The sequence below is a fragment of the Urocitellus parryii genome, chromosome 3 (assembly GCF_045843805.1).
Source record: "Urocitellus parryii isolate mUroPar1 chromosome 3, mUroPar1.hap1, whole genome shotgun sequence".
NCBI classification, from domain to species: Eukaryota; Metazoa; Chordata; class Mammalia; order Rodentia; family Sciuridae; genus Urocitellus; species Urocitellus parryii.
The window spans coordinates 216,143,427-216,213,178 of record NC_135533.1 but is presented as its reverse complement, the minus strand read 5'-3'; the positions used below and the strand labels follow the sequence as shown (position 1 = coordinate 216,213,178).

General features: G+C 53.4%; 2 protein-coding genes across 4 annotated transcripts; both read right to left on the bottom strand.

Annotated features, from left to right (window-relative positions):
- Positions 1-27,552: 27,552 nt before the first annotated feature.
- Tnfsf14 (TNF superfamily member 14) lies at positions 27,553-30,927 on the bottom strand. Of its 3 annotated transcripts, none has more exons than XM_026404440.2 (4): positions 30,689-30,927; positions 29,385-29,401; positions 29,089-29,130; positions 27,553-27,980 (listed from the first exon to the last, which is right to left on the bottom strand). In XM_026404440.2, exons 1-4 carry the CDS (start codon positions 30,925-30,927, stop codon positions 27,553-27,555), a joined length of 726 nt encoding a protein of 241 aa, XP_026260225.1. The 3 variants fall into 3 exon arrangements, with proteins under 3 accessions (XP_026260225.1, XP_026260224.1, XP_026260226.1); XM_026404439.2 differs by having other exon boundaries at positions 29,385-29,421; positions 30,709-30,927; XM_026404441.2 differs by having other exon boundaries at positions 29,385-29,421; positions 30,808-30,927.
- An 8,547-nt stretch (positions 30,928-39,474) lies between these two features.
- Positions 39,475-69,509, bottom strand: LOC113178662 (complement C3-like). Its single transcript, XM_077796605.1, has 41 exons — positions 69,368-69,509; positions 68,362-68,554; positions 67,151-67,313; positions 66,994-67,064; positions 65,481-65,575; positions 65,305-65,387; positions 65,138-65,228; positions 64,207-64,309; positions 63,988-64,114; positions 63,698-63,813; positions 63,466-63,612; positions 62,275-62,484; positions 61,952-62,158; positions 61,670-61,828; positions 60,724-60,853; positions 60,445-60,516; positions 60,050-60,250; positions 57,620-57,728; positions 57,270-57,355; positions 54,994-55,136; positions 54,695-54,907; positions 52,164-52,230; positions 51,978-52,064; positions 51,116-51,319; positions 50,609-50,684; positions 50,125-50,284; positions 48,440-48,538; positions 47,857-48,013; positions 47,399-47,562; positions 45,610-45,768; positions 45,411-45,470; positions 45,127-45,217; positions 44,922-44,973; positions 42,891-42,978; positions 42,710-42,799; positions 41,755-41,860; positions 41,200-41,289; positions 40,949-41,029; positions 40,007-40,090; positions 39,783-39,918; positions 39,475-39,653 (listed from the first exon to the last, which is right to left on the bottom strand). The coding sequence occupies exons 1-41, from the start codon at positions 69,439-69,441 to the stop codon at positions 39,512-39,514; spliced, it is 4,986 nt and encodes a 1,661-aa protein (XP_077652731.1). The 5' UTR covers positions 69,442-69,509; the 3' UTR covers positions 39,475-39,511.
- Between the last annotated feature and the right edge of the window lie 243 nt (positions 69,510-69,752).

Sequence of the window (69,752 nt, the reverse complement as noted above, 5' to 3'; positions counted from 1 at the left end):
GCAGGTACCGTATGCTCCAGGAGGCCAGCTCCAGGAGGCCAGCTCCAGGGCCAGGGAGGAAGGGAAGTTATTATCTTGCAGAGACACACACACCACCCACATCCTCTGCAGCATTAGTCCCCATAGTTAAGACAGGGAGACATAAGCACTGTTCGAGGGATGAATGGGTAAAGCGAGTGTGACACGGATGTGTCATGGAAGGCTGCATGGCTTTAAAACACGTGAAGTCCTGTCCTTTTTTTTTCTTTCTTTCTTTCTTTTGGAATAAGGGGTTATTGAACCCAGGTGTGCTCAATTGCTGAGCCACATTCGCAGCCCTTTTCTATATTTTTTAAAATTTTGAGACAGGATCTTGCTAAGTGGTCAGGGTCTTGCTAAATTGCCGAGACTACGTCCTGCCCTTTGTGACAACGCGGTTGAATCTACGTCATGCTAAGTGAGACAAACCAGTCACAGAAAGAGCATAACCGAGCGATCTCACTGTGTGGAGTCTAAACAAGTCAACTTCACAGGAGCCAAGATAGCAGATGAAATATTACACAGCAATCAAAATGAACACAGGGCTGCCATTTGCTTCCACACGGGAGGATGAACCTCACAAACAATGTTGGGTGCAAGAAGCAAGAGATAACAAAACATTATTGCAGTAAGGCACAATTCAAGCCAGACGTGGTGGTGCACACCTATAATTCCAGCAGCTCGGGAGCCTGAGGCAGGAGGATTGCAAGTTCAAAGCCAGCCTCAGCAACTTAGCAAGACCCTGTCTCAAAATAAAAGTATAAGAAGGGGTGGGGATGCAGAGTGCCCCTGGGTTCAGTCGCTGGTACCAAAACCAAACCAAACCAAAAGGAAAAGTCCAGTAACACCCACAATTCAAAAACTGGCAGACTGTTATGGTGTTAGAATTCCGAGTAGTCTTTCCCTCTGGGAATTGTGGTTGGGAAGCAGCAGCAGGCAGGGGCTAGTTCCCCGTGAAAGCTGGTTTGGGTTTGTGAATACCATGGGTGAAGCTGGCACAGAGCTTCTCACCGGCTGCTGGGTGGCTGCTGTGTGGAGACCGTCCTGTAGGGGGCGAGAGTGGCTATGCTCAGACCTGGTCCCAGGACCTTGGAGGTGGAGGAGATGTAGTAGTAGCCATAGACTCTGATAGATTAGGTGTATAAACTAAAAACTCTAAGGAAATTTCCAGAAGAATAGGAGTAGAAGGCAATTTTTTTAAAAAAATATTTTTATTAGTTATCGATGGACCTTTACTTATTTATTTGTTTATATGTGGTGCTGAGAATTGAACCCAGTGCCTCACACATGCCAGGCAAGGGATCTACCACTGAGCCCCAGCCCCAGCCCAAGAAGGCATAATTTATAAATTAAGTAGGAGAAGAAACTGAAATGAGAAGAGAATAATCCAAAACAAGGAAGAAGTAGATGCCTAGGATGACAAACAGTTAAAAACAAATCCAAATTTACTAGGGATTAGAATTAACGCAAATGGTGTGCACTCTTCAGTACAGTGACCTGACGGTATGTTGCTCTCAGGTTCCTGGACAGGACCCTCCCACCTGGCATGTGCTGTTAAAATCCACTCCAGAATTGGAAGACCCTAAATGAAAAAGAAAGATTGTAACATATCCTTATATTGGTTACATTTTGAAACAATAATATTTTGGATATGCCATGTAGGTTGTTATGTAAAATATATTATTAAAATTCATTTCACATTAAAAACTGTTTAATTGTGGCTTTTAAATACATAAATGATTCATATTGCATGCCTATTGGACAGTGATGGTCTAAATACTAGACAGGCATTTTCAGGCTGGATAATAATTAAAATCCAGCAACATGCACTTCATGAAAGTGGAAAGAAATAAATGATTTAACAAGTTACTAGTTAAAGGAAGGAAACAGAGGGAAAGCTGGTTTAACCGTATTAGTACCAGATATCACAGGGCTTAATGCAAAAAGCATTGTTAGAGTCAACTAAGTCTCTGTCATGAAGCCATTCTAAGTGTGTGTTGGTTCAAATACACAGCCTCAAAATTGATGTAGCAAAAATTGACAGAACTACTCAAATGATGTGAATGGTCTGAATTGAAATGGGCTGTTTATGGAATGGAACCACCACTTGATCCAGTCATCCCACTCCTTGGCATATACCCAAAGGACTTAAAATCAGCATCAGTGATACAGGCACATCAATGTTCATAGCAGCTCGATTCACAGTAGCTAAGCTCCAGAACCAACTGAGGCACCCTTCAACAGATAAATGGATAAGGAAAATGTAGTATATATATACACACAATGGAATATTACTCGCCCTTAATGAAGAATGAAATTATGACTTTTGCAGATAAATGGGTGGAGCTAGAGAATATCATGCTAAGCAAAATACGCCAATCCCCCAAAACCAAAGGCCAAATGTTTTCTCTGATATGCAGATGTTAACACACAACAAGGGAGGGTAGGGAGGGCAAGTACAGAAGTTTGTTGGATTAGACTAAGGGGAGTAAAGGGAGGGGTGGTGCTGAGGGCCATTGCCAAGTAGGAATGAATGGGCTTGCCTTTGGACCCAGGTCATTTGCAGTGACATTGCATGTATGCTTGAGTAAGGTGACCTTGCTCAAGGACCAGGGCGGATCCAGGTTTAGGGTGTATCCTGCTGGGATTAGGGAGTATCCCACTCCTTGGGTTTAGGGCGGTTCCAGGTTTAAGGTGTACCCTGCTGGGAATAGGGCATATCCTGCTGCCTCAGGCACGCCGGATCCTTGAGTTCCCGTTGAGTTCTCGTGGGATTCAGAAAGTATTTGGGATTCAAAGCCTGGTGGAGTACGTGAATTTTGCCCCAGAACGTGAATTTCCCCAGAACGTGATTGTAGAGTGCCGGTGTGAGTTCAGGAATAAAGAATTGCTGTTTGAATCTACAAGGTTGTGAGTGGCTCGTGATTTTGTGCCCAGCCAGACTGCGGCAGGGTGGGGGACTGGGAATGGGAAAGACAGCAGAATGAATGGGGCATAACTTTCCTATGTTCATATGTAAACACACAACCAGTGAAACTCCACATCATGTTCAACCACCAGATGGGATCCGAATTGGAACGGGTTGCCCTCCAAGTATGTGTAATATGTCAAAATACACCCTACTGTCATGTTTATCTAAAAACAACAAATTAAAAATAAAAGAAATGTGCTGTTTATGTAAAATGCTCTGCAGACAGGGAGTCAAAAATAACGTCAAATCTCATGGCCACATACACGGAAAGCTGCTGAACCCCGTGATATGCATTAGAAGGTGCTGGGGAGCTGGGGAATGTAGACGGAGCAGCTACGGAAAACGCCACGAACCTCCTCCAACAATTAAAGCCATCCCCGTAGGATCCAATGATTCTCAGATACCCCCAGCAGGACCGAACAGGTGTTCACACCTGTGGTCTTGGCAGTATTACAGCATCACCCTGTCTATGGATGGATAAATGGATGGAAATGGGCTATATTCACACAAGGGGATAGTGCCCAGCTTTTAAAAGGAGGGCAGTTCTAGCTGGGAGGGGTGGCATATGCCTGCGGCCCCAGCTCCTTGGGAGGCCAAGGCAGGAGGATGGGTTGAGGCGCAGAGTTTGAGGCCAGCCTGGGCAACATAGTGAGGTCCCCCATCTCTATAAGAAAACCCCAAACCAAAACAAGACCAAAATCACTCTCATTCTGCAGAGTGAAATAAACCAGTCACAAAGGGACAAATCCTGGTGATTCCATTCACGGGAGGCCCCTGGAGTCCCAGATCCATAGAGACAGAAAACGGAAGGGTGGGTGCTGGGGCTGGCGGGAGGGCTTGCAGGGTGTTGGACGGTTTCTGCACAGGGTGGGAGAAAGTCTGGAGATGGGCGCCCAACAGTGTGGAAACGTATAACACCAGAGAAAAAGGGCACTCAACAATGGTTAAAATGGGAAGTTTTATGTTAAAAACTACATTACATAATTCAAAATACCTAATTTAGAATTGCTTAGGGAATATTTACAAAGCTTGACCCCGCGCTGGGCCGTAAGTCACACCACTACCAGAGGGATCCGTACTAGACTATGGTCCCTATGAGATCAAAGGAGGAATCCAGATGTGACGAGGAAATAAGTAGAAACTTCATCTAAACAAACAGAGACATTCAGATGCTCTTTAAATAGGAAAGGCAAAGTGTCCAGTTCATCATCTAATTCAGCAGTTCTCACAGGGGTGATTTTGCCCCCCTCCCCAGGGGACACCTGGCAGAATCTGGAGACCTCTGGGGTGGGTGCTGGAGCAGGTGGAGGCCGGGACGCAGCACAAGGGCAGCTCCACCTCGGGATGACCAGGCCCCACACGTCCACCGTGCTCCCAAGTATCCACCTGTCTAGAAAGGGGGTTCAGTCTGTGTTGTTGCTAGGGTGACCAATTAGGAAAAGCAGAAAGCAGGTGTTTTCAGAGAGCAAAGCTGGACACGCCATCTGACCAGAGTCCCCGTGTGCCCCTGTGCCTGGGAGGACAGCCCCTCTCGGGATGAGAATGGAGCCGGCCTGGTGCCTACCCATGCGGAGGTGGGGGAGGCCTGGCCTTCTTCGCTCTTCTCTCTCTTCCCTCCCCCTCCACCTCGTTAAGTCAGCCCTGGGGTTTTCAGGGACCATGTGGGGGTTCTGCTCCTTAGCCCCAGACTCCACAAACAGGTCTGAACCGGCTAATTTGCACGGTCAACTTGACGGGATTAAGAGATGCAGAGGGTTAAGAGGCTTCTGGGCGTGTCGGTGAGGGGGGTCTAGGAACGACTGCCTGTGGGATGGACAGCCTGAAGAGGAGACCCCCCTGAGTGTGGGCAGCACCGTCCGACGGGATGGTAGCTCGGGTGGAAGAAAAGTGGGAAGAAAACAGAGTCCTCAGCCGCGGATGCAAGTTCGGTTCCTCGTGGGTGGGCTCTCGGCGCTGCGCCATCATCTGAGGACGTGGGACTCCACTCCTTCACTCTTCCAGAGCGGGCTTCGGTCTCAGGGAGGGCAGCACTGCTGACCCCTCCTGTTCTGGGCCTCAGCCTCTTGGACTGTGCAGCTGCCAGCTCCTCCAGCTGTCCAGCCTGCAGACGGCCACTGCGGACTCTCCAGCCACTGGTCACAGAAGCCAACCTAATAGGTCCCTTTTTATCACTTGTACTTCCGGTTGGTTGATCTTGTTCCTCTAGAGAACCCTGACTAACACAGGTAGGGAAAGCTCGGAACTTCCAACGTGGAAAAGGAAAAGGAAGAAAATGCTCATTAACCAACAGCCCAGGGAACAGTGTTCAGAGAGACATCAAGGAAGTCCCCCATCGAAGGGAGTTGCACCGCGCTTCGCCCTGATGCCAAATTACCAGAGCTGTCCAGCCTGCTCCGTGGACCCAGTGGGGTCCACCAAGGTTTCCACTGAGCTGGACGAGCAGAGCAGAGGGCCGAGACAGTCCCGAGGACGAGGCACAGGGAGGGCTGTGTGTTCTAGGACGTGTGGTGTCCCCTGCGTTCATGATGACACAGTGCTTCTGGCACAGGGTGGACACACTGGCCAAGGCCACAGGACAGGTCTGCCTCGCTTCCTCTTGGGGCACGAAGGATGATCTCGGGGTCATCCTTGTCATGGGGATGATAGTAACACGACAACCTGCTGCCTCCCCTCAGTTAGATGGAAATCGGGAAGACGTAGGGTGGCTCCCTTTTTGGCTTTGAGTTGTACAGATTTCAACCTAAAGTTGAGGTGCGTCCTTCAGGGGTTGGCTAATACGTGAGTTACTCATTATTTTTAGCCTCAAATCGATGGCTGTTAAGAGTTCTACTTAGAACACATGCATATTCCTCCATTCATCGCCTGTCCCCCCATCTGCATGGCCATCTACCCACCACAAAGGCATCCATTCCCTCCCAACCGCACGCTCATTCACTCATTCACCCATCCATCTGTCTGTCCATCCATCCATCTGTCCATCCATCCACCTGCTCAATTACTCACGCAGCCTCCCACCCCCCATTTGTTAATCTATCCTCCACCCCCATCTATGCACTCACCCAACCCCTCCTCCACTCTAACCCTCCCCCCATTCTAGACATCCATTCAAATGCTCATCCATCTGTCCTGCCTGTGTGGTTTTGGAAAAGGGATGGGAAGGAACTTTCCACTACCTCCTGGTGCATAACAAATGACCTCAAAATTTAGTGACATAAAGCAAAGACAGCTTTATTTGCCCCCAGTTCTGCCAGTGGCCTACAGGGCTTGGTAGGATGGTCAGCTTCTCCTCCATGAGTTGGGGCACTCCTCTGGGACTGGCAGAACTTTCAGCCTCATTCTCATGACTTTCACCCTCTCGGGCCTTTCTGTCCACCCGTCCTCTCCCAGTGGATGACCAGACTTCTTAACTTGGTCACTCAGGGCTCCAAGAAGGCAAAAGCAGAAGCTGCTAGCTCTCCTAAGACTCCAGAATCCACGAAACAGCCCCTCTGCCTCATTCGGCCGGTCGAGGTCACGGTGCTTTCAATCCGCTTGTGCTCTTGGAGAACTTCCTTCGTGTTGTCACTGTTCTGGGTTCTGGTCATGAGGGGGACCCTGCTTCCTTGCGCTCACGCCTTGTGGTGACTAGAGACTCCGTTCACTCCCATGTCAGGCGGGCCTGAGGTTTTGCTTTCTCACAGGCGACTTTTCTCCCCACCTGAGTCAGTCAACTTTCCATTACTGAGCAAACCACCTGAGATATCAAGAGAGGAAAGGTTTGTTGTGCCTCGTGGTTTTGGAGATTTCGGTGCCTGGCTGGTCGGTGAGTTGCTTTGAGCTGGTTTTGAGTCAGTAAATCAGGGGGAGCCCGTGGTAGAGGAAGCTGCTCATAAGCATTCACCTGTTTAGAGATGGGGTTCATTTCGTGGGAGCCAGGAAGTGAGGAAGGGGTCAGGAGCCCCAGGGACTCAGCACCCTTTCGCTGGGCCCCACCTCCCTACCTCCCAACAGCACCATGGATTGGGGACATCAGGCAGGACTCTGTGGGGGACACTCAGCCAAAGCAGAGCAGCACCCATAGAGAGTGTTCCTAGAACTGCTTTATCATAATGGCCCTTTATGGTTTGGGTATGGTCTGAATGTGCCCCCTACACAGTCATGTACCGGAAGCGGCATGCCCAGTGTGGCCATGTTGAGGTGGTGGAACCTGTAAGCAGTGGCACCTCATGGAAGGCCATCAGGTCACAGAGGGCACTGCCCTAAGACAAATCCTGGGCTTCGGGAGTGAGGTAGTTCTGGTGAGAATGCGTTGTCGTAAGTGACATTAAGGAACTGAGTAGACACTTCACAGAACTAGAAATACAACTGATCAACAAATATATGAAAAAGTGTTCAGCATCTCTAGCAATTAGAGAAATGCAAATCAAAACTAAGATTTCATCTCCCTCCTGTCAGAATGGCAATCATCAAGAATACAGGCCGCCGGGGTAAAGATGGCGGGCCAGAGGGAGGCAGCATGCTGTGTGGCTCCATGACCCAGATCTCACCTGGTCGGAATCCTGCATCTCTGAGAGTGGTAGAGGACCCCTGTCCAGCTGCTCTCCGCAGACATCTCCAGTGCTGTGACCCTGCGCAGGGCCCCGGGCCTCAGGGTTCAACTAGGACGCCCGGTGTTCAAGCGGGACCCAAAGCCGGAAGTTCTAGCCCATGCAAGGCTGGGCAAGCACCAGAGCAGAACCACCTATCAGCACATCTGCAGATGGCCAGGACCTCGCTCTGCTCCCATGCAGGTCACTCGGCTGCTCCCTACCCACAGCACAAAGCCATCCCTGGCTCCCCCACCTCCCCAGGCTCCCCCCACCTCCCCAGGCTCCCCCACCTCCCCAGGCTCCCCCACCTCCCCAGGCTCCCCCACCTCCCCAGACACCCCAGGGCTGAAAGCAGGCCATCTGGGCTCCACATTCTCGCCATTCAGCTGGGGGCAGTTCCCAGATGGGATCTCCAGCAGCCAGGTACCAGGCTTCCAACCTTCCCCCCTCCCCAGCAGCGGTGAACCAACACAGTAGCTGCCCAACACAGGTGTGCAGTGCGACCAAGGAGCCACCCACGGGAGCCCTGGGGTGAGGGGTTCCTCAGCTGGGAACTGCCAGGGGAGAGGGAGGCGGGGCTAAAGTCTGGAGCCCATCAGAGAGACCAGGAGCTGGGAAACCTCCAGGTAAGAGAGGTGATAGGACTGGGCACTCAAGTCATACCAGTGGTCCCAGAAAGAGACCCGTGGGGTCAGTCTCCCTGCAGGGCTGACGGTGCCACTCCCCGGACCAGCCTTCCCACCTGGTTACCTCCACCATCCCGAGGGCAGAGACACCAGCTTCAGCAGACGGCGCCACCTACTGGAGGAGAAGAGAAGCAGGACAGACACGGAGCTCCACAGCTAGCTACAACCCTGGCTTCTCCCCCTCTGTCCTCCGGCCCTCACACCCCAACATATGTGAAGCCAAGAACTTTGCATGAAACACGGCTTTGAGGACTGAATCATCCGAATAACATAATATAGAGGTGTTGTAGATGCCATTTTTTCTTTTCTTTTCCTTTTTCTTCTTTCATTTTTCTTTCCCCTCCAAATTTTACTGTTTTAACATCCTGTACTTTTCTAAATACATCCGTGTGCTTGTTTTATGTGCTCTACTGTCGTCCCACACACGTGCCTACCCTAAATTACTTCCAGTCTATTTTCTTTCTACTAAGCCTCTTCACTAGATTTCCCTTCCACACTTCCTAAGATATATTAACTCTGTATCCTCACATCCTACCTCCTCCGCACATCGTCCTATGCCCCACCCCCAGTTCATTGTCCACCATCGGAATCTGTAAACCTTTTTACAAAACTACTGATTATGTTTTAGAGAATGATTGAATCCAACATTTCTGTACATTGAGACTAAGCTGTAAACGTCTTAATAGCAATTAATTGTTCATAGGTGGTATATTGTTGACATTGGGATCTGTTAACATAAATATATGTGTCACAATTGTCCTTCCCCACAAAGGAGAGGTCTTGTGGGGAAGAGCACTACAAACCTGTGGGGTAAAAACAATGACAGTCTAGACCTAGACCCACAGAGCTGGAAAGGAAGACCCACGAGCAACATGAAAAGACAAGGGAAGAAAGTGCCCCAAACAAATGAGACTCCACATCATTAGGATCATTGGCAGCCACAGCAGGAGGAATGACAGAGAAAGAGTTCAGGGTGCACATGGTTACAATGTTCTGTGAACTCAAGGAAGATATGAGAGAGCAAATACAGGCAGTGAAAGGTCACTTCATCAAGGAGCTACATAAACAAATACAGAAAGCAAAAGATCACCTCAACAGAGAGAGAGAGGTGCTAAAAAAACACAACAAACAGAAATCCTCGAAATGAAAGAAACAATAAACCAAATTAAAAGCTTGAAGGAAAGCACCACCAACAGAGTAGACCACTTGGAAGGCAGGACACCAGACAATGAAGACAAAATATATCATCTTGAGAAGAACATAGACCACTCCGTGATAAAGGTAAGAAACCATGAGCAGAACATTCAAGGAATACAGGATAGCATAAAAAGACCACATTGAAGAGTTATCGGAATAGAGGAAGACAGAGAGGTCCAAACCAAAGGAATGAACAATCTGCTCAATGAAATAATATCAGAAAACCTTCCAAACAGGAAGAATGAATTGGAAATACAAATTCAAGAAGACTACAGGACACCGAATGTACAAAATCACAACAGATTCACACCAAGGCACAATATAATAAAAATGCCCAACATACAGAATAAGCAAAGAAGTTTAAAAGCCATGAGAGAAAGGAATCAGATTACATATAGGGGGAAAACCAATTAGAATAACGGCAGATTTTTCAACACAGACCCTGAAAGCTAGAAGATCCTGGAACCACACATATCAAGATCTGAAAGAAAATGGGTTCCAACCAAGAATCTCGTATCCAGCAAAATCAAGCTTTAGATTTGAAGATGAAATAAAAATCTTCCATGATAAACAAAAGTTAAAAAGAATTTATAGCTAGAAAACCAGCACTACAAAACATCCTTGGAAAAATATTCCATGAAGAGGAAACGAAAAACACCAATGAGAATCAGCAGAGGGAGGTAGTACCTTAAAGGAAAAGCTAATCAAAGAAGAAAATCAAGAAAAGTTAAATAACACCATAAACAAATATGGCTGGAAATACAAACCATGTCTCAATAGTAACCCTGAATGTTAATGGCTTAAACTCACCAATCAAAAGACACTGGCTAGCAGATTGGATTAAAAAGACCCAACAATATGCTGCCTACAGGAGACTCATCTGATAGGAAGAGACATACACAGACTGAAGGTGAAAGGTTGGGAAAAATCATACCACTCACATGGACTGCAGAAACAAGCAGGGGTTTCCATCCTCACATCAAATAAAGTAGACTTCAAGCCAAAGTTAATCCAAAGGGACAAAGATGGACATTACATACTGCTCAAGGGAACCATACACCAACAAGACATAACAATCATAAATATCTATGCCCTAAACAATGGTGCAGCTATGTTCATCAAACAAATTCTTCTCAAGTTCAAGAGCCAAATTGACCACAACACAATAATCTTGGGTGACTTTAACACACCTCTCTCACCACTGGATAGATCTTCCAAACAAAAGTTGAATAATGGAACTCAATAATACAATCAATAACTTAGACTTAACTGACATATATAGAATATTTCAAGCTGCATAAAGCAGATACACTTTCTTCTCAGCAGCACATGGATCCTTCTCTAAAAAAGCCCATATACTATGCCACTAAGCAACTCTTAACAAGTACAAAAAAGTAGAGATACTACCATGCATTTTATCAGATCTTAATGGAATGAAATTGGAAATCAATGACAAAATAAAAAAAAAATTACTCCAACACCTGAAGACTAAACAATATGCTACTGAATGAACAATGGGTTGCAGAAGACATCAAGGAGGAGACTAAAAAATCTTAGAGGTAACTGAGAGCAGAGACAAAATATATCAAAACTCTGGTACACTATGAAGACAGTACTAAGTTCATTGAATGGAGTTTATTCCTTAAAAGAAGAAAAAGTCAACAAATAAATGACTTCTCATTACATTTCAATGCCCTAGAAAAAAAGAACAAATCAACAGCAAAAGCAATAGAAGGCAAGAAATAATCAAAATTAGAGCTGAAATCCATGAAATCGAAACAAAAGAAACAGTTGAAAAATTGACAAAACAAAAAGTTGGTTCTTTGAAAAAGTAAATAAAATTGACAGACCCTTAGCTACCCTAACGAAGAGAAAGAGAGAGAGAACTCAAATTACCAGCATACGCGATGAAAAAGGAAATATCACAACAGACACTACAGAAATACAGAAGATAATTAGAGATTATTTTGAAAACTTACACTTCAATAAAATAGAAGATATTGAAGGCATCGACAAATTTCTTAAGTCATATGATTTTTCCCAGATTTAATCAGGAAGATATACACAATTTAAACAGACCAATATCAAGTGATGAAATACAAGACACCATCAGAAGCCTACCAACCAAGAAATGCCCAGGACCAGATGGATACACAGCCGAGTTCTACAAGTCTTTAAGAAAGAACTAATACCAATACTATTCAACTTATTTCAGTAAATAGAAAAGAGGGAGCACTCATTCTATGAGTCCAAAATCATCCTGATTCTAAAACCAGGCAAAGATACATCAAAGAAAGAAAACTTCAGACCAATATCTCTAATGAATATAGATTCAAAAATTCTCAATAAAATTCTGGCAAATTGAATACAAAAACATGTCAAAAAGATGGTATACCATGATCATGTGGGATTCATCCATGGATGCAAGTTTGGTTCAACATATGGAAATCAATAAATGTAATTCACTGCATCATTAGACTCAACGATAAGAATCATATGATCATTTCAATAGATGCAGAAAAAGCATTTGACAAAATACAGCACCGCTTCATGTTCAAAACACTAGAAAAACTAAGGATAACAGGAACATACCTCAACATCATAAAGGCTATCTATGCTAAGCCCCTGGCCAACATCATTCTAAATGGAGAAAAATTGAAGGCATTCCCTCTAAAAACTGGAACAAGACAGGGATGCCCTCTTTCACCATTTCCATTTAACATATTTCTTGAAACACTGGCCAGAGCAATTAGACAGAAGAAAGAAATTAAAGGATATGTATAGGAAAAGAAGAACTTAAATCACCACTATTTGCTGACAATGTAATTCTATACCTAGAAGACCCAAAAAGCTCCACCAGAAAACTTCTAGAACTAGTAAATGAATTCAGCAAAGTAGCAGGTTATAAAATCAACACCCACAAATCAAAGGCATTTCTGTATATCAGTGACAAATCCTCTGAGAGGGAAATGAGAAAAACTGCTCCATTTACAATAGCCTCAAACAAAATAAAATACTCGAGAATTAACTTAATGAAAGAGGTGAAAGATCTATACAATGAAAACTACAGAACCCTAAAGAATAAAATCAAAGAAGACCTTAGAAGATGAAAAGATCTACCTTGTTCTTGGATAAGCAAAGTTAATATTATCAAAATGATCATACTACCAAAAGCACTATACAGATTTAATGCAATTCTGACCAAAATCCCAATGGCATTCCTCTAGAAACAGAAAAAGCAATCATGAAATTCATCTGTAAAAATAAGAGAAACAGAATAGCTAAATCCTTAGCAGGAAGAGTGAAGCAGGTGGCATCACTATACCAGACCTTAAACTATACTACAGAGTAATAGTAACAAAAACAGCAGGGTATTGGCACCAAAACAGACAGGTAGACCAAGGGTACAGAGTAGAGAACACAGAGACCAACCCACAAAGTTACAATTATCTTATATTAGACAAAGGTGCCAAGAACATGCACTGGAGAAAAGATAGCCTCTTCAACAAATGGTGCTGGGAAAACTGGAAATCCATATGCAACAAAGTGAAATTAAACCCCTGTCTCTCACCGGGAACAAAACTCAACTCAAGTGGACCAAGGACCTAGGAATTAAACCAGGGAATGTGCGTCTAATAGAAGAAAAAGTAGGCCCTGATCTCCATCGTGTGGGATCAGGCCCCAAACTTCCTTAACAAGACTCCTATAGGCAAGAACTAAAACTAGGAATCAATAAACGGGATGGACTCAAACTAAAAAGTTTCTTCTCAGCAAAAGAAACAATCTGTGAGGTGAACAGAGAGCTCTTGGGAGCACATTTTTACCCGTCACACATCAGACAGAGCACTACTCTCTAGGGAATATAAAGGAAAAAGCTAGGCACCGTGGACCGGGGCCTGAACATGGACGCCTGAGGAACTTCCGGATCCTAGAGTCTCAACATGGACGTGCAACTGAGGAACTTCCGGATCCGGGGGCCTAAACATGGACGCCCGAGGAACTTCCGGGTCCGGCGGCTTAAATGTGGACATGCGGCCAAGGAACATCTGGATCCAGGGGCCTAAACACAGACATGCACCTGAGGAACCTCTGGATCCGTGGGCCTAAATATGGACGCCTGAGGAACTTCCGGTCCTAGAGCCTAAACATAGACGTGCACCTGAGGCACTTCCGGATGCTAAGGCCTAAACATGGATGTGCACCTTTGGAACTTCTGGATCCGGGGGCCTAAACATGGATGTGCGCTTGAGGCACTTCCGGATCTGAGGGCCTAAACATGCACGTGTCCCTGGAACTTCTGGGTCCTTGTGCCTATGAAGGGCAGGGCGTGACTCTCAGAAGGGACGTGGCCCATGAAGGGGAGCCGAGTATGGGGCCTGTTGGGGGCAGACTGAGCTGTCGCACTCTGAACTTGAATGTGACGGTGGCCTCACTTCCCGGCCTTCCCCTGGGTGTCACTTCCTCCCCTTCCAGCGGTGCCGGGGAGGAAGTGAGACCAGGCGCATGGGCCAGGCCCTGAGGAGGGACACCGTTTTTCTCCTTGCTTAGCCAGGCGCCCAGCCTGGCTGGGGACGGGGACATCTTGTGACACTGGCTGCCTCCTGCATCCCTGCCCCAGGACCTCAGGGACCACAGGTGGGGACAGCCGTTGATTCTCCCCTGGCTGCTGACCCTCAGCCACGGGGTCTGCCCAGGGAGAGCTCTGTCTCCCAGAGGGTCAGGGGGCCCCTGTGACCTGCTGCTCCTTACCCACCGTCATCCTGGGCCAGTACAGGTCAGGACACCAGGCGCTACTGAGAGTGACATCTCCTGGATGGGCCGCTGGGGACTTTGCCTCAGTCTCCAGGCCTCGGACACCGATCCCCCCACCCCAGGAACAGAAAATAACCCCACACTGCCCAAGACTTATTTTTAAGCTTTGGATTCTGAAATTTTCCTGCTGCCACCTTCTTTGTGAAGCCAGTTTTTCACAGAGACAATATTTCAGGGGAAAAACATGGAGTCAGTCAAACCAAGCTGACGCATCTGGTCCTCCTAGAGAAATGTGGATTGGGGGGAGAAGAGCCCTTCTCAACTGGTGAAACAGTGAGGTCCCCTTGTCCTTATTTTGTGTAGGAAAAATAAATAATCTGATGTGAACTCCTCCAATTATTTTTGATGAGTGCTTGGCTCATAGGAAACTGGTTCTGTGTTATGGAAGGAAGTGTTCCCTGATTTTAAAATTAAAAATGAAGCCAATTAGGATTGTTCAATTACACTGTCATAATTCTGTTCTCTGATGGCAGAAATAAAGAAACCTTTTTTAAAAAAAATAAATAAAAAATAAATTGCAGAGGCAGAACAAAAAATAAAATACAATTCAGACTGAAAAAAAAAAAAAAACACCAAGTAACCCAAATAGGCCAAGGACCTGAAGAGACACTTCTCAGAGAGGATATATAATCAATCAGCAAACATATGAAAAAATGTTCATTATCTCTAGCAATCAGAGAAATGTGTCTCACTCCAGTCAGGATGGCAGCTATTATGAAGACAAACAACAATAAGTGTTGGTGAGGATCTGAGGGAAAAGGGTACACTCATACGTTACTGGGGGAACTGCAGATGGGTGCAGCCAATATGGAAAGCTGTATGGAGATTCCTCGGAAAACTGGGAATGGAACGACCATTTGACCCAGCTATCCCACTCCTTGGTCTATAACCAAAGGACTTAAAAACAGCCTACTCCAAGGACACAGCCTCATCAATGTTTATAGCAGCACAATTCACAATAGCTAAACTGTGGAGCCAACCTAGATGCCCTTCAGTAGAGGAATGGATAAAAAAGAGGCATATACACACAAGGGAATATTACTCAGCAGCAATAAAAGAGAATAAAATCATGGCATTTGCAAGTTGGAGAAGATAATGCTAAGTGAAGTCAGCCAATCCCCAAAAAACAAATGCCAAATGTTTTCTCTGATATAAGGAGGCTGACTCATAGTGGGGTAGGGAGGGGGAGCATGGGAGGAATAGACAAACTCTAGATAGGGCAGAGGGGTGAGGGGAAGAGAGAGGGCAGAGGGTTAGCAATGATGGTGGACTGTGATGGACATCATTATCCAAAGTACATGTATGAAGACAGGAATTGGTGTGAACATATTTTGTATACAAACAAAGATATGAAAATTGTGCTCTGTATGTGTAATAAGAATTGTAATGCATTTCACTGCCATGTATTTAAAAAATAAAATTAATTAAAAAATAATACAGGCAACAATAAATCTTGGCGAGGATGTGGGGGAAAAGGCACACTCATACATTGGTGGTGGGACCCAGCTATCCCACTCCTCAGTCTATACCCAAAGGACTTAAAATCAGCATACTATAGAGATACAGCCACATCAATGTTTAAAGCAGCTCAATTCACAATAGGTAAACTATGGAACCAAACTAGGTGTCCTTCAACAGATGAATGGATAAAGAAAATGTGGAATATATACTCAATGGAATATTACACAGCTTTAAAAAAGAGAGAAATTATGGCATTTGCCAGTAAATGGTGGAGTTGGAGAATGTTGTGCTGAATGAAATAAGCCAATCCCACAAAACCAAAGGCCGAATGTTTTCTCTAATCTGCGGATGCTAATTCGCAATAAGGCAGGGGGCACTAGGGAAGAATAGTGTTACCTTAGATTAGGTAGAGGGAAGGGAGGGGAGTGAAGGGGATGTGGGGATAGGAAAGATAGCAGAACAAAAACAGACATGATTAGTGAGTGTATATATGTGGCTGCATGACCAATATGATTCTGCAACATATATACTCAGAAAAGTGAAAAATTATATCCCATCTATCCATGATGTATCAAAGTGCAGAAATGCATTCTACTGTCATTCATGTCGAACTAATTAAAGCAAAACAAATAAGATGACTGGGGATGGAGCTCCGTGGTGGAGCACTCCTGGGTTCAATCTCAGTGCTGAAAATAAGCAGTGTAAGGGTGGGCCTCGGACAAGGACTGGTGTTCCCCCAATTACTGCTGTATGCATTTCCTGTTGCTGTGACAGCAAAGGGCCGTGTGTTTAGCAGCCTCGAATACTACAGATCTGCTGGGGGTTCTGTAGACCAGGAATCAGTTTCACTGAGCCGAGATCAAAGTCTTGGTGAAGTTCATCCCGATGTGGCGAGGGCGGGAGGCTGGATGGAGGAGCTGTGGGTGGCCCAGTGCAGCAGAGCCTTGGGGGTCTTGTGGGGGCTCTGGAGCTATGGTGGCTGTTCAGGATGCTCTTCGTTTCTCCCCTGAAATTTGGCCAAGCCCCAAACCTCTTCATCATATTTAAGTTTTTGGAAAGTGAAGACAGGAAACAAAGATTGTATCTGCCATCATCGTGCAAAGTCAACTACTACTTGAAGGGGGAAGGAGACACGTGGAGATCAGCACAGAGAAGCTCAGACTCTGCTCTGTATGGTCGTCGGAGGACACCGGGGACCTGTGAAAGGGCACCCCTACACAGAACAACACTCGCGAGGATGTCGAGGTTCGCACTGTGGACAATACTGTGAAACAACCTGTGTGTCCATCAGTAGGGGAGTGAGAAATAAAATAGGGTCTACCCTGGGTGCTGGAGCACCACACAGCAGCTATAGGAGAATGGTTTAGGACGGGGGCTGTGAAGCTCAACGCCTCCGCTGCTTCCTACACCAAGGACTTTGAACTATTACTTTAGCTCCTTGTGCCTCGGTTTCCTTGTCTGTCTTCAGGCGACATTAACACTATATGATGATTGCAAAGATTTGCGATCGTGTGTTAAGCCGTGGGCACGTGGAGATCAGTGAGCAGATCGGACGTCTGAACGCGCTCCGTGGAGAACGCCAAGCAGCCTCTGGAACTGATTCCCTTTACACCCCAGCAGTCGAGACGCTACATAAAGTGTGACATTGCATCATCATGAAATGTCGGGGATAAGTGCCACTCCTGAAGGCTGAAAGGCCAGATGAGGTCCCCTAGAACCCCTCTGGGGACTTTCCATCTTCCCAGGGCTCTACCCGCAAAGCCAGGTGCTGGAACTTCCACCAGCTGTTCTGAGCAGAACTGGGTCCCCTTTCCACAAAATGAATGTGCTTAGGTCTTGGGCCCGAGTATCTCCGCAGGTGACTGCATTTTAAAACAGGTTCTTCAAAGAGGTGATTAAAATGAGGCCATTGAAATGGCTCCTAATCTAACAGGACGAGTGTCCCTGGAAGAGGAGGAGATAGGACACAGACCCATACAGCAATGGTCATGGGAAGACAGGAGTCGTCGAGCATCCTCAGGCCCAAGATGGCCAAGGTCTCGGACCCTCAGGGATGAAAATCTGAGAGGCCCCACCAGCGAGGCCACCGACACCAGGAGAAGGGCCAGGCAGAGATGAAGGGACTGGAGAGCGGCTGGCAGGGAGGGACGCCGTGACCCGCTGAGGCTGTCCTGAGCTGAAGTGTCCCCTGGGGTCAGCTCTGGTAGTGGAAACCGCAGCTCCTCCCACCAACCTCAGCTTTCAGGTTGGGACCGAGACCAGGAAGCAGCTGGAAGCAGCCGAGCTTCTTCACAAAGCCAGCGGACGTGCGTGGCTAAGGGGTGGACCGCGGTGGGCACGGCGTGCGTTTACTAGGGTTATTGTGACGAACTGTCAAGCACCGAGGCCCCACACCAAGGTCAGCGTCTGGGGTAAAGTCGGGGTGTGGGCTGGGCTGGCTCCTTGGCACGTTCTAGAGGCGCCTCTGCCTCCTGGCCTCCTCCTGCCCAGGCTGCTCGCCCACAGGCATCTCCCAAGGCCCAGCCCCGTGTCTGTCTCGTGGTCATACCTCCGGCTCTGCCTCTCTCTCTCCTTTACAAGGGTTCCACCTCCCAAGCGGAGAGCCAGCCTCTCCAGGATGGGTGCCGGGGCAGGGCTGGACGCGCGGTAGTACACTAGGGCTGCCTTGGCAAAGTGCCACAGCTGGGGTGGCTTGGAGAACAGGAGTTTATTTCCTCCCAATTTTCAAGGACAGAAGGCGGAGACCAGGTGTCGCCAGGGTTGGTTCCTTCCCAGGCCTCTCCTGGGCCCGAGGATGCTCGACGACTCCTGTCTTCCCATGACCATTGCTGTGTGGGTCTATGTTCCCTCCTCTTCCAGGGACACTCTCCTGTTAGGAGCCATTTCAATGGCCTCATTTTAATCACCTCTTTGAAGAACCTGTTTTAAAATGCAGTCACATGCGGAGATACTCGGGCCCAAGACCTAAGCACATTCATTTTGTGGAAAGGGAACCCAGTTCTGCTCAGAACAGCTGGTGGAAGTTCCAGCACCTGGCTTTGCGGGTAGAGCCCTGGGAAGATGGAAAGTCCCCAGAGGAGTTCTTGGGGACCTCAAAGATAAAAGTGGCTTGGACCTCTCACTTCATGACAGCGATCAGAGAGGCTGCAGGTCCTCAGAAAGGAAATGACTCAATGGTGTCTCTGGGCAGCTGAAGCCACAGGCCTCAAAGAGCTTCCTGAGCCCCGAAGCAGCCTCGCGAGCCAGGCTCGCGGGTAGCAGAGAAGGCAGGACTGTTGAGGAGTGTCACAGCCAGCCGCAGGGTGTGGGGGTGGGCCACAGAGAGCAGGAGCAGACGGAGGGCGGGCGTGGGTGGACCTGCAGCTTGAGAAGAGGTGGCCTCCTCCCTCGCCCTTCATGCCTCAAAACTTCCTAAGCCCCCTGGGACATCGACAGCCTTGGGCAAAGAGGAGGCAGAGCAGGCGATTCCTGAGGGCCCCACAGCAAGCTCCCAGGACCCTGGGCAAAGGGATCTTACAATATAAATAAAGTGGCTTTATCAATGTAAGAAGAAAGTTAAAAGTTTCTGCACTCCTCTCGGACGGAGGTTCTCAGATACACTGGCATCTTTGAGTTCCCCCAGAAGCAGACCCTGAGAGGTTCTGGGACCCATAAGTCATTGTAAATCTGGTAGCTTAAAACATCTATTATTAGCAGAATCTGTTATTATTTCCCCAGGTCAGGAGTCCAAGTAGTTCATCTGCATCCTCTGCCCAAGACCTCCCAGGACCACAATCCAGGGTCAGCGGGGCTCTGTTCCCTTGTGTAGCTGGGGATCCTCTTCCAAACCCCTGGCCATGGGCAGAATCCAGCTCATCGCAGCTGCAGGACTGAGCTGCCTGCTTTTCCCTGTTGAATGGACCCGTCCAGAGGCAGTTAACCATGTGGCAGTGTGCTCCTTCAAGGTCACCAGGAGAGTCTCTCGATCCAGGCTCCTGAAACAGATGCTTGCATCATGGGACCTCATCAGGGAAGCAGCTCCTCATCACCTTCACCAGCTTCTGGGTTATGACATTGTGCAAAGCTTTGGATGCCACGAGTGGGGAATGATGGGGTCTTTCCACCAGGGGTGACCCCAGAACAGGCAGAAGGTGTGTCAGGAAGGAGCCAGAACAGGTGATGCTCAGGGAAGCTGGGGCTCAATCCCTCTGGGAACTTCTGGGAGATCCTGTAGACCCTGTGTTGGAGTTGAAGCTATTTACCCTCCAAATCCCATCCATCATTGGTTAAGAGCTGCTACTGTGGCTTTAACGGAGAAGCCTCCTTATTGCCCATAACTGACACCATAATCCCTCACCCTGGCATTTGAAATCTCCTCTTGCACCGTCTCATTTCCTTTTGTGATCCCTACCTCCTCGTTACTGTCCACTGCAGTAGGAAGCCCCTGGCATTCCACCTGTGCATTAGAATCTCACTGCTCCTTGTCCAGCCTTCCCTAGCCTCAGACCACTGAGTGCGCTCTCTCTCTCTCTCTCTCTCTCTCTCTCTCTCTCTCTCTCTTTACAGAGATCCTACAGGACATTTTTTTGGGGACCCCCTCTCTGTGTTTGAGGGGAAGGGTCCATCCTTCCCCCAAGGGTCCCCTGAACTTGGTGAGGGAGTGACAGATGGACAACACCTTTTAGCTCTGTGTGGTCAGGGCTGGGGCCCAGGAATGTGGGAGGTAGGACATGGGGTAGGACTCAAGGAAATGCCCTTGGAGGAGGTCTGAACTTAGCTGCCTTCTCCAACACCTCCTCCCAGCCTCGATGCAGGAGCCTGCTGCCCCTCCTCTGATCTAATGATGATATCTTGCGTGTGTCTATTGCCTGATCATGCCATGAACCACCAGTGCTCTTGTTCTGGTTAGAAATAGAACCCTGAGCATCTCGGAATCTAATCAGATTAGAAAGTCAACTCTAGAAACCCCAGAGCCACTGTCGAAAGCTCACACTTCAAGTTCTGGTCCTCCAGAACCACTCTTGGAACCAAAATTTGTATCGAAGCAGACCGTTAGAGAATGTGTGTGTGTGTGTGTGTGTGTGTGTGTGTGTGTGTGTGTGTGTAGAGAGAGAGAGAGAGAGAGAGAGAGAGAGAGATATTAAGAAGTCCAGCCCCAAGACAGTCCAGGGCATAGCTGTAGTCGGAGTCCAAAGAAGACTGACATCCCAGCTCAGAGACAGTTACTCAAAGAGAGAGAATGCTTACCATTTTATCCTATTCAGACCTTCTGTGGATTGGATGAAGCCCACCTACCCTGGGGAGAGTCAGCTACTTTATTCAGTCCCTCTATTCAAATGTTCAGTCCTCCGGAGACACCTTCCAGGACCCAGAAATAATGCCTGAGCAGGTACCTGGGCGCCTCGTGCTCCGGTCAGGTTGACGCACATTGATCATCGTGCCATCATAAAGAGGTATGTCTGGGACCGCGGTGGAAGCGGAACCCTGGAGGATTCTCAGCAGAGGGTTGGAGCCTGGACTTGTAGTTGGGGAAGATGCTCCGGTTGCTCAAGGAGGGAGAGGAGCAAGGAGGAGTGGGGGCCGGGCGAGGGGCTCCACAGCCGCCTGTTGGCAGGGAGTGACAGTAAGAGGTTGCCACTGGATCCGCCTGATCAGCCACTTCAGGGGAGCGAGAACCTAGGTATATGTGTGCGACACTTTCAAACATTCTGGAAGTCTAATGAATACATCGAGATGGGCTTGTTGCTGCTGGCATTATTAGACAAGGCCGTGAGAGAAAAGGGAGAACTCGGAGTGGATTTGAATTCCAGTTCAAACACCGCTAAATGTCCTCACATCTTTTGTGTTCCCTGAAGGCGACCCTGGACTCCTGCAGCTTCAGGGCTGAGGCTGGTGAAAGTCCAACGCAGAGTCTCATCCTGTGATTACCTATGTTCAATGCCAGTAGGACTCCTGGTGACGCAGGCGTCTACTGCCAAACGGAGGGAGCTGGCTGGGAGAGAATGGGATCATGCAAGTTGGATTTGGGGCAGGGAGAGACCCTGAGGAAAGTGGGAGCCACGGAGCCCCTAAATTCTGATGGGTCTTCTTTTCCAGTGGGAGAGGCCTCTATACCCTCCCACCCGGGGTTCTACTTCTCTGGAGGACCCTGACTCTTATTTTCATATGTTTTAAAAGATTTTTAAATTTTCTTCAACTACGTAGAAATGTAAAATCCACTCTCGGCTGGTGAGCTGACAAGAGCAGGGACTGGACAGGATTTTCCCCCCTGACGGTGGTTCATGGACCCCTGCTAGAAGCTGGTAGTTGCATCAGGAGATTTGATCTGAGTCAGGCTGCACTGGGAGGAGACAGAGAAACCAGTGCTCCCAGGAGCTGGGCTGTGGGTGACTGGGATTATTAATGAGGGAACTTTGGCTCTCTTGTTGAGTGTGGTCGTGAGGACATGGTTTTATCTATGTGTATCCGTCAGCTTCCATTACGGAGCAAAATACCTGGGAGGATCAACTTAAAAAGAGGAAAGGTTTGTGTGGGCTCATGGCTTCAGGGGCTTCGGTCCGTGGTCACTGGGCCCCATTGCTCTGGGCCTGTGGTGAGGCAGAGGTCATGGCAGGAAGCATGAGGTGGAGAAGCTGCTGACCTCTTGGCATCCAGGAAATAAAGAGAGGGCACCCCCCAATAACCTAAAACCTCACCTCTTGGAGTTTCCACCACCTTTCAATAGCACCTTGGGCTGAGGGCCAAGCCTCCGATACACGGGCCTCGTTTGAGATCCTACCTGTCCATCTATCTATGATCTGTCTGTCTGTCTGTCTGTCTATCTCTGATCTCTCCATCCGTGATTTATCTATCCATCTACATGAAGAGAGGGAGAGAGGGATCCTATCTTTTAGAGATGCTTTCAACATGTTGGGTGGGATGTGAAATGGGGGGTGTCTGACACGAGGTCAACATATAAAAAGGGGTGGTGGGCATGGGGGGATTGAGAGCTGCTGAACCTGGCCTCACGCCAAAGACACCCAGGGAGCGCCTGCCTCAGCCCCGCCTGCCCCAGACACGTCAGGACACTCACACTGGCCCACAGGTGGCTTTAGACTCTTCCCCCTCCTTGTTTGTGGATGTTCGTGAGTTTCCATAATAAGATTTTTTTAAAAGTCTTCAGGCATCAACAACTTAAAATTCTTCCCATGTTTTCCTACTTAACTTGGAATGAAACCCTAAATCCTAGTGGCCTAGACAAGGTCCTCCCTGACCCTGGCTCCCTCCTCTCCACCCTGCCCTCACCATATCTAGCTCAGACCCTCCAGCTTCCCTGTCCTTGGATGTCTCTAGGCTCCTTTCAAGTCCCCCTCCTCCCTCTCTTCTTCTGCCTTTCCCTCTCCCTCCTCCCCCACTTCTCTGCCCCCCCTCCCCCTCTCCCTTCCCCCTCTCCCCTCCCTCCTCCCTGCTCTACTTCTGTTCTCACTTGACCTTCTCCCCCCTGGTCCTCCTGCCTCCCTCCTGTAAAGACCCCGTAATGACATTGGGCCCCCAGCTAAGCCCATCAGCATGTCCATCTGGACGCTCCTCAGGGCCTTTGCACAGGCTGCCCCTTCTGCAGGAAACCCCCTCGCTTCCCCTAGCCATCTCACCACCTCCAAGACAACCGCACAGCCCCACACCCTGTCACAATCTTTGTCATCTTATCACCCAAGGGTTGTGAACTCGATGCCCACGGGGGTCAACACAGAGAACCGTGGGAAGCAGCGGGTCCTCTTCCTGTTTCTAACATGGACACAGGCAGCCCGAGTATTCAATGAACAGAAACATCTTCTCTCGTCCCAGAGGACAGTGGTGGAAGCAGAGTGATGTGAGGCCCTCTCCCACCTTAGGAAGTGTGGGTCCCCGCCCCGGGACCCGTGGGTCCAGTGTCAAGACGCTTCTCAATTGAGTCCCGACAGACCCAGCGTCAGTCGAAAATCAACAAATCAGCCGACCTCACACCAAAGACACCCAGGGAGCCGCCTGCCTCAGCCCTGCCTGCCCCAGACCCACTCAGGACGGTCACACTGGCCCACAGGTGGCAAGATCATCTCCCACAAAGCTGATTTTCTAGTAAACTTCTGAATAACCCATGCAGTTTATTGAGTGCATGCATCAAAAAGGAAAAAAATAAGAGCCCCTTGTGCGTGACCTCTCTGTGCCTGGATTTCCCCAGCCGTGGACTAAGGATCACGACAGCCTCCCCGTCCCAACAGGGAGTGGGGGTCCCGTGGGTTCACGTGAACGTGCACAGGACCTGGCTGGGAGGGAGCACTCCAGAAACTCTGACCGTGATCACTGTTCCTCTAGATGAGCAGCAGGAGCGCCATCAGCCCTCGTGTGGGAGACAGCTGCAGGCATGGTCCGTGCTGAGCTGCTGAGCCCATCCCTACCCAAAGGGAACCGCCACCACCCAACCCGCGCTGTGGTCACAGTCTCCACCTTCCCAGGAAGACCCAGGGGTCTGCATGCGCCCATGTATAAAATGTCCTAATGCTTAAACACGGGCCACAAATTCCCCCTGGAAAAAATGCACTTGGTGATCGAGGGCTCTGGATGGGAGGACTCCGATGTCATGACTGAGAAGAATCAGAAGTGTGAACGTGCCCACAATCACAACCTTGTGAGTCAGCCTTCTGTTGCTATAACAAATACCTGAGATGATCAGCTGACAATGAGCAGAGACGTATTTTGGCTCACAGTTTGAGGTTTCCTCGGACATCACTGATGGGCCCTGTTGATCTGGGCCGGTCGTGGCACATCCTACCAGGAGTGTGCGACCGAGCAAAACCATTCGCCCTGTGGCTGGGAAAGGAAGGGGTCTGGTCCACTGTCTCCCCTGAGGACGTGCCCCCATCACCTAAGAACCTCCCTCAAAAAGGTTCCACCATCTCCCAGTCGTGCCACAGCCTGGGGACCAAGACTGTACACACAGAACTTTGGGGACTTGTGTCCAAAACATAGCAGCAATCATGTTTACAGAAAGAACAGCTGCCAAGGACTGAAGAGCTCACGGCTGGCCAGGTTCTGCAAAATGCTCAAGTCACAAAAACCGGGAAAAGGTAGAGGCCGCGGTTCAACCTGCTGTACAGGTGAGGACAGTGGCACTCAGAGAAGCCAAGGATGGGTCCCAAGGTGGCCCCGCGGGGACTGCACTCAGGCCGTCTGCCCCAGCGTCAGAACCGAGCTGCTGCTCCGCGGTGGTACTTCTCAAGCGTCTGAACTCAGTGGCGTTCAGCAGGAGCCTGGTGTCATCATATGAAATCAACAATTTGCTTTATTGTCATTATTTTTCTGTCTCCCGTCTCTGGGTCTGAGCAAGAGAAGAGAAGGGGGAGGATTTCCTGCCCGGGGTGGGGGAGGGTGAGGAGGGTGGACCGAGGTCGGGGCTGGAAGATGCCATGGTGGAGCCAAGCAGTGGGAGAGGAAATGCAACCGATGAAGTTCTCGGAACTGAAAAGTAGGTCAGTGGCCTGGGCCGGGGGCTTCCTGCCCCTGCTCCTCATCAGGAACCAAGTGGGGGTCCAGCCTCCAGGCTCTGCCCCTGCCAGGCTCCCTGTCTCCCCTCCTCCTCCTTGTCCCTCTCTCTGCTCCGCCCTCCTACCTCTCCTCCTCACCCACCTCTTTTCCTCTCCTTCCTCCTCCTCAAGGCTGCAAAGCCCTCCCAGAATGACTTGTGGAGACCAAACTTAGCAAGAGGTTCCATCCCCAGGAGGAAGTTGGTGTCTGCTGGTGGCTTTTATGAATTCACTGTCCCCCACACCTTGGTCTCATCAAAGCCGCGGAAACAGAAAGACCATGATGAGAGGAAAGGAAACTCCGGCGGGGGCTAGGGCTGGGCCCTTGGGGCCCCCCACCCCCTGCCAGCCCACCAGGGCCAGGAGGTGGAGAGCCTCTCTGGACCCACCTCGTGCTGTGGGAGAGGGAGGTGGCCCTGCCTCTCTTGGGTCAGAGACTCTGCATCTAAAAGACGGGACAGGAGAGCTCCTGCCAGGGCTTGGGTATTTCCATAAAGTCACAGCGCACACGAGGCACCCGGGCCGTGGAGAGTGCCCCCGACGCCATCCTTCCATCGCACGTCTGACTCTCCAACGGCACTCGCACACTTATTGCTGTCAGCACACCACTGTGCACACATGTCTTCCGTGCCGGATCTGATTCCATCTTGCAGTGAGCCTGGGAAGTGAGTATTTTCGCTTCCTTCCCCCATATTACAGATGAGGAAACTGAGGCACTGGAAAGTGGTAGGTCGCACTCAAGGTCACACAGCCAGGCAGTGGCACAGTGGACTTGGAGTCATCAGATGGCCATGCCCAGTGCCTTCTCGCCCGTACCATGTGACAGTGACATGAACCATATCGACAATAACAATAATAAGCATCGATCCACCTTCGGGAGCCGAGCCTGCCTCCTCAGATCCAGGAGCCAAGACGCCCCTCCTGCCTCGGGTGGTGCTCCTTGGTGGAGGGCGTGCATCTGAACCCAGGCCCTCACTGCCCCCAGCCATCTCCTGCGCCCCTCTCACTCCCAGCCTCCAGCTGGCTTTGCCGGGGTCACTCTGCCTGGACAGTGTCACCTCCACTTCCTCAGGAGCTGGGTCGCCCTTCGTTCAGGTTCCTCACATACACAGTTACCCCCCTGGGTCATAGTGTCCATCCTCCTGCCTCTGGGCATCACGGCCTGCTGCCACTGCTGCCCTGTGCCCAGGACCTCCCCTTCCCCAGGGGGCCCTCTGGGCCTGTCACCTGCCCCCCTTCCATCCCCAGTCTTCCCCTAAGAACTAGACGGAACCAGGTGCAGTTCTGCCATTTATTTTGAGGACCATGGTCAAGGGGCGGAGGACTCCCTGGGAGGTCTCCTGCTAAGCCCAGGATGTGAACCTGGGCTGCGCAGGAACCTCAGGCTGTGTGTGTGTGGTGTGGGGTCTGTCACCGTGCGGAACCAGGTCTCACCCCAATGTGGCGGGTGGGTGTCGCATGCCATGAACACTCACATGTGACTGTAATACCGGTGTGGGCGGCTGTGGGTGGCGCCTGCTGGCATCACATGTGTGTGTCACGCAGCATCACCACGGTGGCCACTGGTCTTGGTGGGATGTTGCAGTTGTGCGTGGATCGGGCGCTTGTGTGAGTCTGTAGTTGGGAGTGGCACCACGGAGGTGGCCAGCTGTGAGCAGGACTCCGCCTGAGGCCAGAGCAGTGACTGCCCGGTCCTCCTTTCTTTTAATCAGCAAGCGTCCCTGAGTGCTGGCTGCGTGCTTGGTCCCCGTGACAGTGTCCTTGTCGGGGGACCAGCCAGCGCTGGTGCTACCTGGTAGCTGGAAACACCCTGTGGTGGGCCGGAAACCATGGTAACTGGCAACGCTGGAAATCCGTGGGCGAGCCCAGAGTGTGTGACCTGACTGTGACTGTGACTGTGACTTCGGGCGGAGCAGGGCTGAGTTCTCCACGTGGAGAGTCCTATGATCAATCCTCTGCCCACGCTCGACCGCAGGGAGGTCCCAAAGTACGCATCCCCAGCCAATCCCGGGAGCCCCGAGCGCCACCTTCTCCCTGAACCAAAGTATAAATACCCGCATCCCCTCTTCCTGAATATCAGGCAAATCCGTGCAGCCCGCAAGGGGCCTGGGACCCCGCGTCCACAGTCTGTCCGTCTGTGTCCCAGGCAGCTCCGCAGTCTGCGTGGGTCTTCCCGGGGCCTGTGGGTCTTCCGCCTCCCAGTGGCGTCCGCTGAACCCCCACCTCCGGGGGTCCCCCGGGGTCTCTGCCTGCTGGGTTTCTGGTCCCCTGTGGCCCGCGTGGACGTCTTTGCGGGTGGGGTCCCCAGTCCGTCCACTCTTTCACACCATGAAGGCTCCGAAATACGAGCGGGTGCCATCACGGAGCCGGATCAGGCGCTCGTCGGGCACTCGGACCACCACCTCCTCCCCGGCGTCCAGGTGCACCACGCCACCCAGGAAGCTGCTGTCCCACCAGAGGCGGAAGCTGTTGGCCCGCCCACAGGGTGACCGCCTGCTGACCAGCAGCTCCAGCTCCTTGGGGTAGCGAGGGGTGCGTTTGTAGAGTCCGTGGGTGATGGGAAGGCCACCAGTGGGCCCCTGGGGACAGCCGATGCCACCCAGCTGCACTTTGGAGTAGACATAGTAGTAGCCAGCCTCGGTGGTCACCAGGGCCCCGTTGCTGTAGTTGAGGCCCCTCAGGAAGGCCAGGCCCAGCTGCGTCTCCCACAGCAGCGGGCCCCCACTGCCCGTCAAGCTGGCATTGGCCCCTGTGGAGAGCAGAGAAGGGGAGAGCTGGTCAGCACCTGTCCCACTCCTGCTGGGTGACCCTAGGCTGGTGGCCACCCCTCTCTGAGACTTTGCCTCGCTGCTGGACTCTTTGTATGGATTGATTCACTTTATTTCCTCTTTGCAGATGAGGGAGATGGAGGCTCAGGGAAGCAGAGGAAATCGCTCATTATGCCCTTCAGCTCATCTGCTTTAGCAGGTGGAGAAACGGAGGCCAGGGGCAAAGTAATGGGAACACCAAGAGGAAACTACCACACAGAGCCAAGATGACCTGGTGCAATGCCAGCACCTGTGGTGGCAGAGCCAGAGACCAAGGCAGGACATGCCTGGGCCCAGCAGCCTCAACTTCCTGAGCCTCAGTTTCCCCCTCTGTAAAATGGAGTTATTAATGGCATTTGCTTAGCACTTTACAGAATTCCCAAGCATGTGGCAGGGCGTGACCCAGAGGTAGCCCTCTAGAGGGTTTATTAAATCAGCAGAATTAGAAATGCACTTGTCCCGGTATCCGTGGTCTCAATTTCCATGTTTCAATTACTCTTAGTCAACTGCAGTCCCCAAATAGTAAATGGAAAATTCCAGAAACAACTTAGGTTTCAAGTGATTTTCATTATAACACAGTGTTGTACCTGCTCTATTTTGTTATTCGTTATGGTTAACCTCTCACTGTGCCTAATTTATAAATCCCATTCTGTCGTAGGTGTGCATCCACAGGAAAAAATGTGGTCTGTGGTCTGGCCTTGCGGCTCAGTGGTAGGGGCCCTGATTGATCCTCGGCACCACATACAATCAAACAAAGGTATTGTGTCCAACTACAACTAAAAAATAAATATTTGAAAAAAAAATTTTTTTAAATGTGGTATGTGTGGGGTGTGATGCTCTCTTGGTTTCAGGCGTCCCGTGGGGGTCTTGGGACACAGACCCATGGACAGCCCAGGACATTACATATCCCTGGAGCCCGGGGGGCGGGGGAGGACGGCAACTCTAGAATAAATATTGAATGAATGAATAAACGAGTGCTTGGACATGCAGGGCATTGGTCTCCCAGAACCCCTGGACCCCGCCGCATACCTGCACCTAGGTCCCCCTTACCTGTGAGGTGAGCTGCTGGGTTGGCCTGGGGGGATCTCTGCTCTGGAGAGAGAGGGACAGAGGTTAGAGGCAAAGACAGTGAGAGGTAAGGGTCAGCCTCCTAGGGGTCATCACAACCATCTCCCCGTGTCAACCCCAGCCCTTCCGGAGTGACCCAAACTTCTGCTTCTCAGGCCAGGGGGAGGGGCACCTGTGTGGCTGGGACCAGTTGTGCAAATCACATTGGGCAATGGGCTGGGGGCGGGGGCAGCATGGAACCATTCCCCCTCCTTCCTGGGAACCAGGACCTCACTCACCTTGCCTCAGCTTCTCCCTGGAGCCTGCGTCTGGGTCCTAAAATGCAGAAGGAACCCACAGTGAGTACCTGCCACACCCCAGTATCCCTCAGGCATACGGCAATGACACAGCCAGACTCTGACTATGGACACCACCCTTGGACACGTACTTAGGGCCACGTGGGTGCACGGGGACATGCACACACACACACACACACCCCTCCCAGCAGCCTCTGAACCACTTGCTCTCCCTCTCTAAAAGGAGTTATGAGGAGTGCCCCCTTCGGATTTAATAAACTAAGTTGTGTAAAGCACATTACAGCGTCTGGCACTCAGTACCCCCTGTGGAGGGGTCTACTAGGTGAGCAATGCAGGTGAGCAAGGATGTCAATACATTCTTATCTGAAATGCTTGGGGCCAGAAATGTTCCAGATTTGTGGTGGGGGTTGGGAATATTTGCATAGATTTTTATCAGTTGAGCATCCCTCATCCAGAAATCCCAAACGGTCCAAAACCTGAAACTTTTAAGCATCACATTATACTCAAAGCTTTCTGGATTTTGGAGCATTCAGGATGTCAGATTTTGGGATTAAAAATACATGGACATCCAGATGGCTGGACACAAGGACACCAGCCAGGATGCCTGACAGGGCCCAGACCTCAACTTTTAAGGACAGGGAGAGGACACATGTGGACTGAGACACTTGGGCGCATGGGTGATGGGTCCAAATGAGTCACAGATGCAGAGACCATGACAAAGAGCACATCCGCACACGGGGTGTAGCAGGTGAGCGTGTGCACGTGTGGGTAGCTGTGCCCAGGACAGCAGCACTGTCCCCATGACGTGTGCCCATGGACATGCGGCCACCAGAGCTGAGGACCAGGAGACAGGACATGGACACAGAGGGACAAGACCACCTGGGACACTGTGGCACGAGCATGTGCCTGGGTGGCTCACAACATGAGGATGGCCGACTGGAATCCAACTGAGATCCAGGCCCCCAGCCCCAGATGGTCCAAGAGGACGGGGTGGGAATCTAAATGCAGGGCCGAGGGTCCAGCTAATGATAAAGCCATGCCCGAGAGTCCCTTCTCATCGGCTGTGCACTTGCTTGGGCCAGCCACTGCCGCGCACCCCACGTACCCCAAATCATGCCTCATCCCCTAGGAATCGGCCATTCTTACCCCCATTACAGAAGGGGAATCTGAGGCTTAGAGGGGTGCACGGACTCCCCTAGGCTGGCAGCGACTCGGGGTCACACACTTTCTGTCCCTCACACATGCGCAGACACACAGACACACCATGGCACAGGAGACCGCTCTGCCAGCCCCCGGCCCCACTCACCGGCAGGCGGGTGACCACTTCCCCCAGGCGCCAGTGAAGCTGCAGCAGGAACCAGCCCTGGACGGCCAGCGCGGCACCCAGCAGCAGCAGCAGGAGAGCCAGGCTGAGCCGCGCAGGGCTGCAGCACTGCCTCCTGTGGCTCGGCCCCAGCCTCCTGAATGGGATGTCTGTTTGTCCATCCACCACAAATACAGAGGGCCGCACGACTGTCTCCTCCATGTCCAATCAGACGAGGCCCAGGACGCCTGGGTAGGGCCCGCGCTGAGCGGCTTCGGCTCAGAGGAAACCACAATTGCCCAACAGCCTGGGCTCTGCAGGCTGCAGAAGGCGCCCCTGGGCTCCGGGGCTGCCTTTAATGCCAGGGTCAGCTCCTCCCCTTCCCCACGCACCTCCTCTTCTTCCTGTCCCCCAGGCCCTGCCCCCTGTCACTCTCACTGAGGCGGTCTCTCACACTTTCCAAAGACATCTGAAAATGTGACTCAGGTGCAGGTCGGGACGGGAGGCCCCAGCTCGCCTTCTCAGTGGCTTTGTTTCCTTGGTGGCCAAAGGTTTCCTGCGGAGCCCCTGTGTGGGCCACGCACTGCCCTGGGTTCAGGAGACAGCAGTGAACGAGAGGGGCAAGGTCCCTGCTCCTGTGGACCTCCTACTGCCCCGGGTGAGACACAGCCTGACAAATCAAACACTGCGGAGGTGCAGAGGCCTAAAGAGCGCTGTGCTGTGTGCCTGTGTGTGCACTCGTGTGGATCCAGGTGTATGTGCGTGTGTGAGTGTGTGCGTGCATGTGTGTGCACATGTGTGGGCATATGAGCAAGTGCACACGTGGGGCGTTGTGCACACACACGTGTTCTGTACATGTGCTTTCAGGTCACATATATGTGTGTGCAGGTGCACCTCTGTGTGTGCATGGGTGTCGTGATGTGGTGTGTGCTTGTGCATACATGTGTGCACTCATGCATTCATAGGTCTACGTTTTTGCCTACAGGTACATGCGTGTGTGTGTGTGTGTGAGGGTGGATTTTGAAGGTGGAGTCCACAGTCAGGGTGTCCACCCAGTTCACCAAATCCAAGGCCTGGGAGCCCTGGTGGTCTTCTCCGCCTGTCTTGACCCCACCCTTCAGCACCCCTGTCACTTCAACCTGCAAACCTGATCGCAAGTCCTGCCACCTGTTTCCATTCCTGCTGCCACCCCCTAGCTAAGTGCTACAGACCATCTGTGTCCCTCCAAGTCACAGGGGCGGTCTTAGGCGGTGTGCGTTCAGGTGCGTGTGATGATCACTTTGGGAGGTGAGTAGGTCATGAAGGATGGTATTGGTGCCCCAGGAAGAAGAGACGGGAGATTGTCCTCCTCCATGTGAGGGTGCCACCTGTTCACCAGAAGCCATGCCGGCTGCCCCTGTCATCGAGGCCTTCCAGTCTCTGAGCCCAGAGAGCTGCGCTCCTTTGGGCCTCAGCATCTGGAGGCCCCAGCTGACGGAAGCCCAGGGCGCCTGGCCTCTTCCTGGGACTGTTGCAGGAGTTCCCGGCTGGATGTCCTGTAACACGTCTTTGCCCCTCAAAATTCACCCTCCACCCTCCAGGGAGGATGAGCTTGCTTGGGTATTGATTGTCTTATTGGGCAAAGTGACATGACATAAAGCCATTAAAAATGAACAACTCGGTCACATCTTGTCCATGACGTTCTGCTGCAGAGCGGTTTCCTCTGCCCCCAAAGGATGCCCCAGGGTCCTTAAGCGGCCGGCCCTACCTGCCTGTCCCTTCCCCAAGCCGGGGCAGGCACTGGGTTTGTCTGTGTGGACATTTCACAGAGATGGAAACAGCCGGCGGCCTCGTGTCAGGGTTAATTCATGGGCTGCTGTGGCCGAGGCTCCTCGGCAGCGCAGCATGGATCACGCCTCATGGCTCTGTCGCGTCTCACGACTGGACCAGTCAGGGTCACTCCAAGTGAATTTGGGGAGTAAATAAAGACACAGACACACAAAGCACCTTTACTTTGGGTCCAGTGCTCCTCAGCTGCAGCTCCCACCAGGGGGGGTGGGCAAGGCAGGCAAGAAAGAGAGTGGGGAGCACATGAACCCTTTTACTGGGGAGAAGCCATGAAATGAGGCCAGGGCTGGGATTACGGAGGAGTTGGTGAGTAGCTCACCCCCCAGGGTGACACCTACACCTGAAGCCACCCTTGTAATCTGAGCTGGGGTAACGCCCAAGGTATTATGGCCTGGCAATAATTGGCCAGTGCCCCAGGGCATCAGGACTTGAAGGTCTGCATCCAGGCGGCCTACACTGCTCTATTCCCTTTAGAACACGAGGCTGGACAGGGTTTTGTATGCCCCTTCTCTGGAGGATGCACGTTTCCCCTTGGGGACTGTGAATACTGCTGCTGGGAGCATGCACCTCTGCTGCTCCGAGGGCCCGTTTTCAGTATGTTTACCAGGAGTGGAATTGTTGCTGGGAGATTTCATTCATTTATTTATTTTTTGGATTGAACCCAGGGCCTCGTGCATGCCAGACAAGTTACCTACCACTGAGCCACACCCAGCCCTTTGTATTCTATTTTGAGACAAGGTCTCACTAAGTTACCCAGGATGGCCTCAAACTTGAGGTCCTCCCCTGCCTAAAATGTTCCAGTGACTTCCCACTGAGCTGACAGGGTGGGCAAGTTACAGCCCATGGGTCAAAGCCAGCTGGTCCTGTTTCTGAGCAGCCCTGGACAGAGCTCCAGGTGGCTGTTATGATGGTGAGATTGGAGACCCTGCTGGGGTGGCGGCCTCTGCCTCTGTCCACCCCAGCCCACCTCCCTGGCTAGCTGATGGCTGCCACCAGGCCACCCTCCAAAACATGTTCATCACCACCTCCAAGTTGGAGCCTCCCTTCAGCCACTGCTGGGCGCTGATGGGTGTGGCCTCCATGGGAGGCAGCAGCTCACATGCTGCCTGGCCTCTGGACGGCCACTGCAGAGGAGAGCCAGGCCCTGCCCAAACACTTTGCTGGGACTTGGTTGTTGCTGGAGCAGAGAAGGAAGCTGCATTGAGGGCCAACTCCCAGGCTCCCAAACTGCCTGCATTTCAAGTGACCCTTGGACATGTCACTCTGGCCAGAGGATGACTCCAGAGTCAGCACTCGGTGCACCCAGCCCTCTGGGCGTCTCTTGCCCGGGGTGGCAAGTCTGAAGTGCCCTCCCTGGTTTTTGTCATAGGCTCAAATTTACCTCTTCACCGCCCCCCTCCCCGGCCTTAAAATAGTTACTCTCTGGCTCTTATTAGGCAAACCTTGCTTTCTCTGACCTTTATAGATCCTTGTGGTCTCTACCTGGGGCTTTCTTGGTCCTCTGGCTCATGCCTTTTGGGTCAGTCTGCCCAGGCATCTCCAAGAGGGAAACAATCTTCCCTGGATGTCTCGAGACAAGTTCCTCCTCCTCATCTGGCCTCGACACAAGAGACCCCACTTCAGAGGAGCTGTCCCTGATCACCTGTGTTGGCCAAGGGTCTCCAGAGAAAGATACAACAGGAGAGAGTGAGATAGACAAAGAGACAAAGACAGAGAAACAGGGAGAGAGACAGAGACAGAGAGACACAGAGATGGAGAAAGAGAGACAGGGAGGAAAAGAGAGAGGGACAGTGACAGAGAGAGAGAAAGAGGTAGAGGTAAGAGAAAGAGCAGAAACAGAGACAGGAGAGAGCTGGACAGGGAGAGGCCCGTGTGTTTAGGGACCCGGCTCCCAGGATGGCGGGTGTGGGCAGGCCAGAAATCTGCAGGGGCAGCCAGCAGGTGGAGGCCTCTGGGGAGAGCCCGAGGTGTGGCCTTGCATCCAGGAGCTGGGAACGGAGGCGGAGCTCTGCCTCCTGTGTCACGGCCTTGAGGCAGAAGCCCTTCTCAGGACACCTCAGTGTAGGCTCCTCAGGGGACCCGTCATCTCCGACCCTGCCACCCAACCTCATCCAGGGCCAATGCCTGACCTGCAAGTCCACCGAGATGCGAATCCCACCCCAAAGACCTCCCCAGCCTCAGTTTTGGTCCTGGTCACTGTGACCAAATGCTCCATCCAGCTGGGACAACCATTCGGGACAACCTTTCTGGTTGCCCTCCTCCTTTTCTATCTGGCTGAGTCCCCTCTGTCCTCCAGTGTCCTTTCCTTTCCCCCTCTCAGAAGGTCAGGTTCACAAGATCCCTCCTGTGCTGGTCACAGAACTGTGCACAGCGACCCCCAACACCCCGAGAGTTAAAGAAATGAATACAATGGCCCCAACTGAAGCCAGGGTTTTGAGGTGAAGCCAGGGTTTTGAGGTGAAGCCCGATCCCCCTTCTGCTGGCAGATGGGTTTGAGCAAACTGCGCCTCGCCGGTTTCCTTCTGGGGCCTTCTGGTCCAGCCAATGTGAAGAATAAAACCCACAGACAATAACGAAAGGGGAGGTTGAATGGAGCAGGAGTCACGACCTGAGAAGAGGGAATTCCCGAGGTGCCGAGGGAACTGACGGTGTACAGCGCTGGGGCCTTCCGGGAAACTGAGGCAGCCAAGACCCCCCCACTCAAGCCCCGATGCTTCCCATCAACTTAGAAAGATTTCAGACATGTCACCCAGAGTAACAGGCACGAGTTTATTGAAGGTTTAGGAAAAGGGAAAGGGGACATTCTCAAGGGACAGAGTGGGTCCTCTGAGAGAGGAGATGGACAACAAGCCTCTTCTGTGCTCCAGATTTATTGGAGAGTCCAGAGAAGTGTCCAGAGAGTTCCCCCACATCTGCCTCTTGAGTCTTGATTGACAGCAGGATGACATCAGACTTCTAAGTTCCCATGCTGACCCTTCTAATAGGATTCTTTTTTTAAAAAAAAATTTAATAGCTGTCGATGTTCAGTGTGACTTAATTATATTTATTTTTATGTGGTGCTAAGGATGAAACCCAGTGCCTCACACATTCTAGGCAAGCATTCAAACACTGAGCTACAGCCCCAGCCCTCTAACAGGATTCTGAACGCAACATTCTTAGAGGTTATGGGGAGAACTACTCTTATATCCTGAAGTGCCGGGATCTGTCTGTGGAAAGAGTCACAGCCGTCTTCCCCTTCGGGGTAACTTGGGTTCCTCTTGTCAACTTATTTCCGACCTGCATTTCTCCTGCAGAAGCAGGTAGTTTCCTGAGGAATGTGACAGATCCTGTCCACTAAAGCCAGGCAGGGCTGCAGGTCAACTGCTTCTTGGGAAACAAAGGCATCCAGGGCTGAGCACAGTGGGCTCGCTTTGTGGAATTAGTCCCTGAACCTCGAGTTCCCACCACTCACCTCTGTCAGCCCCTGGCACAAGCAGGAAGCAGGGAAAGTGAGAAAGAGAAGGACCCAGAGAAGGACAAGGAGGTGGGGGGGGGTGTGACAGGGTGAGCCAGGGACCCAGGAAGAAATGAGGCACCAGGGACCCCCTTGACGGAGCCTCTGGCATTTGAGGGCTGTAGGAAGTGCCTAGGGGCTGTGAGGTGGTATCCCCCACATTCCTGGACTGGGAGGCGGGGCCTTCCTGGACTTGGAGTTCTTAGGGGGAGGGGAGTACCCTCTATGGTAGTTTGAGAACGGCATTCATTAGCCCAATGTCTCCCTCTATGGCATCGTGGGCAAATACCCGGTATTTGATACCTAGTTTTGTTAAACCCTCCTCCTATGGGGCAATTCCTTTTAAAATGTCCTGTTTGTTCACAATTGTAGCATGTTTTTGGCCTGGCATCTAAAACCTGTTGTACTGCAGCTGCCAAGACTTGCCCTTGTTCATTAATGTCTCTACATAATTTAATATATGTGTTTATTTTTTTTTATTGGTCGTTAATATATGTGTTTAAATCTTCCTGTTTCCATGGTTTAATGACCTCTCTGCACCAACGATTCGCTTGGTCATAAGCCAGTTGTTTTATTAATGGCATTGCTTGTTCTGTATTCCCAAAAACTCTGGTAGCTGTTTGAATAAGCCTATCTACAAATTCAGCGTAAGGTTCATTAGCTCCTTATATTACCTTAGATAATTGACCTTGTAAATCTCCATGTCCTTGTAAAGTCTTCCATGCCCTAACCGCATCTGCAGCAATTTGTGAGTATATGGCAGGATCATATGCAATTTGTTGCTGCTGATCCTCATAAGGTCCCTTTCCTAACAACATATCTAGATTTCTCTGAGGATAACCAGCTGCTGCATTTCGCCTAGCTGTCTCCTTGCAAAATTCCTCATTGGCAACCTTCCATAACAGGTATTGTCCTCCATTTAGCACAGCTTTACACATACTAGTCCAATCTGCTGGCGTCATGTTCAAGCTGGTAATGGATTCCACCATGCTTACAGTGAAGGGTGCTTGAGGACTATGGGTTGTTACAGCCTCTTTCAGCTGCTTCACTGTTTTGAAATCTAAAGCATGGTGAATTCGCTGCCCTCCTGCCTGCTCAAATACAGGGCATGTTAATATTTGAGGTCCTGTCTCAGGATCCCATCTATCAACTACGGGGGTTGGGGGCCTCCCAGCATATGGAGGTGGCACTGTTGGTTGGACAATTACGTCCTCTGGTGATAGAAAGGTGTTAGTAGCAGTCTCCTGTTGTAACTTTTCCCCTGATGGCTTTTTCTGCTCTAAACTTTCTTCCTCTGTCTGACTAACTTGAGAGACCTCTTTTACTTGAATCAATATGTCTTCTCCTTCCTCTACCATTGTCTGAACTGAAGGCTTTGGACTAAGCAACCAAGATACGAATGTCCACAGTGGCAATGTGCATGAGTCCATGGGCTTTTCTTTTCTATTCTTTTTAAATCTTCACCATGATGGTTCCATTGTGATATATCTAACAACTCCTCCTTAAAAAGCCATGGGCTACATTTTTGTGTTGTATCAACGTATGCCCTGACTGCTCTTGATTTTACTGGGATGCCTCCTTCCTCTAACAAGTCTTTCGGTTTGATTTTTAATAATTTCTGATCCCATATTTCTACTATAATAAAACCCAACAAGCTGACGCCAAATAAAACTGAAAAAGAATGGAACAACAAAAAATCATTATGAGAGCCTTTCTATCCTCCTGAAATGTCCATCTGTCCCTTCTCCCTATCTGTTCCTCAGACGCAAATAGTTTTTCCTCAGATGTGAGCGGTTTTTCTTCCGTCTCGCTCATCTCCAGGGACAGGCAACTTAAAACAAAAATGAAGCAAAACAAAAGAGGAATCTTAAAATGGCTACCCATCCTCTCCCCCTGCCCTCAGGGACGAGCAGTTTCCCTTCTCACTTACCCTCAGTCCTTCCAGTGCCGGCCACCAAATGCCTCAGTCAGGCTGGGCACAGTTCACCAGCCACTTATCAAGCAGAAGTGAACTCTAATTTTAGAACACACATGGCACCACTCAAGCTCTACAGAATTCCCTCAGAGCCCAACTGCCACCACCGCTTCCCAGGAGCCTCTCAACCTCCCACTCCTCCTGCTCTTGAGGCCGATTGGCTGGGTCATGTGGGTGGAGCCAAAAGAGTCCCCCAATGAGCAGCTCCATGGTCTGAAAGGGCGGGGAAACAGCCCAATGAGCATTGGCAGAGGAGCCAATCAGCTGGCAGCTGGAAGTTTGCTGGGGCCACCGTGAGCCAATCAGCTGGAAGTTTGCTGGGGGCTGTGAGCCAATCAGCTGGAAGTGTGCTGGTGCCTCTTCCGCTGTGGCTCTCAACAGCTGTGCACCCTTCTTCTCAGAGCAAAGGGACTTCCCCAGATGACCTCAACCCTGGCTGGATGCCAGGTCCCAGAATTCAGATTTCAAGGGACTCGATGTGCACTTTGAAGAGGCACTTGCCATAGAAACACCCCCACCCCACCCCACCCTGCCCCACTGTGTCTGCTGCTCCCAACAGCACTGGTGAGGCCGTGACCTCAGCGGGCCCACGGTCCCTCCCCCTTGCTGACTCATGTCTTCCCCTCTCCAGTCAGAAATACCTCCAAGTCCACCCACCTGCCAGCAGCCCCTGACCGCCCCCTCTGGGCACAACCGCCTGCGCATCTACCCTTGGAGCAGTCACTAGTCAGTTCTGGCCCTTTACTAAGTGGGGACCAAGAGGGTGGGGTGAGCCTGGAGCAGGGCCCATGGCAGGCCTGTGAGACCTGCAGATGAAGGGCAGACACAAAGGAGACAGGTGAGCACGAGGGCAAGGTGCAGGTGGGGATGAGGGGACAGGCAGAGCAGGCCTGTGGTGCTGGGAAGAACAGGTGAAGCTCAGGGGAAAGGGCTCCTAAAAGGTAAATGTGACCTAGAATGTGGGTGAGGACGTTGGAAAGAGCCCAGAGAAGAGATCCAGAGAGGCTGAGGGTGAGGACCCAGAGGGCCATGCAGAACACAGACACCTGCCAAGGTGATGCAGGTAGTAATACAGGTGGACAAGAGATGAGTGTTGTTAAGGTAAGGTACAGGTGAGCTCAGGTGAAGGTGTTCAGGCCTGGCCAGGTGAGGACAAGCAAAATGCAGGTAGATATGGCTGAGGGTGCAGAGGAGAGCACAGGTAGGGGTTCAGCAGGGAGCACTGGTCAGATTCAGAGGGGATACAGGTAAGCAAGCAGGTGAGAACTGGGTGCAGAGGCGGGGGCTGCTGGCGGAAGGGGGTGAGCATTCAGGTGAGGACGCAGCTGGAGGGCAGGTGAGTTAGGGCTTACTTCAGACGAGGTGCAGGGCAGGCTGCGGGGTGGCAGGTGAAGGAGGGAAGGAGGTGGGGAACAGGGGAGAGGCAGGTGCCCCTTTCCTCTCGCAAAAGACTCCAGATTTGGGGAGACGTGGAGTACGACCGAAGCTTTATTGGAGGGGTGCGGTGGTGGTCAGTTGGGGCAGCCGAAGACCACCATGCTCTCGGCGAAGGCGCCCAGGTCCTGGCACTGTTTCTGGTTCTCCTCGTCCTGGCATTCTTCGGCCTCGGGCCAAATCTCCACCCAGGTGTCCTTGCCAATGATGTAACGGATGCTGGGGGGGGGGCGGCAGGTCAGGCGGGGGCGGGGCCGGAGCGGAGCGGGGGCGGGGCCGGAGCAGGGCGGGGGCGGGGCGGGGGCGGGGCGGGGGCGGGGCGGGCACGCGCAGGCGCAGGATACCCACTTGGGTTTTTCTCCCCAGAGGTCAGAGGAGAGACCCCACACGAGGTAGTGCTTGCCGTCCTGCAGCTTCAGCGCCTCTCTGCACTTGACGTGGCTGATGAACCTGCGCTCCTGCCCAGCCTGCACCTCATCGGAGCCTGGAGGGGAGCGAGCGCCAAGCTGAGCCCTGGGAAGGGGAGGGAGGAAGGAGGGGTGCAGGCAGAGAGATGGGGCGCTGTGTCTGACCTGATTTGATGGTCTGCTCCACGACCATGACGTACTCGTCGAAGTCCTCCGACAGCTCCGACCTGACCAGCCGGGTCTTGTACACTGTGGAGGAGGCGGGAAAGCCTGGGTCCTGGGCACGTTGCCCGTGGGGTGGAGGACACCCTCACCTGCATGGGCACCTGGGCGTATGTGGCTCCCTCCCCACCCCACGCGGAGCCCGAGGGGTCTCAGCCAGGCAAGCTGCAGTGCACCCTCCTAGGAACACACACAACCACACGTGGTCACTTGGTCACCATCCCACGGTCATGCTCAGAGGCATGTAAGCAATTCCAGCCGCCCACAAGTAGAGTCACACCCAGAAGTTCGGCTGCGCTGATGCATGGCTGTCCACAGCACTGTCCTGTCCAACCCTGGCTATGTGCGACTCCCTCTCACAACCCCCCCACACAAGCATGCACGCAGCTGTAGCCGCCCAAGACCCCAGCCACGCACAGAACTCCAGTTTCTCCAGTTTACTGTCGTCCACAACCAAAGCCTCATACAACAGAAACCTCAAGTCACCCACATCTAGTCACATACACAATGACCGATGACTCCCTCCCAAGTCATCCATGGCCACTGTCCCAGACAGCCACACAGAGTGCAGCCACCCGCAACTAGAGGTATACAAGCCCCTAAAGCTGCTCCCATCCACAGCCCTCTCCAACCACAGCCTCACACACCACCTGATGCAGGGCAGCCCCGCAGACACGCCCCCCACAGCAGTATCCACTCAGGCCCAGCTTCCTCCCAACTCCACCATGGTAATCATGATACCCACAAGGCTTGCCCTTCGCAACACATACTCACACACTAGTCACCACAGCCTACAGGCGCAGGGCCTGACATGTACACCGCCATCCTCGGGCACCCTCACGTGTGTACACACACACACACCACACACACCCCACCCCCGCTCACCATAGTCCACCCCGGGCTCGCAGGCCTTGTCCAGCCGGTCATTCAGCGTGACCTCCTCCTCCTGCTGCATGAAGCAGTTCTCTGCAGGTGGGGGTGGAGACTCTGTGTGAGCCCCACTCCTCACCCAGGGCTCACTGCCCATGGGTGTGGCTGGCCCCAGGGCCTATCCTTCATGGTGTCCCCAGGGCATGGCTTCAGGGCTCCCAGGGTCCCCCTAAGGGTGGGTGTCTCAGGGTGGCTCAGGTGCCCACCCTCAGCACAGCGGCACAGGTCCTTGTGGCACAGCTTGCTCAGCATTCCGTCCTCCTTGTCTGGGTGGTAGAACTGGGTGCACGTCTCCTCTGTGGGCAGAGTGATGGGGAGGGCTCAGAGGCCTGGCCCTACACCCCAGAGACCAAGCCTGGCAGACTCAGATTCCCAGTGCCCAAGTGCCCGGGGCCTGCACATGCCAGGTCCCCAACCCTCTATTCCTGAGACTCTTCTGATCCTTGGGACCCTTGGCCCTGGGAACTTCAAATCTCCAACCCCAAAATCCTTGGGATCCTCATTTTTCCAACCCTCAGATCCCTGGGTCTCAGATGCTTGGGACTCTCAGAATCTTGACACCTGGGTTGTTGGGACCCTCCTCTCCCCCACAGCTCATGCATCTATGGGACCCTCAGACCTACATCTTTCTGTTGGAGGACTTTGAGCCCCTTAGAACCCCAACTCACAGGTCTCCAGGACCCGAAGACCCCTGGAGCCCTCAGTCTCTGGACCCTCAGGTCCCTGGAGCCTGAGAGCCCAGGCCCAGCTTGGCTGCTCACCCAGGTTGTAATAGGAGTAGACCTTGACAGAGCCCGGCTGGATGAGCCCCACATTGAAGTACTGGTGAATTTTGAAGGACAGACATTCTTCCTCGCTGTGTGAGATCTGAGGGGAAGGAGGTGAGGATGGTCAGTGTGAGGGGAAGGAGTTATGTGATGGGTCACTGATCCTCCAGGGATCGGGGCCTCCGATTCCCACCCAGCATCATGGGAACTTGTTGAATATTAGGAAACACTTCCCCAAGAGCAAGAAAGGAACTGTGTGATGGGCAAGGTCATGAAGATCTCAGATTCTGCATAGGTTCATGCAGAGTGCCCTGGAGGGGTTGCAGGCAGAGCCGAGGTGGAGTAATGGAGGCATCATAAGGAGTAGGGGCAGTGGGGAGGAGGAGGAGGCTGGGCCGAGCAGCAGGCCCATTCTCTTTTCTCTCACTGCCCACTTGCAGTTAGGTCTGGACAGGAGTCAGAGCTCTGCTGATTGGCTGCTGACATGCCTGCTGTGATTGGGAAGTGGCTTTCCCCCTCCCAAACTCATGTGGGGACACAGTTCCCCAGTGTAAGGGCAGTGAGGTGCCAGGGCCTTTAAGGGAGATAATTAGGTCCCAGGGCAGGACCTTTGCAAGGGATCAGTGCTCATCTTGCAGGAGTGGGCCAGGTCTCCTGGGCTTGGATTGGTCACCACGACAGTGGGGTGTGATCCAGGGAGTGTGGTTTCTGGACTTGCTCTCTAGGCTCCATTCCCACCATGTAACCTTTCTCCTGTACCTGCTCCCAGCATGACAGCTGAGGGCCCTTGCCAGATGCTCTCTCTCCTGCCTTCCAACAGCAATGGGCCCTGTCTCCCCCAGCCTGGGGCCGGCCTGACCTGAGCACAAAGGTCAAGGCACAAGAAAAGGGCAGCCAGATAGGGGTCCAGGTGCCTGAGGAAGCCTCCCAGGGGAGCCAGCAGGCTGACCTTGTCCAGGTAGATGATGAGCGTGTTCTTGTTGGAGAAGGCTTTGCTCAGCTCGTACTTGGAGATGTATCTGTCCACTCCGGTGCTCAGCTGGGGAAGGGCGGGGCTTATGAAGAATCCCTCCTGGACCCCCGCTCTCCCTGCAGCCTCTTCCCCATCCCCATCCCGGAGCCCTTCATACCAGCTCGAGGTCATTTGTGTCAGGAACGAAGCCCGTCATCATGGCTATATCCAGGATGGACATCGTGGCATCCTCTTTTCCCAGGTACCTGGACAGGGCAGAGGGAAGGTTGTTGGAGCCCAGGGCTCTGCTCCTGGATGAGAGGGGTCTGTCTGACCAGGGACCGAGGCCTCCGATTCCCACCCAGCACCATGGGAACTTGTTCCATTTTAGGAAACACGTCCCCAAGAGCAAGACTGAACTGTGATGGTCAAGGTCATGAAGACCTCAGGTTCTGCATGGGTTCAGATCTCAGTGCTGTGTGAATCTGATCAGTTATTTGACCCTTCTGTGCCTCAGTTCTTCTAGAAAATGACAGGAATACGGGCAGCCCTTACTCTGCATGACTCAGCTACCCTGGTTCAGTGAACTAGCACCCAATGACATGGTTCCAACCACAGCACTCGGGACAGTAGTCATCCTTGCCTGCAGTACAGACCTTGTTGCTAGCTCATCAACCCACAGAGTGCTCTGTAACGCAACATGAGCTCCGAAATGAATGACCAATCACATGACCCCTCTGAAAGCCTGCCCGCGCAGGTCACGGAGCATCATTTATTCAAGTAACACACAGACAGCAAAGCATGAAGCTGTGTCGCCTCTGTGCTCCTGATGGACCCACATGACATTTACCCAGGTGGGTTCTGAAGAGAGGGAACTGGACAACAGAATGACCTTGCAGCAGAGAAATGAGGAGATGATGCTGGAAGTGAGCGTCATCTAGGGGTGCCAGGCGCTGAGGACACTGCCCCTGCCGCCATGGGAGTCAGCCTGAGTGAGGAGGGGTAGTGACAAAGAGGAGGACAATGTCCCAGAGGAGGACAGGCTTGGGGGATCCGCTCCTCGGGAAAGGGACTCCTGAGAAACCTCATGACTTGGAAAGCTCTAAGGATAAAATGGAGCGGATCTGAACTCAGACAGGAGCCCGGCAAGGCAGGATGGGAGAGGAGAGAGCTCACTGCAGAAACCAGCCCAGAGAACAGGGTTCACAGGGGAGAGCTGAGCAGGTGTGTGGGAAACGCACAAGCCTAGCTTCCCCGGAGGCTGAGGCAGGAGGATCACAAGGCTGAGGCCAGCCTTGGCCACTTAGCCAGACTCTGTCTCAAAATAAACATTTTTTTAAAAAGGGCTGGGGATGTAGCAGAGTAGTACAGCATCCGGGGTCCAATCATGAGTACCCCAAAGCAAGCAAAAAATCATAAGGGAAAACACCTTTATTTTCAATGTTCTAATGTTTTAAGTTACAGAACAATAAAAACAAACAAACAAAAACCTTGCCTTACTATATTTTTCATTTCTTATACCATTTTTTTAAAAAATATTTTTTTAGTTATACATGGGCACAGTATCTTTATTTTTTAAATTTATTTTTATATGGTGCTGAGGATCGAAACCAGGGTCTGATACCTGAGATGCGAGTGCTCTACCGCTGAGCCACAACCCCAGCCCCTCTTACACCATTTTGGGAGTGCTGGGGATGAAATCCATGGCCTCCTGTGCGCAGGGCAGGGCTCTGCTGGCAAGCTCCACCCAACCCTCCCTGTCTTTTTTTTTTTTTTTGTCTTTGTGGTGCTTGGGATTGAACCCAGGGAGGGCTTTGTGCATGCCAGGCAAGCACTCCACCCACTGAGCTCTGTCCCCAGCCCCCTCCCTATCTCATTTTAACTGAGAGTAGAACAGTTTTTAGGATTCTGATCGAAGATTTAAAAGTCATGGAACAATTGTGACAACCCCATTGCTGTGGTTGACCGTCTGACTCTCCCACACGGCAGATACCTAAGATGGTACCACATGCACGGGACACTCAGAACTCCTGGGTCCCATGGATCCTGTTGGCTGGGGCTTAGCCCAGTGGTGGAGCTGTGGCCTCGCATGTGTGAGGCCCTGGGGTCACCACAGCCCACCAAAAAAAGCAATAAAAAATAAGTAGAAGGAAATCTTGCCAAAGACAGAGGGTCGACCAAGAGGAAGCCCAAGGACGCAGCTTGTTACCTGGTACAGATGGCAAGGACCATGCTGCTCTTGGCATCCTGGGGCTTTTTGGCTGGAAACACAGAAGGGGGTGAGATGGGGAGGGCGTTCCTGGGTCCTGATGCAGGAGCCCGGAAGAAGAGGGAGCTGCCCAGCCACGCCCTCCGCCCTCTCTCTCTGAACAGAAACGGGGAAAGGGAATGCCAAGGGCCTTCATTCCCTGTACCTGTTTCAGGGGCTGGCTTTATGGTGACCCTGAGGTCAAAATTCTTGCATTTGACCTTGCCTTTGACTTTGGCATGGTACATTGTCACCACCTGTGAGATGAGAGGGATGCAAAGTGTAAAGGGACTTGAGATGGCTGAGGATAGCAGGACAGGGTCACTGTGGGGCAGAGGTCAAGGGCATGTGGAGGGCTCTGGGCAGGTGGAGGGCCATGGGTGGTAGAGGACCCTGGATACGTGGAGGGCCTGGGTTGGTGGCTCAGAGCTGTGGGGCCTCAGTCCTCACCGACAGTGTGCCTTGGCCTTTGCCCTTAGCTGTTAAACTGAAACCCTCGTTTTGCTTGGTCTGCAGGGGAGAGAGAAGAGAGGGGGTTAGGAACCAAGCCTTCCCTGGCTCTGAGGACTCCCATAGCCATGTGCCTCCCTCCTGCTTCCCAGAAACCGTGGGGGGGGGGAGGCCCAGAGCAGAGAGGGCTTGGCTGTACCTCCTCTGATCGCAGGAGGCTACCGGATTCCCAGAGGAGGCGATGCTTGATCTGGGAGCTGCGGCTGGGCAGGTGGAGGGCCACCTCCATGTTCAAGTCCTTGTGGTCAGGTACATCTGTCTGATATTGCGCCAAGGCTTGGAACACCATGAAGGTGGCCTGGAACCCATGAGAGAAGGAAGGTGAGCTGCGAGCCCAGGGAAGTGCTCAGCACCCACTGGGGGATCAAGAGGTTTGGGTCAGAGTTAGGGCATTAAAGCTAGGCCCAGAGACCACCAGAGAGCAGGGTGAGACTGCGGAGTGCTGGGCACCGAACACACGGCTCACGGCCCTCTCACCACAGAGGCTGAGACCTAGAGCCCACCAGCGTGTGACGTTAAGATTGGAAGCCAGACATGGAGGTATCCGCCTGTTATCCCAGTGACCTGGGAGACTGAGGCAGGAGCATCAGAAGTCACGGCTGGCCTCAGCAACTTCGTGAGACTCTAAGCAACCAGTGAGACCTTGTGGCTACATAAAATGTAAGAAAGGGCTGGGAGTATTGCTCAGTGGTTAGGCACCCTGAGTTGAATCCCCAGTACCAAAAATATTAAGACTGGAGTTCATCAGATATTGAGGACATGTTCCATTTTCCAGAGCTCCCCAGGATGCAGAGGCTTAGACCAGGACTTGAAGACCCTGCGGATGTGTCTAAGAGCCAACAGAAAGCCCAGCTGTGCCCTGACTGGATGTGAAGGGTTGAAGGTTGGTCCCCACGCAGCCTGGTGAGTCATGGGGCGTGTGAGGAGCACCTGAGGGCTCTGAGCTCATCAGCACATGGACCCTTGGAGGGACTCACAGCTGGGTGGGCTGATGACAGCTGGTGGAAACTGCAGGGGGACACCTAGTGGGAGGCAGTGGGTCCTTGGGGAGTGATCTGGTCCCTTCCTGTGTCTGTCTTCCAGCCACAGTGAGGTGAGCAGCTCTACTCTGCCCCATGCTCGCCACCATGGTGTGGGCCTCACCAGGGCCGAGAGTGATGGCCCCAAGCAACTATGGATTGAAACCAAGAGCCAAACAAATCCTTCTCCTCTAAGTTGATCTTCTCAGGCATTTTGTCACAGCAATGAAAAGCTAAACACCACATAAGACGCTTATGGGGCCTCGACCTGAGAATGGGGCCTGAGAGTGGGGCCTCGACCTATCCAGAGGAGACAGTCTCATTTCAGGACTTAGGGACCCTGAAATGTGTCTAGAACCCAGTCATGAAGAAAAGGACCTCCTCGGAGCCTAGGATGCTGAATCCGAGTGTGACACTGTGAAGCAACACTGGGATTTTAAGGGAGAGCCCACCAGAAAGAAAGAGGCTCAAGCCGGAGCCTGGGCTGCTGGATCCTGCAGTCACTGAAACCGAGGTGCAGAAGGCTCTGGACGTGGTGTAGGAGGGAGAGGGCCTGGACGGTGCCCTGGAGTAAGGGAGAGCCCACTTTAGAACGGGAGCCTGGTGGAAGTGGCAACGTGGACCAGGAGCCACCAAGGGAAGGGGGGGGGGCTCACTCCTGAGCTGGGGCCCCGAGGACACGGAACGGACAGCAGAGAGAGCAGAGGCTCAGAGCAAAGCCTGGAGCTTCTGGACTGAAGTCTGGACCCCAGGAGGGGTGTCACCAAGAGAAGCGGGGTTCTCTGCTCTTCTCCAGCCCCCTTGCTTGTGGGACAGAAGAGCCTCCCGCCTGGGTCTCAGAGACCTGTCTGGGAGCAGGTGGCAGGCTCCAGGAGGTAGGGTGCAGGAGCCCAAGGGTGGGGTGCTTGCCTGGGTGGAGCCATAGCCGCCTCCATAGTATCTCTGCTCATTGAGCCAGCGCACCACGGCGGGCACGGTGTCGAAGTCCCTCAGCAGGAGCAGGGCCAACAGGGCATAGGACGTGGCCTCCACGTTGTAGAGATGCTGGCCTCGCTCTTCCCAGCGGTTCTTATCTGCAAAGAGGACACCCTGAGCCCCCATGGTCACTGTCCTTGCAGCCTGGGGATGGCCCAGGGAAAGCTCAGAAAGAGACTCCTGCCTGCGAGGCACTGAGGTATGGTATATCAGCCTGGCCCTGCTCGGCGGGCTGTGACCCCTTTCTGCAACTGAGTGCTCCCTACCCCTCCCTGAGTGAGCCGGGTGAGAGGCTTCTGTGTGATCTGCAGTGACCATGGCCTTAGAGGCACTCACCCAAGCTCTCCAGCCACAGCACTGCATCCCCTCCCCTTCTTGAAGCTGCCCCTCACCTGTGGCTGTGCTCAGGAATTTTTCAAGGAGGACACCCTCTAGCTTGCCCATCTGGGCCAGGGCATAGCCAGCAATGGCCACGGTGTAGGGCCTCTTTAGGTTCAGGTATCTGGATTCCAGGAAGTCTCCTGCCTTGGAGATGCTGTCTCCCAGGAGCTGTGGGACAGAGGGGCAGGCACTCTGGTAGGTGGTCGCCACCACAGCCATGGTCAGCATCCTGCATGTGCCACTCCCGGGGCGACAGGATGGTGTCTGTCCTGGGTCAGCATCCTGCATGTGCCACTCCCGGGGCGACAGGATGGTGTCTGTCCACCCCCTCCTCCCCCTTCCTCCTTCTCCTTGCCATCGCCCTCACTTCCTGCGTGCCTGCTGTGTATCCACTTGCTGACCTCCCGAAACCCTGAGAGATGACAACAGGGATGCCCAAGGGTCGTGGCGATCTGGCCAAGACCTCCACGGAGCAAGTACGGGGTGATTTACTAGGTAGCAGGTGCAGGGCTCTGGCGACCCCCCCAAGGCAGCGCCTCCCCTCCCAGGTGGACATTCCCCAGCTGGGTAGGCGGTGCTGAGGAGGGCACTTACGTTGACCTGCCCCTCACAAATGTCCTTAGACTCCTGCAGGGCGATGAGAACAAAGGCTGTGAGGGCCACATCCCCTTCCACGCTGTTCCGGTAGCCACCCTGGGATGGGAGTAGCGCAGACACAGAGTCACCATGCTTGCTGGGTGGAGCCAGGGTAGATGAAAACCAGGCCCAGCTCCAGCCTCCTGAGCCTCTTGTCTAACAGGGACAGGAGGCAGGAGCTAGAGGCTCCTCCGTGGTTACAGAGGTTCCTCAGCTTCCGAGGGACTCACATGCCAACAAACCATGACAAAAGGAAAATATCGTGTAAAATTCATTGGGTGCCCTGACTTTCCACGCATCCTAGCTTAGCCTGAACTGTGCTGGGGACACTCACATTAACACCCCTCCCACGAGGCTATTATAACAAGTTCTGAATTTCTCCTTCTTGCATTCAACCTGTGCTGAAAGTGAATGGAACGTGGTGTGGGATACGGTTTCCCACCATCGTGAAGTGTAAGATCCTAAGTGGCACCATGGAAAGTCGGGGAGCACCTGTATTAATTTCTGACTTATGAAGGCTCTGCAGAATAGGACACAGCAGTGAATGAACTATGGGGCAGTGACCCTGTGAGGTCAGGACAGCTATCCTGGAGAGAGCGCAGCTGGCACCCTGATCTTTAGAGGTGTCAACTCTGAGTGCAGGGTTAGCACGCTGGGCAGCAGTGGGAGCTTGTGCAAAGCCCCTGTGGCAGGACTGAACAAGCTTCCATCAGTGTGGGTAGAGTGTAGAAGGAGAGGGCAGGCTGTGAGGCTGGGAGCCTGGAGGTCAGACTAGGGCACTGATTCTCCATCTTGGGCATACCTCAGCATCACCTGGGGAGATGGGATTATTAGAACTCATATTCCAGGGCCCCATCCCTAGAATTTCTGGTTCAACAGGTGTGGGATGCTATCCCAGAATGTTCATTTCCAACAACTTTGTGGGTGATGCTCTTGCGGTTCCGAATATCACACTTTGAGAACCACTCCCCTGTGGAATTTAAGAGTCAGGGGAAGGGCTAGGGCTGGGCCTGGGGCTGGGGCTCAGAGGTAGAGTGCTCGCCTAGCACGTGCCAGGCACTGGACTGATCCTGAGCATCACATAAAAGTAAATAAATAAAATGAAGATATTGTGTCCAACTATACCTAAATTTTTTTTTAAAAAAACGGGGAGCCTCAGGACTTTCTTTGGAGACCTCCAATCAGATTTGAAAAGCATCGGTGGTGAACACCTGAGAGCTAAAAAGAGTGAAGCCCGCAGGGCAATGACCAGGAGCAGCATTTCCAAGGTCTCAGGGTGAAGGAGGGAGATGTGTGGACGAGCTCTGAGGCTGGGGATGGGAGGAAGGGGCCAGTTTTGAGCATCATCCGAGTAGTGGAATGGGCAGGAGTGGACCTAGATTAGACAGGACGTCAGAGGAGATTCCCAGGCTCTCCAGCAGGGCTCCTGCCTTTGCTTTAATGAAATTCTTATTTATTTCTCAACAAGATGTCGTGCGCTTTCATTTTGAAGATCTGGCTTTTGCAACATAGGAGTCACAGTTATTTTCCCCTGTCCCTCATTTCCACTTGCGCAGAGTGAATTGGGTGCTGATGGGAATGTGCCTCCCGTGACTCCCAGGCGCCTCTCTCCCCCACTCTTGCCGTGAATCCCAATCTCTTACAATCATTTCTTGGTGTATCACGGGCCCATCCTCCTGGAAGAGTCCATCTGGCTTCTGCTTCTCCAAGATCAGCCATTTAACAGCTCCACAGAGGACCTGGGAGTCGATGGCAATGAGGTTGACAGCCAGAGAGAAGACCTTCACCACGTAAGCTGTCAGCCTGGGGGAGGACACAGAGTGAACCAATCGGCAACGGGCTGGCAGACTGCCATCCCAGTTACCCAATGAGAAGAGAGGGGTGGGGCCTGGCTCGGTTGCTGGGTTACCCCCAGGACTCCAGAGTTTCTTGAAGTCAGTGTTTAATGAAGCTCTACCTGAGCAGGTCACTTGGTTGACTAAAGGCTGCCGTGTCCGTGCAAGCGCCCTGGAAGCGCCGCACAGGGCTGTTTGTGTCCTGCTGGCCTAGACCACTCCTTGCTGATACCCAGGCCCTACTCAGCCAGGTGCAGGGCGGAGGCTGGCCAAGCGGACCACCCTGACTCACCAGGTGCTGGGCGCCCGGTTTTTGAAGGCAGCATAGGCCGAGCTGGGCTGTTTGAAGGCCAACTGCTGGGTGTACCCTGAGGGAAGAGAGTGGTCACCAGAGGAATGGAGCCCTTTTGGGTACCACAATAAGGGGCGGGGAGAGGATGTTATTCGGGGTGTGGAAAGAGTTCCTCAAGTGCAGGAGGACTCAGGGTGGGAAGGGGGATGTCGGGGAGTGAGAGGAGCTTAAAGGAGGATGGGGTTCTGAGGGAGTAAGAGAATAAGAGACGGCTGGTCCAGGGAGGGCATTCAGAAGAAGGGCGCAGGTGGGGCAGGATCCTGGTGCCAAGGGCTCTGAAGGGTTGGGGGATCTGAGAGAGGAGGGGAGGGGCTCTGGGGAGAGGCATTGCAGGGAGGGCGGGGTCTCAGGGGAGGGGCGGGGTCAGGAGGGGAGGGGCGGGGTCAGGAGGGGAGGGGCGGGGTCAGGAGGGCAGGGCCCTCCCAGGAGCCTGCGCCTTGGGCGCACCCTTCTTAATGAGCTCCAAGGCATTCTGCCGCTTCTCTAGGCCGAATTTCTCCCACTGTTCCGTCTGGTCCAGGTAGTGCACCGCGATGACAGTGGGCGTCATGCCGATCATGTTCTGTTCCCCGCAGCCAGAGGGGGTCACGATGAGGTGCTTCAGCCGCTCCGCGTCCACGGCGTCCTCTGCCATCTGGGCCACTGGGGTCCCTGCAGCAGGGCATTAGGGGAATCTAGTACAGGGGCCCACTGTGCAGCGGGTGTGGGAGGTCCAGGCTGTCCCCAGCGTTCCCAGCCTCCCACCAGACAGGGCCAAGGGCTCAGGACAGGGAGGGGTAGGAGGGCGAGACGGGAGTGAGGAGGCTCCGTGGCTGAGGGGCTGGTCGGGGCTTCTTCATGGGAGTCAGGGGAGCTCCTACTTCACAGGGGACCCTGGTTCCCAGATCTCTCCTCTCGCCCACAGTAAAGTATTGTAGGCATGAATGCTTGTATGGGGCGTCACGCCCTTTGCCAGGCTCCGTTCTAAGAGAACAGCATCCCCTTTAAGAGTCACAAGAACCCTGGAGGCCAATCTGCTCTTTCACTCCCATCACAGATGAGGGAGCCAAGGCTCCTGGCCCCCAGCCCTTCAGCTCCCAGGTTGGGAGGCCCCTTCCTGCCCTTCCTCGCCCTGGTCTTCCATCCCAGCAATTACTGGCAGAATTTCCGCTCTCCTCCAAATGTACTCTGTGAAGTCAGTAGTGCCAGAGGGCTCCCCTAAAACAGATCCAAGGGGCGCTGCCCCAGCTGAAGTGGAGGCAGGTGTGTGGCTAACAGAGCCTGGCGCCCAGACACCTTCCTGGTTCCCACAGGGTTGGGAATGGCTCACCTTGCAGGAGGATCCTGGTCTCCGAATCAGTGTCTGGGACTTGGTCACTGAGGTCTGCGGCTGGCACCTCCTCTCTCTGCACGCCAGCTGCAGGGGAGAGATGTGACGGCACCAGCCCCTCTCTCCCCTACCCGGCACCACCATGCCCAGGCTGTAGCCCCACACCCTCTCTGGCTGATGGCTCACCTTGTCCAAGGTGTTCTGGGTCCAGTGTGCGAATGGCCACTGTTTTGTTGACTCTAATTCCTTCGGGCTAGGAAGTCCAGTGAAGAAAAGGACAGACACACAGATGGTCAGCAAGCCACTGTCATGAGGATGACTCTAGCAGAGGGGTCATTCCTTACACAGATCTTGTGCAAATTCATCAAACAATTCTACATCAGTGATGAAAAAGTTTGAAATCTTCACCTGTGCTGAGAAACTACTTGGGCTAGCTCACTGGATCCTCACAATCCAATGGGGTGAGTGCTGCTTTCACTATGGTTTGGATATTGAATGTCCCCTAAAGGCCCGTGCAATGCAGGCTGAGTCTCAGGGTGGTGCTATTGGGAGGAGATGCAGCCTATTAGAGGTGGGGTCTGCGAGAGCTCTTTAGGTCACTGGGGTGTGCCCGTGAAGGGGATGATGGGATTGCAGACCCTCCTTGCTCTGTGTGCTTCCTGGCCAGGAGGTGAAGGATTTTGCCTCACTGCACACTCCACAGCCATGAGCCACCCCACCCCCACCGAGGCCTGAAAGCACTGGATCTGCCTGATCATGGACTGGAACCTCCAACATCCTGAGTCTAAATCAACCTCTTCTCTTCAAAAGTTAGTTACCACAGGTATTCCATTACAGTGACAGAAAGCTGACTAGCACAGCTATCATCACTCACGTTCTCTTTAATTTAAAAAACTTTTAGACTTAAGTAGAGATACCTAAGGTAGTCATGGTTGGGCACAGTGGTGTGTCTATAGGCCCATCTGCTCAGGAGGCTGAGGTGGGAGGATTCTTTGATCCCAGAAGTTTGAGGACACAGAGGGAGTGGAGGAGGGAGGTGCTTTGGCTAAGCACCCCCAGAATTAGGGACAACACAAGAGAGGATTTCTCAAAAATGTTTTTTAAATGTTCATTTGGGCAACTTTTATTCACTAAGGTATTATCACAAGAGAAGCATTTTAGAATGTGAAGCCTCAACTAGATCGAAAACTGCTGTAGGGCCGGGGTGCAGCTCCGTGATGGAGAGCTTGCCTGGCAGGCACCAAGCCCGGGCTCCATCCTTATACTTCAGTGAAAAAGAAAACAAACAAACAAAACAACAACAACAACAAAAACCTGCCTAAGCTTAGCTGCAAAGTCCCTCTGTTCAGCAGCAAGGAATAGCATGTCTATCCTACAGCAGCTCCCATGCAGCCAGATCCTGAGCACGCTGGTCCTCATGATTCCTGCTGGGACCAGATGACTCCTAGTTACAAAATGAGGACACTGGGATGCCAGAGGGGTGAAATGACTGGCTCAAGGTCACACAGCTAGTAGGACAGAACTGAGGTTTAAATCTGGTCACCTGGCCACAGAGACCGGGTGTTTAACCCATTGACATCTTCGCATCTCTTAAATAAAAGAATATGCACAAAGTAAGCAGCACAGGGCCTGAAACACAGCGAGTGCTCATGAACAGGGGCTATTTTAGCTAGTACTAAAAGTCCAACCCAGGCCCCCATCTGTGTGTACACAAAGGCTTCCATGTGGACAGCAGTTTCTTTCCCAGGACCCCATCTCCCCTCACTGGTAATAAAAGCCAGATTTTGTCTGGAGATTGATTTTCCCCAGGGAGCTGCTGACACATGTTCAAGGAAGGCAAAGCCCCTATGGGTAGGCTGTGAGTTCCCATGGGGTAAGTATCCTGCCATGATCCATTTCAGGCCGCCAACATCAGGGCACATGGAATTGGGGAGACTGGTGCGCTTTGCTCTCAGGAGCTGGACAGGCAGGCTCCCGCCAGGCCTGGCGTTTCTCCCCACTCACAGCCATCCAGTGTGGGGGCAGAAGGAACGTGGGACCCTCACTATGAGTTTATGTACTTTTAAAAGATGATTTTATTGTAGAGCCTTAAAACAATTGGTAAAAATATAAGTTTGCTTCCATAAAATCTTGAAAATAAGGATAACTAGAGTCTGGCGGGGTAGAAATCCATTTCCATGTAAAATAACATTGTCTGCTTGAATGCAGCAGCTTTTCTATGCTTTAATTGTTTTCCCAACTTCTTTAACATTTTGGAAGAAATCAACCATTAGAGGGAAAATACAAACATGTACTCAGGACACTCGTTTTTCCTTCTGCCTAAACCTCTCATGTGCCTTGGCTTGAGCCTGTGGGATCTTATCTGCTTAAGATTTTCATATTTTATTTACTGTCCCTTTGTTTGGTCATTTATTTGGATTCACTTCTTCCTTCCTTCCTTTTTTTTTTTCCCTTGATACTGAGAATTAAACCTAGGCACACTTAACCACTGAGACACATCTCGGGCTCATTTTTCCTAAGTTGCTGAGGCTGGACTTGAACTTGTGATCCTCCTGCCTCAGCCTCCTGAGTCGCTGAGATCACAGAAGCAGCCACTAAGCCTGGCTTGTGATGATTCTTAGGGTCTCAGAGCCTGAGCCACCCACCTGGGGTCAGCAGTATGGAGCACAGGCACCTTCCCTGAAGGACAAGGGACAGCGGATGCGCGAAGGACTCACCACGACCTTCAGGGTCTTCTTGACACCGTCGCTGATGAAGTGGTTGTACACAGCAGCCTTGACCTCCACCTCCTGCAGCCCTATGGTCAAGGGCACGATGACATAGGGCACTGGCACCGAGGACTTGGGCGGGATCGTTACAGTCTGGTAGTAGCGCTTCTTGGCGGTGGCCAGGCTGCAGAACGCTGGGTTGTGGATCAGTTCCACCCTCACCTGCCAGGGAAGGAGGTGTCAGCACAGGTGCGCAACAGGGCGTCCCCCTCACACCCCCAGGCCTCCGCCCCCTCCCCAGGGCGCACCTTGAGACTCTCCTTCTCGCGGTAGTTGAAGAGGACAGCTCGGATCTCCACCTGCTCATTGCGCACCACAGAGTAGGGCAACCGCAGGTCGATGAAGAAGTCCTGCATCACCGTGACCTCGTAGGGGTCTGCCACGCAGATCCCTGTCCACACAGAGACAGCACCAATGTCAAGGGCACGGGATGGGCAGGGCATGGGATGGGCAGGGCGGGCCAACCCAAAGGGAACTGTAGCTTGAACTCAAGTTGCTGCCTCTTCCATAGTCCTGGCTCTCACCCTCAACCAGGGGAGCTGATCCAAGCCGTACCTGACTCTGAGAAGCCCACAGACTAAACACTGGCCGAGGCACGGGTTCCAGATGGTGGAGGGGCAGGAAGTGGCCTTATCATTTGACGATTTCCTTTCTCTTTGCAGTTTGACTTTTAGATGCATGTGCAGGAAGACAGCCAGCCTAACTAACTGGCGGGTCTCCAAAATATATCTGTTCTCCAACCAGGTACCCTAAAGCCTCCTGGGATCACCCAGAGCTGCGGATGTGGCTGGCTGGAGTGAGGCTGTTTCTTACTTTTATTTAATTAACTTTTATTTACACTCATTCCATCTCAACCAGATTTAAACTAAAAAACTAATAGTTGAGGATAGATGTTGTGAATATAGAAAAGCTTATAAGCTGCACAGTTTATAAGGGGGATTTTTATGAGTGAGTTAAATCTCAATTCACAGAAAAAGCAATGCTAGATTCAGTGACTGGGAACTGTTTAAGTATGTTTGCAACAACTTGGGCTTGAAAATTTGCCTATTCAACTGTGAACATCATGAAACCCAGATACAGATCGAAATATTCCCAGTGAAAATCTAGTTCTGAGCTTCTCAAGGGAAATGCACAATAGATTTAAAGACTAGTGCAAAGAAAAGTAAACTATAGCACTAGTCATTTTTGATATATTATTAAATTATTAAACAAATTAAAAAGATTATTGTAACTATTTGTATAATAGTGGTTTTGCAATTTTTTTCAAATGTTCTAATGATACTATTTTGGATATATTTGGTTAAATAACTATATTATGATAAATTGTAATTACATAATTAATAATGATAATATTCACATTATTTAGCATCAAGTTATAATTTATATTATATAATGTTCATAATAACATGTTGTTAACAATATGATTAATTAATTTTAACTATAGATTATAAATTATAACACAATAAAATCATAATATAGTAAGTTTGATGTAGGCATAAGTAACACATTTGCACTTAATACTGTGAGTTTAATATACCTGATTTTTGATGTAGTGATCTATTTCTAACACTGAAATGTTCTGGGAAAAATTTACCCTTAAAATATTCACAAAGTATATTTTGGGGCCCGCATCCTTCCAGTCGCTGCAGACTTTGACAAGGCTCAGCCCAGCACTGGTCTCTACTTAAAATTTGCGTATTTTCTTCATCATGGATTTTTTTTCTGCATTACTTCAATGCTTTAAACATCACGTTAAAATATTATCTGTCGCAGTGACGGAGCTTCTTGGCTGGCCCTGGGTGTCATGCTGAGGACGATGGCTCACTCCTTACCTGCAAGCCCTGCTGTGAGCCGTCCACATTTGAGCAGAGCTAAGCTGTCAGCACTGGGGACAGATACGAGGACAGGCCCCCAGGGTCGCCCTGACCTCCGCTGTCACAGTCCCTTATCCTCCTGCTTGCTCCTTGGCTTCCTAGGCGTCCTGCCCACTCCCATGTTGGTATTGCCCCTCGACACTGGCTGTGGCACAGGCCAGCCCTGGCCAGGCGCCGATGGCTACCGTAGGGCTGGCAGTGGTGTGCTGGGGCGGGGGGCGTCCTCAGGCATTTAGGGGCTGCCCAAAACTCAGGTTCACGTTGTTTTACGTTGGTCCAAACCCACAGAGCTCTCAGCACCAAGAGACCCCACTGTCCACTCTGGACCCTGTACCAGTGCATCAGCCCAGGCTCATGGGGGAACAAGGGGCCTCCTCCAAGGGGGGTAGTGGGAGGGGCTGAGAGCGCTGCGGGGCGCGGGGGTGGGGGGGATAGGGAAATTCTCTTTTCTTTCTGCTGAGTTTTTCTGTGAACTTAAAACCACTCTAAAAAATGAATTCTTTTTTCCTTAGTACCAATTTTGGAGACTAAGTGTCCGGGCCAGGCCTTTGAAGCCATGCAGTAGCCAGGTCCGAGGGAAGCGGGGCGCTCAGCCCACCGGGGAGCCTGGTTGGGACCAGGAGATGCCCAGGGCCCCGACTCTCCCTCACCTTTCTTGTCCGACAGGCTCACAGCCAGGATCTCCCAAGTGGTGATGGTGTCTTTCAGAAAGATGTTCAGGACCTTCGTGGAGATTCTGGGTTGGGAGAAGTGGGGGCATTAGAAGATGTCCACAGGGAGGAGGGCGAGGCCTGGGGGGCAGGGCACAGGCTGGAGGGGCGGGCACGTGGGGGTGACCCAGCTCTTGATTTTCCTAGGTTGGGATGTGGGTTCCACAGTGGCTCTAGAAGAGATGCGAGGTTGCAGGTGTGTGCAGATGGAAGGTCACCCTGGCACGGTGTGGGGAGCTGGGGCAGTGGGCAGGGGGTGGCAGGGGTGGGCAGGGGCACCCTGGCCATACCCATTTTTCTCTGGTTCTTTTAACTCTTCTATGGCCCACAACCAGCTCTCTGGAAACTGGCTTCTGGAAATGATGTCTTCTTCTGGAATTATGTCCTCATCCATGTCGCCTGACGGGTGAGAGCTGGCTTAGGGCAGCCCACCTCCCACACTGTTCCCTCTGCACTGTGGGGGCTCTTAGCTGGGAAACGCACCCAGAGGCCTGCTGTGGCTCTCCATGGGCCCGGGCACAGTTACCTTTCTGGAGTCCTGACTCCATTAAAAAAAATTTAAAATTCTATTTGCAAATGTGTTGCTATCAAGATAAATATAACCTTGCCTTCCTCTGATTTTCAAAGAAAGGAAAACATGTGCATGGACCTCCGTAAGGATCAGGGCCCCTGCGTCCATGGATCTGTTAGTTCCGAATGCCACCAGCCCTTTGGAGAGCTCCCCAGACCTTGTGGGGACCACTGAAGAAGTGCTGGCCTTGAACAACCAGCTTGACCCTCAGCAAGTAAATACAGCTGGACAGGACTAGGTTCACCCTGGCTGGGCTGTCCTCAAACCTGATGGACAGATCTTAGTTTGGCTCTGCATCCCCACCACAGTATGCAGGTGGGATCCCATAGATGCCTGGACCCACCTGCATTCTGGACTACTCCTTCCAAGGGCACAAAAAAAAAAAAAAAAAAACTAAACCTAAACCCAAACCCAAACCAAATGATTTGCATGTGTGTAACCTGTGGACACAGAGCTGACTACACGTTTTGTCTCATTAAAAACTGAATGAAGGGGCTGGGGATGTGGCTCAAGAGGTAGCGCGCTCGCCTGGCATGCGTGCGGCCTGGGTTCGATCCTCAGCACCACATACCAACAAAGATGTGTGTCCGCCGAGAACTAAAAAATAAATATTACAATTCTCAAACAAAAGAAAAAACTGAATGAAGGAACGCATGAATGAGGCCTTTGATGGATTAATGCTTGTTACTCCATCAGGTGGCCTGACTTGGCGCCAGGCTTTGGGTCGCAGCACAGACCAGTTTCCCTGGGTGAAGGAAACTTCGCACCCCTCTGAGCCTTCCCACTGGCACCCGGTGTGGACAGCCCCATCATCTGGGACCTCCTCTCCTACCACTGAGGTCCTGGGCACAGGGTGTGACTGCAGACTGACTCCGCAGGACTGGGACAGCCTTCCCTCACCCCAGGTGGCTCCACCACTAGATGAGGGGCTGCTTCTCCCTCACACCTGAGAGCCTGGCCCCTTGTGGAAGGGCCTCCTTCCTCTCCCCTCACAAGGGACCCCTCTGCCCTTAGGTGGGGAGCTGGTCCTTTTCAGACTCCAGAATAGGGATTTTCTGCACCTCATGGGGATGTGTATCTCCCTCCTTAAAGACCTCCCCCTCCCCCTCAGACAGGACCTCCCCCTCCCCCTTCAGACAGGACCTTCCCTCCCCCTCAGACAGGACCTCCCCCTCCCCCTCAGGCAGGCCCTCCCCTTCCCCCTCAGACTTGCCCTCCCCCTCCCCCAGACAGAACCTCCCCTCCCCCAGACAGGCCCTCCCCCTCCACCTTCAGACAGGACCTCCCCCTTCCCCTCAGACAGGCCCTCCCCCTCCCCCTTCAGACTTGACCTCCCCCTCCCCTCAGACAGGCCTTCCCCCTCCCCCTTAGAGTGGCCCTCCGCCTCCCCCAGACTTGCCCTCCCCCTCCCCCTCAGACAGGCCCTCCCCCTCCCCCTTCAGACTTGACCTCCCCCTCCCCTCAGACAGGCCTTCCACCTCCCCCTTGGAGTGGACCTCCGCCTCCCCCAGACTTGCCCTCCCCCTGCCCCTCAGACAGGCCCTCCCCCTCCCCCTTCAGACTTGACCTCCCCCTCCCCTCAGACAGGCCTTCCCCCTCCCCCTTGGAGTGGCCCTCCGCCTCCCCCAGACTTGCCCTCCTCCTCCCCCTCAGACAGGACCTCCCCCTCCCCCTTCAGACTAGACATCCCCCTCCCCCTTCAGACTGGACCTCCCCTCCCCCTCAGAAGGCCCTCCCCCTCCCACTCAGACAGGACTTCCCCCTCCCCCTTCAGACAGGACCTTCCCTCCCCCTCAGACTTGCCCTCCCCCTCCCCCAGACAGAACCTCCCCTCCCCCAGACAGGCCCTCCCCCTCCCCCTCAGACTGGCCCTCCCCCTCCCCCTCAGACAGGCCCTCCCCCTCCCCCTTAAGACAGGACATCCCCCTCCCCCTCATACAGGACCTCCTCCTCCCCCTCAGACTAGCCCTCCCCCTCCCCCTCAGACTTGCCCTCCCCCTCCCCCAGACAGGCCCTCCCCCTCCCCCTCAGACTGGCCCTCCCCCTCCCCCAGACAGGCCCTCCCCCTCCCACAGACAGGCCCTCCCCCTCCTCCTCAGACTGGCCCTCCCCTCCCTCAGGAAGGCCAGCTCTTGACCCAGGGACTCACTCCTGGCCAGGCCCAGGAGGCCCTCGCGGCGGTGCTGCTGCCTCAGCTGGGTGATGTAGCTGCAGCAGTCCAGGAAGGCCTGCACGCAGGAGGCGCCCAGGGAGATGAAGCGGGCCCTGCGCTGGCAGGGGAAGCCCATGGGGTTCTCCCGCATCCCGTCCTCGCAGCACCTGCGCAGCTCCTTGGTCTTGTACTGACCCGCTGTGGGAGCACACACCTGCTCAGGCAGAGCCCTGGCCAGGTGCCCACACCCAGGAGAGCCCAGGGCAGACCCAGGAAGAAGTGCCCGGGGCCAGCCCTCCCCTCCTCCCTCTTTGGCTCCTGGGAGGTCACCTTGGGGCCCAGATGGCCAGGCCCCGGGCGGGTGGTGGGGAAGGGCAGGCAGAGGGCCCCACCTTTGTCCATCCTCTTTTCCATGAGCTGCACGGAGCGACGCCGGCGGGCAGCGGGTTTGGAGCACTCCAATTCTGAGGGGCAGGTGCACCAAGAACAGGTTGGGTAAAGCACCTACTGTGCGCCCTGGGATCACCCCTCACAACAGCCTCAAGTTGGCGTGTGGCTGTTTCCATTGGACGGATGAAGAAACTGAGGCTCAGGGAGAAGCCTGCTGGCGGGGCCGGTGGAGGCGGGACTTGAACCAGGTGCCCCATTCCAGAGCCCCTCGCTGCCCCTACCTGTCCTCTGGGCTGTCTGCAGGTCTTTGTTGGTCTTAAAGGCCAGCCCTGCGTCCATGAAGACTCCAGCATAGTCCTGCCCACTGCCCGGGGTGCAGCCAATGTCTGCCTTCTCCACCACGTCCCAGATCTGCAGGGGGTGGGTGGCCAGGTAGGGACAGGCAGGACAGCATCCCCTGTTCCAGCTCCCCACGGTCCACGCAGCCCCTCCCACCCACCCCACCCCACTCCAGCCCACCCACAGCTCCATCCCCACCTATTCCTAGCCCCACTCCTCACCCCACCCCTTCACCTCCAACCCCACTTGCATTTACCTCTTCATTCCAAGCCCTGACCAGCTCACTCCTTCCTCACTCTCTAGCCTCACCCCATGCCCCAGGCTTCCACATCAGATGGCCCCAGAGTACACAGGGCCATGCCAAACTGGATCTTACTGTGACCATCCTTAATCTGGACTTTGACCATGACCTTCCCCAAGCTGGACCTTGACCATGACCTTCCCAAGCTGGACCTTGACCATGACCCTTCCCAAGCTGGACCTTGACCATGACCTTCCCAAGCTGGACCTTGACCATGACCCTTCCCAAGCTGGACCTGGACCATGACCTTCCCCAAGCTGGACCTTGACCATGACCTTCCCAAGCTGGACCTTGACCATGACCCTTCCCAAGCTGGACCTTGACCATGACCCTCCCCAAGCTGGACCTTGACCATGACCTTCCCAAGCTGGACCTTGACCATGACCTTCCCCAAGCTGGACCTTGACCATGACCCTCTCAAGCTGGACTTCATTTTCATCTCATGACCTCATCCCTGTGTGTCCACTCTGACATCTGTTCCACCACCCCCGCCCCGTCCTTCATGCTTTCTGATCCCAGTCCTGCTCCACCCCACGCCATCCCTGTGCCTCCGTGGTCTTGGGTCAGCCTCAGCCACAGCTGCCCACCTTACTCTGAGTCAGCTTGTTCTTCTTGTTGAGCACAAACACGCCCTTGTCCACAGCCACCAGCCCCACTCGGGCCCCACGGTCACCCTCTATCTTGAGGGTCATCTGCTGCCCAGGTAAAGGCTGCCGGTCATCCTTCCCACCACCTTTGACCACCAGCTGCAGGGAGGTGGGAGAAGCAGGAAGGAGCACTGAGCCCTGGGAGGGCACCGAGGATGGGGAGGTCCAGGCCTGACCCAGAGGAGGAAAGGCAGAGGGTGGGGGAGCCGAGGGGATGCTCACCGTGCCCACGCATGTGTCCTTGACATCCACCCACACAGAGTCCGCCACCACCTCCCTGTTGCCGCTGGCACCCATCAGCGTGTAATAGGCCACCAGGCGGAAGGAAGGGATGAAATCCGCAGTGATGGTCAGGGGCAGCACCACCAGGTCCTGGCCAGGTTCTCGGGCCTGGCGACCTGCCTTCAACAGCTTGCCCTTGTTCAGGATCTGGGGGACAGAAGGACAGAAGGTCAGGGTGGGAGAGGAGGGAGATCTGGGCTTGGGGAGGGATGCTGGGTGCTGGAGAAGCAGTGAGCAGGCCGTGGGGGCCCAGGGCCACGGACCAGGTAGGTGTAGTAGCGGATCTTGGCATCCTGGCCAGGGTCCACTCGCAGGTGGAAGTTGACGTTGAGGGTCTCGCCTGGCTTGAGCTCCATGCGAGACACAGAGAGGTGCAGGTAGTTGTTGGAGTTGAACAGCGTGCTGTAGGGTTGGGCCTGCATGGTCCTGACAGCCTGCCGCGCCTGGGGGATGCCCTGCTTGCTGGTGCGCACCTGGTGGGGGGGGAGAGGGATGGAGGCCAGGACCAAGGACACCCTCAGCCTGATCTCAAGGCACAAGGTGTGTGACCTCTGATGGCGAGGAAGGCTTTGCAGATGGGGTGAAGCTAGGGATCCTGTGCGGATGTCCTCCTGGACTATGTGGGTGGACCCAGGGGTGGGGTGGGGTGAGAGGGAGAGAGAGAGAGAGAGAGAGAGAGAGGGAGAGAAGGAGGGAGGGGGAGGGAGGGGGAGGGAGATAGAAGGAGGGAGGGAGGGAGGGAGGGGGAGGGAGAGAGAGGAGGAGAAGGAGGAAGAAGGAAAAGGAAGGAGGCGAGGGAGAGGGGTAGAGGTGATTTCTTGGACACATGCTGCTCGCTCTGAGGTGGAGGACAGGTCAGGAACAGGGCCTGGGGGTGGGCTCTAGACGCTGGCAGAGACGGGACACAGATGCTCCCTGAACCCTCAGGAGGAACCACCTGCCACACCTGGATTTGGGGACTTTGAGGTCCAGAACTGCAAATGAGTAATTCTGTGTTTGGTCACTAGGCTGGGGCCTGACCACCTGCTTCAACAGCTTGCCCTCCTTCAGGATCTGGGGGACAGAAGCCACAGGCCTGACTCACATGCCAGCCCCCGAGGCCTAGACGGCAGAGGGATGGGCACAGGAGCCCTGGAGGATCACGTCCCTCTGCGGCCTGCGTGGGAGCCAGTGAGGGGCAGATATCAGGAGAGCAGGGACCCCGGGCCGGCAGTGGACCCCTCCAGGGACACGGCAGAGCACTGCTGGTAGGATTTGGGCTCCTCAGTGCCAGGAGGCCATGTGCTCCTCTGTGGCCCCCGAGAGAGCTGACCTCTCTGCCCCAGGAGGATCCCCCCACGCCTGCGACAGCACCCCACTTGCAAATCTTGCAAATGGCAGGGTCCTTCTGTACAAGTGCCAAGCCCTGGGCACCCTCTCCCTGGTGGCGGGAGCCCCAGGATGGCGGGACTCACTGTGATGGTCAGTGGCTGCCGGTTGTTGGGCGTGTTGACGGTCAGCTTGGCCACGCCATCATCTTGCGTCAGAGACTGCACATCGTTGCCCTGAATCACCACGGGCACACGGCGGGCTGGAGAGCCATCAGGGTTTGTCACATACACCTGGGGACACGGGGTAGGGGATCTGGTGACTCTGAGGTGTGCTCAGTGCTCCTCGAGTGGGGCGTGGCCCCGCCCCGGGTCTCACCATGAGGTCGAAGGGCATGGCTGGTTTGAAGTACTTGGGCGTCTTGGTGAAGTGGATCTGGTAGGGGGAGGTCACGATCTGGATCCCACTGTGCTCTGCCTCCACCATGTCGCTGCCTGAGGAGAGGGACCATGAGGGTGGCCCCTGGCTGCCCCCGGACCAGGCCTCCTCCCTCAGACCAGAGCCCCCTCAGATGCCCCCGTCTTCTCCCTGGACCTTGCTCTCGGGCTGGGCTCCTCCCCCAGGGGCCTCTCCTCTCAGCCAGACTGCCTGGTGGTCCTGGGCCTCACCTGAGTGCAGGATGACAGTGACAGACACGTACAAGGACTTCCCCACCAGGGCGTCGGCTCGGGAGGGCTGCACACCATCCAGCAGCACCTGGCGGCTCAGGGTGGCCTCCCCGGTGCCATCCTCGATCTGGGGAGGGCACAAGGCTCAGCGGGGTGGCCCTGGGGAGCTGCCTAAGAGGGGGCGCTGGAGGGAGGGGCGTCCAGGGGCCTCTCAGGTACCACAACGCGCTGGAGGGACTGGGGCAGTGAGATCCTCTGGTCGCCATCCTGGACCCCGAAGATGACGAAGGCGGTGCCGTCCACGTTCTTCCCATACAGGAACCTGCAGGGCCACGGCGTCAGCCACCCACTCTCGGAAGGCCACGTTGCCCTAACTTCTCACTGTGGCCAAACACCCAGAATCTCTGCCCTCACCTGGCCTTCACCTGGCCTCACCTGGCTCCTCACCTGGCCTCACCTGGCTCCTCATCTGGCCCTCACCTGACCTTCACCTGGCCCCTTCAAGTGGCCTCACCTGAACCTCACCTGGCCTCACCTGGCCCTCACCCGAACCTTTCTTCTGGCCTCACTTGGGCCTCACCTGGCATTCACCTAGCTCCTAACCTGGACCTCAACTGACCTCATCTGGCCCTCACCTGAACCCTTCTCCTGGCCTCACCTGGACCTTACCTGGCCTCTTTCCTGGCTCCTCATCTGGGTCCTCATCTTGTATTCACCTGGTCCCATCCCAGGCCTTGTCACCTGGCCCTCACCTGGGCACTCACATGGCCTCTCAACTGGCACCTCATCTGGGTCTCCACCTGGCCATATCCCATCCCCATCCTAGCCCCCTCACCTGCTCTTCACCTGGTTCCTCAACTGGACCTCATCTGGCCTCACCTGGCCCTCACTTGGCCCCTTCAACTGGCCTCACCTGAACCTACCATGGCCTAATCTGGCCCTCACCTGGCCTCACCTGGCCCTCACCTGGACCCTTCACCTTGCCTCACTTGACTCCTCACCTGGACCTCACCTGGCCTCACCTGGACTTACCTGAACCCTCATCTGGCTCCTCACCTGGGTCCTCACCTGGCTTTCACCGGTCCCATCCCAGGCCCTGGAACCTGGTTCCTCACCTAGCCCTCTCCTGGTCACACCTCTTGGGCCTCACCTGGCTGTGATGGTGACCTCCAGGCCATTCGGGTCATCGATGTAGTAGAATTTCTCTGCGGGCTCCACCAGGACCTCGAAGCTGGGCAGCACTAGGGTGAGAGCCGGTGTTGGCGCGGCTGGTGCAGGGCCCAGCGCTCCAGGGCCCCCAGGTCCTCCCCCACTCACCGTACTCCTTCACCTCGAACTCAGCGGAGAACACCTGCTGCGGCGAATTCTCATACTGGGCCCGGATCTTCCACTGCCCCATGCTGCAGAGAAGGAGGGTGAGGGCAGCCCGGCCTCAAGCCCTGTTCCCCCTCAGGGGACTGGGGCCCCCCGAACCCCCACAGAGCCCTACGTACTTGACCAGCTCTGGGATGTTCCAAGACAAGGGCACGATGCCAAACTGGTTTTGAGAAGACAGAGTGTCCCTCTTGATGGGGATGCCATCTGGGGTCTGTAAGCAGACAGGAAGGGCTGTGGCTCAAAGTGGCTCTTCTGTGGCCAGGCTCTGCCCCCAGCCTCTTTGCACCCCATCTACAGGTGCAGGGGTTAAGGATGTGGACCCGGCTCCATCAGCCTAGGTTCAAACCCTACTATGCCATTTATGAATTGTGTGACCTCTGGCAAGTTACTTAACCTCTCTGTGCTCCACGAGCACATGCAGCAAAGGGAGACCATAAAGGCTCCCAGCTCGCTGGCTTGGGTTGTCCTTCACCTAAGCAGGGCATTGATAAGGATCAGTGCCTCTCCGAATGCAGCTAACAACTAGCATCTTCTGCCCACTCCTATGCCAGACCGGCACTGAGCCTTGTCTGTGAACACATATGAACAGCAAGTTCATGGGTTCCGCTGCCAGCAGCTAACCTTCAGGAGACAGACCTCGAAGCCTGCTTTTCTGGGTTTGGAATGCGGGCGATTCTGTGGATGAGGTTCTCTGTTGCATGGGAGCTGGAGGCACCAGCACTTAGAGGAGGAGACCCGTGGACTCTGTCCCTGGCTGACCGCCTTGATCCTCTACCCAGTCACGGGGCCTCCGCACTCGCCAGCACCTTGCATGATTTCTGTCCCTCCTCATGACAATCGCTGAGGGCAAGACCCCCTTCCTCACCCTGCTCTCCTTCCTGCCCCCCTCCTTCTTCCATTATGTTTTTATTACACCCAGGTAGATGCCAAGGACTGAGCTGTGTTCAGGTGTTGAGAGCCTGAACTCAGAGAAAAGTCCCTTCCCCTGTGAACTTGGATTCAATGGTGGGTGGAGGGGGTTAAGAAAGGAACAGATCATACCACGCATGGGATCTGAGTGTGTGTGTGTGTGTGTGTGTGTGTGTGTGTGTGTGTGTGTGTGTGTGTTGGTGCCTGCAGTGGGGACTTGAACTCTATGGGGTGCCCAGGGAAGCCTCAGTATAAAATGTATAAAATCCGGGCAAGGGTGACAATTGAGCAGAAAATTAAAAAAACAGGCAAGGAAATGAGCTCCTCGGCTTTTCAAAGAAAAGGTCTGTATATACTTATGTTTTAAAGCAGGAACTGTCTGTGCAAAGACCCTGGGGCAGGACTGAGCACAGCAAGGATGGCAGGGGAGAGGGGAGAAGGGGAGGCAGGGAGAGAATGGAGAAAGCTGTGTGGGCTGCAGGAAGGACCTAGACTTTTATCCCAAGGGAGATGGGAGCCATGGGAGGCTGTGGGCAGAGGAGGAAGAGACCCTCACTGGGGTCTCAGAATGTTTGGGAGCATGTGCTGCCTTGTGGGTGCCCCTTGACCTCTGCCATCTCAAGACGTCTCTCTGCATTGATGTCTCTGCATGTCTCTTTCCCTCTGGGACCCCCTGCCCAGGGTCTCTGTCCTGTGTGGCTGGCGCCTGGCTTTCTGTACCTCAATGCTGACGACGATGGTCCGGCCCACTGGCAGCAGCTTGTGGTCCACAGTGAAGATCCGGTAGAGGACTGGAAGGCCGTGGGAGAGACAGAGGAGCCCATGAGACCTGCCCACACCCTGGGGCCTGGCCCTCCCCAGCCTGCCCAGCCCGTACCCGTGGAGCCGGGAGTGTAGATGGTCTTGTCTGTCTGGATGAAGAGGTACCCGCTCTGAAGGCTGACCAGCACCACCTTCTCCACCATCGTGGCCCCGAAGTTCGCCAGGACAGTCACAAACTTGTGGCCCTTTTCCGACCTGAACTCCTTGCTGGCTGGGATCTAGGCATGTGCCAGGGGATTGTTAGGGGTCTGCTCCAGGGTCCCAGGCCCTGTGTCCAGATTCGGGGCCCTTGGAGGGGCTGTCACCTGCTCCTCTTCCCCAGGGAACCTGCCCATCATCTTACTTTGCCTGTGTTGTCCAGGTTGGGAGAGGGCAGAGGCACCAGGAGCAGGAGCCAAGGGGGATCAGAGAGTGGACTGAGGGTGGGCTCAGAAGAATGACGGGGGGGGGGGGGAACTCCAAGGGTAAGGGACTCAGAAAAGGGGCTTCAACCCAGGAGAGGAAATTAAAAGGGTCTGAAACCTAGGAAAGGACTTAGAATAGGGAGGAGACTCTCAGGAGGAGACTCAGAGAAGTTCCAAAGGGGAGGAGACTCAGAGATGGGAGGGGCTCAGAAAGGGAGGAGACTCAGAGAGGGGAGGGGCTCAGAGAGGAGGAGACTCAGAGATGGGCGGGGCTCAGAGGGGAGTAGACTCAGAGATGGGCGGGGCTCAGGGGGGAGGAGAGTCAGAGATGGGAGGGGCCCAGAGGGGAGGACATTCAGAGAAGGGTGGGGCTCAGGGGGAGGAGACTCAGAGATGTGAGGGGCTCAGAGGGAGGAGACTCAGAGATGGGAGGGGCATAGAGGGAGGAGACTCAGAGATGGGAGGGGCCCAGAGGGGAGGAGACTGAGAGATGGGAGGGGCTCAGAGGGGAGGAGAGTGAGAGAGGGGAGGGGCTCAGAGGGAGGAGACTCAGAGATGGGAGGGGCCCAGAGGGGAGGAGACTCAGATGGTGGAGGCTGGAAGGGGAGTAGACTCAAGGGGGTAGAGGGCTCACAAGGGGAGGGGATAGATAGGGAGGGGCTCAGTAGGGGAGCAGCAGACTCACATGGTGGAGTTTAGAGGGGGAGTACACCCAGAGGAGGGGCGACACTCAGAAGAGGGGAAACTCAGAAGATACAGGGCCTGAGAAGGAAGACGCCCAAGGACATGGTTCAGAGGGACAGACCACAAAGAGTGGGAGGGGCTGTGGAGGTCGGCTGGGCTGGTTCCAGTCTGCGCCCACCTTGATGGTGACGTTGCCCAGGTGTCCGGTGGCACCACTCAGCACCGTCTTCTCACTGGACAGCACTTGCTTCTTGGCTGGAAAGTCCTGGACCGTGACTGTGACAGGAACGTCCCCTTGAACTTCGTGGGCCTCCAGCACTATGTTTTCCTCATTCTCCAGCCGCAGGATGTTGGGGGTGATCATGGAGTACCTGTCCAGTGGCGCACAGAGCTGTATTCCCAGGGACAGGAGACTCCAGCCCTAGCCTGGTCAGTGCCTGGATGCTCCTCTCTTCCCTAGCACTTTGCCTCAGACCCTGAAGGGGATCCAGTGACAGCCTGGGACACCTGCCAACCTCAGGTCCTGGCTATGCCTTCCTCTCTGGCACGGTCACCTCCCTATCCCCATGGGCAGGACGGCAGTCACCATGACCTCCCACCCCCTCAGCCAGGTGTACCTGGATTTGAAAGCTTGAATATCTAGGGCTGCAGTTTCCCACCAACCCCTGATCCTCAGAAACAAACCCAGCAACCCTCTTAAGTCTCTAGACTTCCAAACCACAATTGCCTAAACCCATATACCCCTCAACCTCTAAACCTCAAGTCCTAGAATACTCCAAACCCAAACTTAAGCCTCTGACACCACCGTCTTATTAATACAACCAGATCCACACACTCCCAACCCTGCATAAACCCAAAGTACCAAATCACTAAGCCTCCAAATGCTGAAACTCATGATTTCTGAACTGTTTGGACTTGTTAGCCTCCAGTTTACTCCAACTCACAATCACTAAACACACAGACCCTCCATCCTAAACCTCCAGACACTCAGTTCCATAAATGTGCAAACTCCAATTCCCTTGTGCCTGAATTCCACGGAAACCCAGCCCACAAACACCCTAGCCAGGCAGCCCAAATTCTCATGTCCTACCACCAACCTGAATTCCACAGACACCCATGTGCATCTGGATTCTACAAGGACCTGAAGCCCAAATGCCTGCTCCCACCTGGGCCTGGCTACTCACATGGGGTCCCCCAGGGCTAGGGGGAGGCTGGCCAGCAGCAGCAACAGTAGACTGGGACCTGAGGCAGGTCCCATGGTGCAGGGAGAGTGGAGGCAGAGGGACAGAGGAGAGGGAGAGGACGGGGAGGAGTGAGCAGAGCTGCTGGGAGCTCCTTTTATCCACTCGGCCTCTCCCCCACTCAGCCCTTCCTTCCCCTGTGGTCTTGCCCCTCCCAGGGGCTGCCCCAGATTGCTCAATACATTTCCTGAGGGTTTCAAGCCCTGTTGCCAGCAAGTCCAGGGGTTAGTAACCTGAGGGCACATCCCCCTCTAACAGCAAAGTCCTGTCCCCTGTCCTTGGCAATCTCAGGGTCAAGGCCAGCTGGCCAGCCAGGATTGCTCCCCTT

What these genes read in the sequence shown, in the direction of transcription:
- LOC113178662 (XM_077796605.1), bottom strand. Translation starts at nt 69,441, where the DNA reads ATGGGACCTGCCTCAGGTCCCAGTCTACTGTTGCTGCTGCTGGCCAGC. An exon ending in TGGGCAACGTCACCATCAAG is followed by an intron (nt 67,314 to 68,361) that starts GTGGGCGCAGAC and finishes GCACATGCCTAG; the next exon opens with ATCCCAGCCAGCAAGGAGTT. An exon ending in CTACTCCTATTACAACCTGG is followed by an intron (nt 41,290 to 41,754) that starts GTGAGCAGCCAA and finishes CTCTGCCCACAG; the next exon opens with AGGAGACGTGCACCCAGTTC.
- Tnfsf14 (XM_026404440.2), bottom strand. Translation starts at nt 30,927, where the DNA reads ATGGAGGAGACAGTCGTGCGGCCCTCTGTATTTGTGGTGGATGGACAA. An exon ending in CCCAGCAGCTCACCTCACAG is followed by an intron (nt 27,981 to 29,088) that starts GTAAGGGGGACC and finishes TGCTCTCCACAG; the next exon opens with GGGCCAATGCCAGCTTGACG.